This window comes from Grampus griseus (assembly GCF_964374135.1).
Source record: "Grampus griseus genome assembly, chromosome: 2".
NCBI lineage: Eukaryota > Metazoa > Chordata > Mammalia > Artiodactyla > Delphinidae > Grampus > Grampus griseus.
Genome location: NC_139018.1, coordinates 74,046,890 through 74,116,966, shown reverse-complemented (window position 1 = coordinate 74,116,966; position 70,077 = coordinate 74,046,890). Strand labels below are relative to the sequence as shown.

Sequence of the window (70,077 nt, the reverse complement as noted above, 5' to 3'; positions counted from 1 at the left end):
GCCCCAAAGTTCTACACAAATATTAGAAACTGATTAAGAACACAAAGAGACACATCCATCCATCACGCAGGTCCTTCCTGTCATGGGGCAGGGGCGCTAAGCAACCTCCCTGGGTCTGATTTGGAACAAAGGAGCCGGGGGGCTGGCTGCTGCTTTCTCCCAGGGGAGCTTTTCAGGGGCAGCAGGCAACCTGACTGCCAGCTCACCTCGGATCCATGGACCAGACTAGGGACTGAGAGCTGGTCACAGTCCTCAAGGTCTCAAGAGACCGGAGCCGGGGTCTTAGCTTCCCCACCTGCAGCAAGGAAAGAAGAGCCTTTATCAGAGGACTATGGACTGACTAGATAAAAAAAAGCCTGACCCATATTGAGCAGGAAGAATGGGGAGGCAGTAAGATGGGGAGTTGGTTTGCTGGGAGTGGGGAAGAACCCAGGAAAGGGTGCGTGGGGACCAGGAGATACAGCGGAGGAGTAAGGGGTGAGGCGGCAGAGCTGAGGTTCAGCTGTGAACAGACCAAGACTGCAGAAAGAGCAGCAGAGCTGTGTAGCTGGGTGTCTGTGCATTGTGGTGGGAGATGACCTTGCCCCAAGGACAGAGCCTTTATGCTCTGAGAAGTCAGGGCAGGGGGCAGTTTCCAGCCCAGCCTCCCACGTCTGGGCCCCTTGTCTCTGAGATTACAGCCTCGGCTGCCAAGAGCAGCTCCATGGGGGTGGTGTGACACAAAGCAAAAGGCCCTTTTGTGGTACTGGGTTCCTAAGAATAGCTCTGGCTGGGCTGCGGGAGGTGTCCCTTATGGCCTGCATGGCCTGGGTCTCGTCCTCAGAGGTATCCCTTTGCCTGGTGTGTAGTGCTGATGGTTTCTAGTAGTTAGGGGAGTAGAGGCTGTCAGCCCACCTCAATCTCTGCTACTTGTGCTTGTCCAGCTCAGCTTTGAGGGAGGGGACACAGCAGCAGGACAGAGGGAGGAGTGGACAAGACACTGGTCCAAAAGTGTTAGGAAAGGGGAGTCAGAGGCCACCAGCCTGGAAAACAAATCTGGCACGTGAAGCTGAAGAGTGAGGAGTGAGGAGAGGTGGTGGGCAAAGGGGCCAGGAGGGAGACAGAAGCAGGGGGAAAGGTAAGTGGGAAGGACTTGTGGAACCTGGTGGAAGGAAGCAGATCTAGGCAGAGAAGGAGGGAAAATAGGTGAAGGGGTAGGAACTTAGGAAGAAAGGGGATGAGGAATTAGGATGGGGCTGGAGAGCAACGGGGGACAGGAGGAGGGGACGGGAATGGATGGGCGTTCGCAGAGAAGAGCAGATGGAAAGAGAAGAGAAAGAATTGGTGAGAGAACAGTGGTGGGCACCCCTACAGAGACACAGGGCAGGGGAGGAGGTGGGGCGGCTCTTGGAAGAGCTTGGAAAACAGACACTCCCAAATGAACGCCATTCCTGTGAGATAACAATGCAGTTCAAATCCCTCCCTAATCTCCCGTCCTATTCTTAGCCCTGCGTCCTCTCAGAGAAGAGGCCACAGGGCCCTGGGCTCTGTCCCTTCCCCCATGCCCTTGGCTAGAATTAGACAGACGTGCCTGCATGGTCATCTGCTAACCAGGGTCCTCCTGGCTTCTGGCACTGTCACTGGAGAAGAGCGTGGAGAGATGGAGGGAAGGGGACAGGAAGGTCACTGCACACCCTCTGTGGACCAGGCAGCACCTAGACTCCGAGGGGGTAAAGAGGCAGGTCAGAGGCCCCTTTGTCCTCAGAGTTTTCAGATCAATGAACACACGGCCAACATGATCACAGGTCTGGAGTGGCAACACTTAACATGGGTATAATAACTGAAAATTTGAGTCCATAAATGCAGGAACGCAGAGGCAGGGCAGTGAGGGGAGAGGGCGATGAGGGAAGGTTTCTGCGGAAGGTAAGCTGGAGGTGGGTCCTGAAAGGGCTGGATCTTGAGCAACGCCATCCATGGCCACTGTCCAAAGCTGTGTCCATCCGGGGGAAATAAGGGCGACAAAGGCTTCTATGTCGACCTTTTTGGCCCAGCCTCCAGGGAACAAGGCTGTCATGGCTTAACGGGGAGCAGCAGCCTCCAGGATTTTTAGGCACACTGGTATTTGTTGCTATTTACTTGAAACTGCTGTTTCTTTCTTGTTCTTTTTCTGTTTTCCCCTTGCCCTCCCTCTTGCCTCTAGTCTCTTTAAATATTTTTCATTGTTTTGATATTTTAAATGGCCAGAAGTTATTATGTATATTTTTATCTTGAGCTCTTTCAACTCTGATGAATCTAAATAAAATAAATGCATGATGAATAATGTACCAAAGAAGGTGAACAGCTGCTCTTCTCTTTCCTATGAGGGCTCCAATTGCTCCTGCAGGATAGGGACATAGATGAGATTCCCTGGATCTTATTCAGGGAGAGAGTGGAGGAGGCTTCTCTTTCTGTTCCTTTTTCTTTCTCTTTCTCACCCTTCCTCCCTCCCTTCCTTCCCCCCTTCCTTCCTTCCTCCCTCACTCCCTCCCTCTTTTTTTGTCTTTCTACTTTTATTCTCTCTCTCAAATCGTTTTTTTTTCCTCCTTCCCTTCCTCTTTCTTTCCTTCCTCCCATATTATAAAAGTAATGCTTGTTACTTTAAAAATTCAAACAATATATCTTCTACAAGGCAAGTGAGGTAAAGCTTCTTCCACTATTCACAGTCCCATTCTGCAAAGGCAGCCATGGTTAATAGTTGGAGAGTGTCCATCCAGATACACTTTTATATGTATGTATAAAATACATGCTTGGGTTTTTTTTTTTTTTTTTACTGGGATACACAAAAATGAAATGTTTGTAGTTTTGGAGGTTTACCAGGGGTCCCTCCTCAAGTAACTTGCATTTGGACGATTACTAGAGTCTCCAGAGGCTAAACAGTAATTAGCTCTTAAAAAAGAACCCAACTGGGGCTTCCCTGGTGGCGCAGTGGTTGAGAGTCCGCCTGCCGATGCAGGAGACACGGGTTTGTGCCCCGGTCCGGGAAGACCCCACATGCCGCGGAGCGGCTGGGCCCCTGAGCCATGGCTGCTGAGCCTGTGCGTCCGGAGCCTGTGCTCCGCAATGGTAGAGGCCACAGCAGTGAGAGGCCCACGTACTGCAAAAAAAAAAAAAAAAAAAGAACCCAAACGAAAATGAATCCAAGAGGCTCAGGAGGATATGTAAGGGATACCAACAAACATCCCCCTTTTGTCTCAGCTTGTCTTTGTCCCTGGACATCCTCCTCTTGGAAGAGGGGTCACTTGGACAGAGGGACTCTGCCTGGGGGCAGAAGTGCAGGAGGTATGTGGTGGGCTTTGGGGCCATGGGAAATTATCCTAATACAGCAGAGGTTATATCTGTCTCTGCACAACCCTAACACTGACATAAAGATGTCTGCTAATTTATTTTGCAAAGCCAATTCTGAATTGTCACATTTTTCATGCTCAGAAATTTATCTGGTCATTTTTCTGTTTGGGGCTCTGTAACTTATCCTTTAGGTCACATTTGTACCTGTCCTTTGCTGACCTTTAGCCAGAAGTCAATCAAAAGTTCTGACCAAGATCCTAATATAGTTGATGACTCTGATGCAGCTCCTGAGATGACAGCTGGTGTAACATGGATGGCCGGCTTCCTGCTGTGGAAGCATAAGTCCAGAAGCATCTGAAATACCCCGCACCTGATTCTCACCCTGCTCTGTGCTACTCCTGTGGGCCCCTCCACTGAAGACCCCAGACTTAGCCAGTACTAAGCGTCCCTGGTTTCTGCCACTTCCCAGATACCCATACCCTGGGCATTCAAAAGGAACAAGGCAAAATTTAAGGTGATGGAAAAAAGAAAGAAAAATTTAAGGTAATTGCTATGGATCCTGATAGAACAAGGTCAATAGGAGAGGGGCCTGAAATATGGAACCATCCTGTCATTCAAACAGGGAGTTGGTATGTAGAGGATTGAGGTGGGAGGAGGGCTTGAAATCAAGAGAAGAGAAGGTAGAAAGGGAGAGTGCAGGGGATGGGGTCAGCAGCCCCAAAGGATGCTGGTGAGCCCTAGGAAGGCCTAGCCTCTCTGGGCAGTGCCAGGGATCCCAGGGAGGAGGGTGTGAAGGTGGTGTGGCTCCCACCCCTATGATCTTTCTCTCCTCTCCCATGTGACCTTGTCACACTGGCAGGATCAGTCCTGCCCCAGGCTCTGGCCCCATTTCAGGCTCCAGGCAGGAGGGATAGAACAAGCTATTGCCCACCTTTGGAGTGTCATCATCAAGTCACCCTTGCTTCTGTGCTGTAGCTCTGGAAATGCAGCTTCTGTCTTGTTCCTAAGACTTGGGCCCCACCCTGTGCCACAGTCTGGTAACTGAGCCCTGGTTTCGTTCCCTCTGCCAGAAGCCCTGTCTTGGTAACCCTCTTAGTTTCTCTAGTGCCTGTCTACTTCTCAGGGATTAGATTTTTTCCCTTAAGCCCCAGACTGGAAGCGGGGGGCCCTGTTTCCTTCGAATAGAGGGAGACAGTATATCTTAATGACTAAGAGCATAGGTTTTGACATCAAATAGGCCTGTGATCAAAAACCCTGGCTTATGGACTAGCTGTGTGACCTAGGTGAGTTACTTAACCTCTCTGAGAAAAAAGTGAAGTATCGTGCAGAGTCTTGTGACTCAAAGTATGACCCGTGGACTGATATACCCTCATCAGTGGGAGTTTATGAGGATTGCAGAATCTCAGGCCCCAACCCAGGCCTGAGTTACCTTTCTGCATTTTAACAGAATCTGCATTTTAACAAGACCCCTGCCAGGTGATTTAATGCATATTAAAATTGGAGAAGCACTCATGTAGAGAAAAGAGGACAGGTCCAGGAAGAACTATTTTTGAATCCCAGCACTAAACCACAGTCTTAACCGTAAAATGTGGATGGTAATACCCACCCCATATACTTGACTTAAGGATTATGTATATGAAGTTATAAAAAAAAATTGGTACAGCCATTATGAAATACAGTAGAGAAGTTCCTCAGAAAATTAAAAACAGGAGTACCATATTATCCAGAAATTCCTTTTCTGGGTATATATAGCCCAAGGAAACGAAATCACTGTCTTGAAGAGATACCTGCATGTTCACTGCAGCATTCTTCACAATAGTCAAGACATGGAAACAACCTAAATGTCCAGTGATGGATGACTGGATGAAGAATATTATCTAGCCCTAAAAGAAGGAAATCTTATCATTTGTGACAATATGGATGAAGGTGGAGAGTGGGATGCTAAGTGAAATAAACCAGATACAGAAACACAAATACTGCATGATTTCACTTATATGTGAAATCTAAAAAAAGACAAACCCTTAGAAGCGGAGAGTAGAACAGTGGTTTCCAGTGGCTGGAGAGGTGGGGGAAATGTTGCTCAAAGTATACAAAGTTTCGTATATGAAGGATGTAAGTTCTAGCGATCTAACATACAGCAGGGTGACTATAGTAAAAAGTACTGTATTGTGCACTTGAAATTTGCTATGAGAGTAGTTCTTAATTGTTCTGACCCCCCCACACACAAAAAAAGGGTGGAGGTAGCTATATTGGGTGACAGATACGTTAATTAGCTTGTTAGCTTGATTGTGGAAAACATTTCACAATGTATACATATATCAAAACATCACATTGTACGTTTTAAATATATACACTTTTTGTCAAATATACCTCAATAAAGATGGGGAAAAAAAAGTTATAGGCACAGCTCCCAACAAACAGTGGATGCTCAATAAGTGGTATCTATTAATATTACTTCCACTTGCCTGCTTGGCTTTCCAAACCTGTTCCAGTGCCCTCTTATTAGAATACCTTCCTGATTCTGACTGCTTTAATAGACTAACTCCCTTCATCTGCTGCCAGGCTGGTCTGTACTTTCTTCCAGCATCTGCAATGACAATGTTCCCCAGGATCTGCCCCATCTCAGTGGGCCCTGTCTAATAATTCCAGATCCCAGCTTCTTCCAGTTTGATTGTTCAACTCATGTTAATGAGAATGATAATGTTAATGGAAGCGTGCCCTACCATAGCCCAGGAACGAACATTCATTCCACCAACACTGATCAAGCACCAACTTTGTGGCAGGCACAGTCCTGACTTCAGGAGCTCACAGATTACTACGGAGAGGCAGACAAGTGGACAGGCAGTGACAGTATAGTGTGGCAGGTACTGTGATGGAGGAAGTGCCAGGTGCTCTGATGGAAGAAATCCTGGAGCACAAAGCAAGGCCACCTAATCTGGACTGGAGATCGGGAAAGGCTCCCTGGAGGAAATGACTTTTAAGGTCAGACTTGAAGATGAGCTGGAGTAGATCAAGAAAAGAAGGAGCTGGGCAGAGAGACCAGCTTGTCCAAAGGCCTGAGAGGAACTGAGGTGAACTCAGTGTGGCTAAAGAGTGGAAGTAATCAGGGGATCCGACCGCAGAAGAGCCTGGGAGGCAGGTGAAGGCTGGTCACAAAGGACCTCATGAACCAAATTAAGGGAGTGTGAATTTTAACCTACAGGCACCGAGCAGCCATTAATGTGTTTTTTTTTTTTTTTTTTCAATTAATGTGTTTTAAGGTGCTGGTGTGTGTGTGTGTGGCAGGGTTGGGGTGGGGGGTGGTTATATTATCTGATTTTATAGAATTGGTGGTATAACCAGTCATTCTTGGGAAAAGTGACATTGAGTTTTCGGATTCATCATTCATTCGGATTCATTCATTTTCCGATTCATTTCTGTTTCATTTGCAGAGGAGATTCTAGATTTGTGGTCACAGGTAGGGAACGAAGGGAACTACCCAGAGAAGCTGAGAATTAGACATGAGAAAGGGGAGGGGGCTCAGGAGAAAGGCAGCCAACCACATTTCTATTCATCTGTAGATTCCACCTTCAAAAGGTCCCGCCTCCTCCCTTCTTCCCCATTCTCTCTTTAACGTCATGAGGCAAGGCCCCTTCTCATGCCTGGATAATTGCAATAGCACCTTAACTAGTCTTCCATCTGCTCATCTCACCAAATGACTGGCAGACTCAATTTTCTAAAGTACCACTTCTAACATATCTGTCATTCATAGAAACTTCCGGGGCTCCATGTTGTCTCAGAGACAAAGCCTGAATTCCTGACTGGCACTTAAAGACACTTCATAAACTGGCCCCAGATTGTCCCAACTTAGCCCTTCACAACCTCCCATCTCCAGATATGACTGGTCTCCTAACAGTACCCTCACCCCAGGCTGGGCTTTCCCACCTCTTTAAAGTTATTGGGACTTTTGCTGCCTGCCTCTCCAGGCACTGCTCAGTGACTCTTCTTTTTTTTTTTTAAACTATTCCACTATTAATAGAGAAATTGTCAGCAATATATCCCAGAATCACTTAAAAATAGCATTAGGGACTTCCCTGGTGGTGCAGTGGTTAAGAATCCACCTGCCAATGACAGGGATACGGGTTTGATCCCTGGTCCAGGAAGATCCCATGTGCCGCGGAGCAACTAAGCCCATGCACCACAACTACTGAGCCTGCACTCTGCAACTACTGAGCTCACGTGACGCAACTACTGACACCCGCGGGCTCTAGGGCCCACGTGCCACAACTACTGAGCCTGTGTGCTGCAACTACTGAAGCTCACGTGCCTAGAGCCCATGCTCCACAAAAAGGGAAGCCACCACAATGAGAAGACTACACACTGCCACAAAGAGTAGCCCCTGATCACCACAACTAGAGAAAGCCCACGCGCAGCAACAAAGACCCAACACGGCCAAAAATAAAAATAAAGTAAAATAAAATATATTTTTAAAAAATTAAAATAAAAAAATATCATTAACTTGTGAAGTCCACAATGATTTATAATGTACTTACACATACTTTGCTTCAGTAGATTCTCAAGACTGAGTAGCAAAATTATATTTTCCCCATTTTCAAATGTGGAAATTCAAGTTTTTAAAGGCCTAGCTGGCTCTGATTAAACATTCAGCAATACCACAATATATATAACTAACAAAAATGTTGACGGAATGGATGAGATCCTCTGATGATTCTTTCTAATGTGCATTTAGAAAAAAAATTTTGTTTTCTTTTTTTCTTTCTTTATTTTTTGGCTGTGTTGGGTCTTCATTGCTGTGCGAGGGCTTTCTCTAGTTGCGGCAAGCGGGGGCTACTCTTTGTTGCAGTGCACGGGCTTCTCATTGCGGTGGCTTATCCTGTTGCAGAGCATGGGCTCTAGGTGTGCAAGATTCAGTAGTTGCGGCACGTGGGCTCAGTAGTTGTGGCTCGCAGGCTCTAGAGTGCAGGCTCAGTAGTTGTGGCACACGGGCTCAGTTGCTCCGCGGCATGTGGGATCTTCCTGAGCCAGAGTTCGAACCCGTGTCCCCTGCGTTGGCAGGCGGATTCTTAACCACTGTGCCACCAAGGAATTTCCTCTAATGTGCATTTCTTAATTGAAGTATAATTGATTTACAATGTCATGTTAGTTTCAGGCATACAGCACAGTGATTCAGGTATCTATCTATCTATCTATCTATATTCTTTTTCAAATTCTTTTCCCTTATAGGTTAATACAAAATATTGAGTATAATTCCTTGTGCTATACAGTAAGTCCTTGTTGTTATCTATTTTATATGTAGTAGTATCAGTGGCTCTTCTACGAAAGTACTTTTTGATTCAGCAGGGCTGCTCCTGAAACACAAACAAAACTTTGTTGAAACTATGCAAGTACAGAAATAACACCCAAGATCTCCTACCAAATCACATTAACTATTTTCAATTCTCAGCTTCTTTCCAAGGTGTGTGTGTGTTTCTATTATATACATACATACAAAAGTACATATATGGCATATATATAGGGCTGCTGTGGGTACATACAATATGTACATAATCTTATGTTCTAGCCATTAGAATTCCAGATTTCTGCAATCTTAGATTTTATCATTTTTACGATGGCAGATGTTCCACTACTAGCTATAAAATGGAGAAAACAATATTGCCCATCTTATGGGTTTACTATGAGAATTAAACAAGTTAAAACAGAGACACTCAAACTTGACCATGTTGCAGAATACACGGAAGGCTTATTAAAATAAAGCATCTTAGGCCTTGGCCTCAGAAATTCTGATTCAGTAGGACAGGGTGGGGTGCCTGAATCTGCATTCCAGATACTACTAGATCAAGTACCATACCACACTTTGAAAAACCACTGAATTTATACATGTAAAGTGTTCAGAATAATGCCTCGCATATAGTAAGCACTCAATAAATGGAGCTATTTGCTATTTCTGTGATAATATATGAAAATTTACTTGTTTGATATTTAGATTGCTTATAGTTTTATAACACTTTTATTGAGACAATTCATATACCATAAAATTCACCTTTTTACAGTGTACAATTCAGTCGTTTTTAGTATATTCAGAGTTGTGTAACCATCACCACTACCTAATTTTAGAACATTTTCATCACCTCAAAAAGAAACCCCCTTCCATTAACAATCACTCTCTAACCCCTTGTTTGCAGTTTTTTGAACTTATAAATAATGTCTCTGTAAGCATATATATATATATATATATATGGCTTCTTTTCTTTTTTTGAAAGATTTTGTCAGAATAAATTCCAAGAAATAGATTTCTGAGTCAATGATTATGAGTATTTTTACGTATAGCATGATGGTTAATTTTATGTGTAAACCTGACTGAGTCATGAAGTGCCCAGATAGTTGGTTAAATGTTATTTCTGTCCATGATTTCAAACTATATTACAAAACTATAGTAATCAAAACAATATCATATTGGCATAAAAACAAACACATAGATCAATGGGACAAAATAGAGAGCCTAGAAATAAACCCACACATGTATGGTCAATTAATTTACTACAGAGGAGCTAAGAATATGCAATTGGGAAAGAACAGTCTCTTCAATAAATGGTGTTGCAAAAACTGAACAGCTACATGCAAAAGAATGAAACTAGACCCCATCTTACACTATACACAAAATTAACTCAAAATGGATTAAAGACTTGAATGGAAGACCTGAAACCTTAAAACTCCTAGAAGAAAACATAGGCTGTAAGCTCCTTAACAGCAGTCTTGACAATGATTGTTTTTGGATCTGACAGCAAAAGCAAAGGCAACAAAACAAAAATAAACAAGTGGGACTACATCATGCTAAAAAGCTTCTGCGCAGCAAAGGAAACCATCAACAAAATGAAAAGGCAACCTACGGAATGGGAGAAAATATATGCAAATCATATATCTCATAAGCAGTTGATATCCAAAATATATAAAGAACTCATACAACTTAAATAGCAAAAGAATTACCTGATTAAAAAATGGGCAGAGGATCTGAATAGGTCACAAATTTATGTTGAAATGGAAACTTTTCATAATACAAATCCTGATAAACGGTATAAAACTATTGGTTAATGGACTGAGTAGGCTGTCAAGGCACACTGAGCTTCCATGCTGGGCCTGAAACAGCAAATAAATGCTTGAGGCAGAGGCATGAGGACTGGATACCTAGGCCCTGCCTTTTTCTTCCTGAATCCCTCAAAAGATTTAGAAACCAGGATTTTCCCACCCTGGTTGCCGAGATATGGGAGTTATTCCTTGTTTAATTCCAGAAGACCACTCCAAGTCAGGAAATCTGATTGCTAGTCCTAGCTCTGCTCGACAGTTGCAGGTAAAATTCAAGACCATCATTTCCCCTTGCAGTGCTTACTTCCCAAGGCAGACGATAGGAACAATTAATACCCACCCAACTGACTTCATCAGCCTGTGAGAGCAGGAGTGAGCTGACATACTTTCAAGTATTGGGGAAAGATGAGACAGAGCATAACGAAATACTATATATGCACAGGCTGGGTTTAAACCAAGTTCTGCCGGGGCCTGTGTGACCAGGGCAAGTCACGTAAATCTGAACTGGCTTCATTTGTTAAACGTCCCTCCCTTCACGTCGCCGAACTAGTAGGAAGTGTTGGGGCTGCAGCTGGGGGCGTCTCTCCGCAGCGTCCCCAGGTGCGTATGAGGCGCGTGAGTGTCCTTACTGTCCGTGTCTAAACTGGCTCTGGGCTTCTCTGGCCCAACTCTCCTATTTATAGATGAAAAAAGCTCAGAGAACGAATGACTTCTCCACGATCACACAAGGGCCTTGGGGTCTGTGAGGAATCTAGCGCAGCCCGCCTTGGAACAGCAGCCAGCAATGGCGGCTTCATAACGTGGCCGCCTTCTGAGAGAGATGCCGAGGCCCGTCACCTAGCGGCGGGTTCAGGCAATGCAAGAGAAGCCTCTTGAAAAAGATTCTGGGTACTGCGGCGTCCAGGAGCCAATACGTTCTCAGTTCGCTCAGTTAACTCCTTTTTTCCATTGGGTCTTTCTACCTGTCAATCAATCAGTTGCCGAGTTTTTACTGGCTTAGCTCCACTCATTCTACTCAATTTACTAATAACATGCTTCTTTCCAATAGCATCTTTACGTCGTTAAAGCTCCTCCTAAGTCTGACGAATTTAACCAGTTCTTCTATTCCATTGGCTGGACCCGGCCCCGCCTCTCGTACATCCTGTTCGGGGCGGAAGTGAGAGAGCCCTTATTCCTATTGGCTTAGGTTTGCAAGCGGCGGCGGCCTCTCGTCTATAAAGACAACGTCAGCACTCAGGAAGTACAGTTCCGGAAGGGGCGGGCTTTGTGAAGATGGCGGCGCCGGTGAGTGTAGTGTGTTTGCTTCTTCGGCTTGGTATTGTGGACGTTTGTTTTCTCCTCAGTGCCTCGAGGCAAATTATTGGGGCGAGGGAAGGGTGGTGATGGAAATAACTCCAGGGAGGCGCCCTCCCTTCCGCAGCGGGGCAAAAGCAGTAGTAGGGAGACGTGGCTGGATTTACCGCTCCTTTCGAGTGACCTGAGAGGCTGGCGGGCTCTGAGGCGAGGCTGCATGTGCACCGGAGTGGGAAGGCAGGAAGTCCGGGGTGTTTGAAGGAGAGAGGGGGCTTTTCCACCTCACATGTTCCGTCTTATAATCCTGAGGAAAGAATGTTTTTTTCTTTTCTCTCCCTTCCATAGGAGGTGCTGGAGTCAGACCTGCCAAATGCCGTAGCACTTTTGAAAAACCTTCAGGAGCAGGTGAGTAATGGCACCCCTTCGGAATAGATTAGTCACGAATCGGCTTTGACTTTGCCGCACCTCTAAACTTTCGTGATTTGGGGGCACATATTTGAATGACCAGATAACAGTAAGAGCAAAATGATATAATGAAAACCTTTTCAGGCTACAAGTCAGAGTAATTGATTTCTGCGTCCAAAGGAATACAGAAGACTCCAGAAAGAAAGCATCTGAATCAATTTTCTTTATTCTTAGAGCTAAGGAAACCGATGCCGAAAACGGTGACACGATTTGCCCTTTGGGTGCCTAGCTCATATACGTTTATATAGTTCTATGCATTGCAAGTTCAACCGGTACAAAGCTACAATGCCCCCATCACCACTGTCCCAGCCCCCAGCCCCTCCCCCTGGTTTGGTAAGATGGTCTCTTTAGCTTTAAGAAGAGGTGGAAAGGTTTCTCTACCTTTTGAAGAAGTATCAGAAGCCATCTCTCCTATATTTTCTCAGAACTGAAAAGATAGTGGTGTACTTTAGGCAGTGTTTCAGATAATTTTTAGGTGGCATTGTTTAGCTTTTGCACTTCACAGCTCACAGAGATAACTTGATGTATTCTAATCAGTAGTTTTATTTGGATTAATTTCAGGTGATGGCTGTCACTGCACAGGTGCAAGCTCTGACCAAAAAAGTTCAAGCTAAAGCCTATCCTACAGAGAAGGTAGGACATAACTGAAGAGTAAGCACCCCTTGACTTGATGTTCTCAACAATTCTTTCCATCGTAGACTTATTGAGTGTCTTGTATGTGCTTAGTGCTGGAGCTTTGAAGATGAATAAGATCCAGTTTCTGTGCTGAAGTCTAGTAGAGAAGGCAGGTGAAAGCAATAGGTATAAGCAGTAGCAGTCATGATGAGCGGCTGTGCGAGCTGAGGAGCAAGATTAAATATCAGGAAGCAGAGGGAATTAGCGGGGGCATCTCAGAGGGGTAACAGGATTGTGAGGAATAAATAGGAGTCAGAGGGATAGAAAGAAACAGCGTGTGCAAAGGCACAAAGACCTAAAAGCATGGTGATATTCTGGGAAAGGAGGTAAGTCGTGTAGTGTGCTTGGGTGTACATTTTGTGTGTGTGTTGGGGACAGGGAAGTAGTCACTCTGTGTGAAGAGCCTTGTAGGCCAACTGTATTTCATTTAATATAAAATGCTGTTAATTGGCGACGTATCACTGACTTACATTGAGTATACAATGTTGCTTGTTAATCTATGACATAATGCTAAGATACCATTGATTTAAAGATGTATCCTGACTTCAGAGATGTTAAAATATAAAAATGATGTCTATCTTAAAATTAAATATGGTAGTTTTCAAATTAAGGTCTTATAGAACCTTCTCAGGGACCATTGAGTGTGGGGCAGTATAGAAGGAGGTCTCTGGGGACTTCCCTGGCGGTCCAGTGGTTAAGACTTCGCCTTCCGATGCACGGGGTGTGTGTTCAATCCCTGGTCAGGGAGCTAAGGTCCCACGTGCCTCGCGGCCAAAAAACCAAAACATAAAACAGAAGTTTATTGTAACAAATTCAATAAAGACTTTAAAAATGGATCACTTCCAAAAAATCATTTAAAAAAAACAATGGTCTCTGGATCCCTCATACCTGCTTGAGCTGGAAAACTTGGGTGTTACCTGTTTTATGTATTGAGCTTTCGTCCTAAGATATCATTTAAGCAAAACATTCCATAGGTCAACAGAAATATGCAAATCATAGTAGGTTAATAAAAATCATTGAAGGATTTTTAAGCATGAGATTTACAGCGGATTGTGTTTTAAAAAGACACGAATTTTTTTTTAATTTTTTAATTTATTTTTGGCTGCGTTGGGTCTTCATTGTTGCGTGCGGGCTTTCTCTAATTGGGGCAAGCGGGGGCTACTCTTCATTGCAGTGCGCAGGCTTCTCACTGCGGTGGCTTCTCTTGTTGCTGAGCACGGGCTCTAGAGCGCGTGGGCTTCGGTAGTTGTGGCATGCAGGCTTAGTAGTTGTGGTGCACAGGCTTAGTTGCTCCACGGCATGTGGGATCTTCCTGGGTGAGGGGTCGAACCCATGTGCCCCCTGCATTGGCAGGCAGATTCTTAACCACCGAGCCACCAGGGAAGTCCCCGAATTTTTAATGTATCTTCTTTTTGCCTTTTCTTTCGCATCATTCATTTTCGTTCTTTTCTTATTTCTCATTTTTTAATCTTCGCTTTTTATTTTGTCTTTCTCTCATACGCTTGTAACCCATTACAACTTGACAATGCCCAAGCATGTCAGAAGAGCCTATTTCTCAAATGCTTGGCTATCTTTATTCTGTTATCATGCTTTGATCCATTTTAATGCCTTTTTGAGATGGGCTGTGCACGTGTATCTTAGATCACTATATATTTATTCACTGAACAGATATTTATTAACCTTCAGGATCAAAGACTTCTAGTAGGTGCTTTTTAGGCTACAAAGTACTTTCATATCTTATTTGAGCCTCATAATTACTTTTGGGGGTGGGAAGGAATTACTGTACATATTATAGATGAGGAGACAGAGGTCATGATTTACCCAATATTTGACTGCTAAATGCCTAATTCAAAACTTGAACTCAATTTGTCTGTCTTTAAATCCTTTGCTCATCCTCCTGTAGCATGCTAGTGTTGATCTCAAGAGCTTAGCATGTTGGTTTACAGATACCTAGGGCTTGGGTGTTGGAGTCAGGCTGAGTTTGAATCCCAGATGTACTCCTATTACTATGTAATCCTAGGCAGAGTATTTAATCTGTCTGAAATAGGTCTTCCGAGGGCTGTGGACTTTTTCATTTTCGTTTTATGCAGTCACGGTGACTTTTTTTTTTTTCGGTGACTTTTTTTTAATAACTATAGCTTAGGTCTGCCTACACACATGACTTTTTTTATTTAAAAGAATACACTTATAATTTATGATTTTCTGCCTGTAAGTATAATACTTTTTTTTTTTTTTTTTTTTTTTTTTTTGGCTGCCTTGGGTCTTTGTTGCTTCGTGCGGGCTTTCTCTAGTTGCGGCGAGCGGGGGCTACTCTTCATTGCGGTGCAAGGGCTTTTCATCGCAGTGGCTTCTCTTGTTGCAGAGCACAGGCTCTAGGCACGCTGGCTGCAGTAGTTGTGGCACATGGGCTTCAGTAGTTGTGCCTCGCGGGCTCTAGAGTGCAGGCTCAGTAGTTGTGGCGCACGGGCTTAGTTGCTCCGCGGCATGTGGGATCTTCCCAGACTAGGGCTCGAACCTGTGTCCCCTGCATTAGCAGGCGGATTCTTAACCACTGCGCCACCAGGGAAGCCCCTAATACACTTTTAATTTTAGAAAGTTTAGGAGATACATAAAATCACAAAGAAGAGAATTAAAAATCAGTGTAATCACCATTCTGAGATAATCACTGGGGTACATTTTTTATTTCGTTGATTGTAAAAGTAATATATGCTTGATGGGAAACCACTTTTTCAGTACAAGCACTCCGTTTCTTGCTTTTCTTCATCTCGATCCTCAGGGGTAGCAGTTGCTAATTATGTTATTTTCAGATATTTTTCTATACATATAAAATGTGTGTATTATACTTCTCACCTCCCCCCCTTAATTGGAACCACATTATTCACACTTTCTATACAGTGTAGAAAGTGTGTCGACATAAGTAAGTCCATGTCAGTATGTACAGGTCATTGTTTTTACCTATATCATATAATTCCATTGTATGGGGATAAAATCAGTGATTGTTTTGGTTAAATTAATTTAAAATTCATTACTGTATGGGGACATTTCTGATTGTCACAGCTTGGGGGATGGCATCAATGGATGGAGGCCAGGGATGCTGTGGAACATCCTTCAGTGCCCAGACAGCGCTCCACAGCAAAGAATTACCTGTCCCCCAAATGTCAATAGCTCTGAGTTTGAGAAACCTTGCTATGGTCATTTTGGGGGATACTTTATTGATTTTCCTGCTCTTATTGTCATACAGTAATTCTCTAAGCTGTGCTTCTGTTGTGTTAGCATAATTTTCTCTGTGGCCATTTTAGGTACAGCCACTTCCTTGAGACTACTCCAGATACCTTATATGAACTGCATGGAAAAAAATTTGAACTTGGAAAAAGTTATCGTGTTCTCCCTAGACTCTCCTCCTTATTCTGTGGTTAAAACTGAATTTGCATCTCTTACTGTTTGATTCAACTCAGGGTCTCAGCCTTTTGGAAGTGAAAGATCAGCTGTTGTTAATGTACCTTATGGATCTGAGCCATCTCATTCTGGACAAAGCCTCAGGAGGGTCTCTTCAGGGACATCCTGCAGTTTTGAGACTGGTGGAGATTCGCACGGTATGAGGCATTTGTCATCTTAGAGTTCTGCGTTTCTATATCCTGAACTCCAGGACTAACACAATAGCTCTCATTTAAGTGGGTGTTCTCATGTTTAAGGGAGGAAACCAAATGAAAAAAAGCATTTTTGTCTTCATTTGCTCTACTTTGTGCATATTTTAGGTGCTTTATCTGGCAACTTAACATAGGGACTTTTGGTGTATGCTTAATTTTGAGGAGGACATGTAATCCTATTTAACCACATTATAGGTTTTGGAAAAGCTTCGTCCTTTGGACCAAAAACTGAAGTATCAAATTGACAAACTGGTGAAGACGGCAGTGACAGGCAGCCTCAGTAAGTGGGGGAAGCTGTAAGGTTATGTGTGGGCCATTCACAAAGTTCCAGATCTTGTAAAATCTCTTGGGTCTTTTATTTTAGGTGAGAGTGACCCACTCCGTTTTAAGCCTCATCCCAGCAATATGATGAGCAAGGTAAGAGGTAGCATTATCCTGATTTTCCTCAGGAATCTAAGCCTGAATGAGCCTTGTAATGCTCCTGGATCTCCTGGGATTCTCTTATTACCGTTGATTCCCAGCTCGTGCCTTAGAATGTTGAATGTGAGATTCCCCTTTCTCCCTCTTGTTTGTATTCCCACCTTCCCAGAGTACTTCATCTTTGGATTTTCTTATCACTTGTTTGACTAACGCTTCCTAAGTTTGTGGACATTATGTTCCTTTTGTAGTTGAGCTCTGAGGATGAGGAGGAAGATGAAGCAGAGGAAGGCCAGTCTGGGGCTTCAGGGAAGAAATCTGGAAAAGGGACAGCTAAGAAGTATGTTCCACCACGCTTGGTTCCAGTGCATTACGGTATGAACTGTGGAGGCTGCTTCCTCAGCATGAATTGTGTTTCTCTTCTCTGTTCTGCGATAACCCTTGCTGATTTTTATCACATAGATGAAACAGAAGCTGAGCGGGAGAAGAAGCGCCTAGAACGAGCCAAGAGACGGGCATTGAGCAGTTCTGTCATTCGTGAACTAAAGGAGCAGTACTCAGATGCTCCAGAGGAAATCCGTGATGCTCGGCATCCTCATGTTACTCGGCAGAGCCAGGAGGATCAGCACAGGTCCGAGTCCTTGCAGTTAGAAATTGTTTTCTATGCTGTAGAGACTTGGCCTTTGAATGACGATGATTAAGTCTAATTCCAAGAGAACCCACATTATCTAGAAAGTGGAGTGCAAAATTTGGTGTGACGGTTTCTAAGAGTTAGCGGTTTGAAGTACAGAATAGGAACTAGCGGGGGAAATGTCTTTTTTCTTCCCCCAGGGGTTCAGGCTGAACAAGTGCTACATGGAGGAGAATATATGCAGTTCCACCTAGTAGGATTTTAAAGTTCTGTGTTTCACTATCACTGCTGTTTATTTTCTGCAGAAAGCAAGAAAGTCACGTTTTTATAATGGCATGGAGAGTGCTAGATAAGTTCAGGGAAGAAAAGTAGAAAAGCAGTTATAAGTTGAACACAGACTCATCAACTTTGCCCAGGTGTCCATCTCTGCAGTTGGTAGGTTTGAGTGAGAAGGTTCATGTAGAGGATCCTGTTTATGGAACTGGAATATAAAGAATTTCCTGTTATAGTTTAAGTATTCCTGTGGATGGGCTGTGAGTTCATCTCTGGGGAGGAGGGAAGTTCTAGTGCAGAGAACATTTCATTGAGTATTGAGCATTGAGTGTTGAGCACACAGTATCACCTCACTAAATACTATAGTGACTTGCTATGAAATTTCTTGAGAACTGTCTGAACGTGGAGTGAGTAAACACCTGGGCCCAGGTTCTTGGCTGCAACTTTCTGCCTCTATGGTCTGAGCATGCTGCAAGTGGTGTCTGTGTTTCTCTGGCAGGATTAACTATGAGGAGAGCATGATGGTGCGTTTAAGTGTCAGTAAGCGGGAGAAAGGACGGCGAAAACGAGCAAATGTCATGAGCTCACAAATTCATTCCCTCACGCACTTCAGTGACATCAGTGCTTTGACAGGAGGAACCCCTCATCTTGATGAGGTGAGGAAGTGATACAGTGATGGGAGGTGACCTTCATGCTTTCAGCTAAATGTATGTGGGCTTATTACCATGAGGAACTTGGGAAGGGACACTAAACTTGGAAGCTCACTGCCATTCCTTCCCTTCTCCATGTGTCTCCAGGATCAGAATTCTACTAAGAAGCGGAAGAAGATACCTAAGAAAGGTCAGAAGAAAAAAGGTTAGTGAATGACTAGGACTTGGGTGATCAAGTGCAGGATGGGGTTTACGAATTGGGATGCCAGCTCCGGATTTGCCATCCTAGGTTTTACCAACCTTTATAGTATCTCTTCCATACTGGGTGTTAATCTCTTTAGAGGTGGGCATTTATTTTTTTCTTTCCCAAGATGAAAATCAGCATCATTCACAAAAGAGATTTCTGGATTCTATTTCTGAAGGCCCCACAGTCCCTGTTCAGGTTTCCTTAAGTAAACTATGAAAGTGTCACTTGAAGGAACCATTATCCCATTTCAGTTTCTATCCTGCTTCTAGTCTTTTGTCCTGGGAGGATATAGAGAGTATTGCTGAGGGAACCCACTCCTATCGAGCCCTTCTCTCTAGATGTCCTTTTTTTCTGTCCCTTTGGCTTTTCCCAACTGTCCTTTGCCTCATTCTTGGTTTCCCTTCCTTTCAGGTTTTCGGAGGCGGCGGTGATTATGGGTGTACATATTTAATTTATTTTTTGTCATCCTGGGATACTTCTAATTTCACTGTATGTAGGTTTTTTCCTCGGAATTAATTATTTGCTCTGGACATGTGGAAAGATCTTTATTAATAAAATTGATTTTACTTATGAATTGAAGCCCCTTTTGCACATGTATTATATGACTGGAATCACTGGGTATGGGGTATTTTTGGTGAGAGGGTGATGGAAAAGGGAAGGATGAGGTTTTGGGGGGAATAAGAAAGTTTGGCTTTATATGGTTTTCTTTGATAATACATTTTCACCAGAAACTAAAAATTGGTTATTTAATCAAAAAATATTGAGAGATTAGAGTAGTATAATCCACTCTTTCAACCCCACGTTGCCCCAAGTTCCTGTATGATTTGTTATAATTATAATACAGATCATCTGAAATATATGGATTTTAAGATTTATTAATGTATCTTGCTGGCCACCAGGTGGCATTAGTGGCTTAGGAAACCTCCTTCGGTGCTTGACTATAATCAAAAGCTAGATAGAACCTTTTCTCATTACCAAGAGTTATTCTTGTCTCCACTTCTCTGAAAATTTTTCCTTTCTTTCTAAAATAGCATGGACGTAGGGCTGATCTTAGGTCAGTTATTGAGAGTTAGAGTTTATCTGGAGAGAACAGTAGAGTGAATGAGAGGAGTGTGAAGAATCAGTATAGTCTTGTGTTTTTCAGCCTCTTTGACCCTCTTTCAACAAAGTCTTCAGTTTACCAGTGAGCAAACGCCAGCCCTTTTACAAAGAGCTTGTGAAAGAATGCCAACAAGCAGGCAGACAGAAAATTCCTGAAGACCAAGAGAATGAAAACCCCTCAGTCATATCAGCCCAAGTCAGGAGACTGGTGGGAGTTACATATCTGAGATCTTGTATTCTGTTCAGAGAATGACTTCTGTTAGTGAGAGATCCCTCTGGCCTTGGATAATGTAGAAGGTGGAAAGAGGGACGGGAAGAGAGTTGAGTCTAGAAGTAATTCATTGGAGTTAATGATGTGTCATGGAGAGGGATATAATTTGGATCATTACATCAGTAAAACCTAGTTGATTATAAGTCCTATGAATTTGGACTTACACTGGTCTGCCCAGTTGGGGTGGGGGGGGGGTCTGTTTTCAGTCAGCTGTAGCTTGGTAGGAAGTAGTTAAGAGAGACAACCCAGTACTGTCTTCTGTTAACTCTGTGATCCTGGGCAAATCATGTGACATCACTGGCCTTTAATTTTCCTCAGCTGAAAAATAAATGTATTAGACTGAGTCTCTGAGATTTCCTCCAAACCAGAGAGCCTAGAGCTGTTTCTCATGGATGGTAACCAAGATGCGCTTACTCCTGGGGCCTCTGACTTAGTCCCTGGCAGATCTGAGTGACCCTGATGTGCCCAGAGCCCTCATACTTCCATCTCCTTGAGTGAATCTAAGCAAAGAGCCTCAAGAACATATTTAGAGATTCTTTTTCCTTTCTGGCTGAACTAACTGGACAAGAGGTTAGGACTACTACATTCTCTTTTTAGGACTAGCTATTGCATTTGCATCTAATTTATTAAGGATTTTTGGATTGTGGGAACTGCCAAGGAAAAGGAGATGCTCTTTTTTTAAAAAAGATCTTAACTTTGTGTTACATCCTGAGCTAAGTGCTTTATACTTAATCCTTGCAAAATATATGTTATCTCTATTTTACTAATGAGGAAACTGAGAAACTTAGGTTATTTATTTACCCAGGGTTACACGACTAATGAGTTAGAGAACCAGTGCTTGGGGAACACAGAGGATGGAGGACTGCCAAGTGTCCTGGGGTTCATGAACGTCTTCAGCATTTTGTTTTTCCTTTTTTTTTCCTTTAAAAATGTATTGGTAGGTAGTTTATGACCTGTAGCTCTCCCCTCTTTACTGCACCATTTCTGTTCAAGCCCTTGCCTTCAAAGAAACCACAAGTTCCAGACACTATTCTGGCCTTTTTGTATTATAGGAGTGAACTGAACAGACAAAAATCCCTGCCTTTGTGGACCTTATGTTAATTGAATCCAGTCTTTAATCTTAGGAAATCTTGTTATCCCTGGCCTTCTAGATGACAGGCGATATTTGAAAGAGGTTTCCAATAAAAAATGAGTAATCTTGAGAATATTTGCACCAGAGTCATCAAACAATGTTTAGAGTCCATTGTTGACAAAGTTTTGCGTGGATTCTCAACCTGTAAAACAGGCAAAGGCTAGGTTACTGTGGTTGAAGCGGGGATGAGGGGTCCTGGAGCTTCGAGTTCTCATGGCCCACTTTCCCCAGGATTTCTGAGGAGCTCCTAGGAACCTTTAGAACTCCATAGAATGTACTTTAAAACTCACTTTTACAGTAGTAGGGCAGGGCAACTGAGAAGATTTCAGGGTTTCTTTATGGCTGTCGTTTGCTATTCTTTCTCTCATTCCTATTCAGATTTAGTTCTCTCGTTGTTCAGACCACATGAATGTCAGATTTCATCAGTGCAGTGCTAACGGCAGATCACTTCCAACGTTCACTAAGTAATGTATATCGTTAGTGCTCATGGGCACTTGTTCAGTTTTATGTGATGGTAAGGAGAGTCTTAGGATTTATTATTACCTGTTTAATTAATTATATTTATTTATTTATGGCTGTGTTGGGTCTTCGTTGCTGTGCGCGGGCTTTCTCTAGTTGTGGTGAGCCGGGGCTACTCTTGCTTGTGGTGGCTGGGCTTCTCATTGCCGTGGCTTCTCTTCTTGTGGAGCACTGGCTCTAGGCGCCTGGGCTTCAGTAGTTGTGGCTCACGGGCTCTAGAGGGCAGGCTCAGTAGTTGTGGCGCACAGGCTTAGTTGCTCTGTGGCATGTGGGATCTTCCCGGACCAGGGCTCAAACCCGTGTCCCCTGCATTGGCAGGTGGATTCTTAACCACTGCGCCACCAGGGAAGCCCTGTTTTAATTTATTTAATCTGTCATTATTAAAAATGTGAAGGATCCTTCCTCCCTGGAAGTACAACAAATACCACGGATCACATTTCTCTCTCCCCTCCATCTGCAGAGCTTTTGCATTCTCTCTGTCATTCTTTCTACCCCATCCCCCCACCCCCCAGGTCTGTTTGACTGGTGGGGGAACCCTTCCCTTTCCCTCTCAGAGCTTGGTGGCTCCCTGGGGGTTTTTAATGATGGTTGGGAGTTCCGAGGAAGCAGCTGAGTAAGGGGCATCCATTGCCCCAGGGAGGGAGCTGTACTCCAGCATCCAGTGGGGAAAGGAAATCACTTGGAAATAAAGAGAAAATCTTTTCTCCAGTACTGATAAGCCTTAGTATTGTCATCTGAGGGGGTGGAAGAGGGTTTGATCAAGGCCTTTTTTGTCTCTGAAGCTTTGTTTTGTTATGATTTTATGAAGGCTTGGGCAACTGTCTGTCAGGAGTTCACAGCAGTCTTCATGGCTACTGTATTAGAAAAACATGTTTATGAGGGAAGGATGACTCAATTATGTGCATTTTCAGCACCATGGAGAGTTCAAGCTTTCTCATCTTGTTCCTTGCCTTGGGTTGGTGGAAGGTACAGAGCTAAACCAATCCATAGAGCTGCCTGGTGTAGACCTGCCCTTACGCATAGCGCAGTTTATCTGTTCCATCTCCATTTCTGATTGGTATGGATTGAGTGTGAGTCAGCAGCAGTCCTGAGTATCCCCATCCTCCCTGGGATCTATTAGGTGTGTAAACCTCTGATTCATGTTGAGACTTATCCAAGGATTTGGCTAATTTGACTGAGTCATATGAATGAAATACTGCCTTCTGCTCTATTGGTAACATCATTCATATTGTGATGCACGAGGTTTTTAACAGCCCATGAGAAAAACTCTGTCCGTCCCCTGCTCTTCTTTGCCTTCAGACCCTTGAGGAGACTGAAAGTTGCTTTTTCATTCCTTGGGCTTGGCCTCTTTTTCTGCCTCTGCATGGAGAAAGGCATCATTGATCTGGCTCTCTGCCCAGTCTTGCTTTTGTATTTCTTTGATCTCATTGTTCAGAGGGTCTCAGAGAAGCCCCAAGAGCCATGCCTTTGCATGTTTAAGCTATTGATGCTTTTGAAATAACAGAGCGTTGCTGTGTAAGAAGTGTATTAAAGGTCTGTCTCAAACAAATTTGGGTCAATAGGTGGCAGTAGTCACCTAGTCCCGAGGCCCTGACACCCCCTGAGTACAAGCACATTTAATGGCCGTTATATTTAAGGTTGTGAGAAAGGAGGTCACATTGAAATAAAAATGGGGGAAAAGCAGTCCCTTTTGGTGGGATCTGGGAAATGCTGAGCTGTGCTGGGTTACTTCTGTGGAGGTGTTGTATGTCAGCTGTGAAGGGCACTGGCAGGAAAGAGCGGGGCCTCAGATTGGGCGATACCTAGGTGGGTACTAGAGCTTCTGAGAGCTGGAGTGAGACTGTGTTAAATGAGGACTTGTGCTGAAAGGATAGAGTCTAGGGTTGGGGGAGTAGAGAGAGGGAGAGAGGTGGAGGAGGGAGGGGCAGGGCTGTATGAAGGGACCATGGAAAGGGTGGGCTCTGATGGGGAGGACTGCAGTTAGAGGGGGAGGGGTAGGCTGCTGCAATACTGAGCCTATCTAATGGAGGAAGGGGCCAGGGAGATATTGGTCTGTGCTGAGCTGCATTGGCTCCCCTCCCCCACACTTCCCAAGGAGCCAGAGCAATGCTGGCAAATCTGTCTTCATGTATTTATTATTATTAAAAATGTGAAGGATCCTTCCTCCCAGGAAGCACAACAAATACCACTGATCACATTTCTCTCTCCCCTCCATCTGCAGAGCTTTTGCATTCTCTCTCTCTCCTTCCCACCCTACCCCCCACGCCCACCCCCCAGGTCTGTTTGTTGGGGGGGGCCCTTCCCTTTCCTTCTCAGAGCTTGGTGGCTCCCTGGGGGTTTCTAATGATGGTTGGGAATTTCAAGGCAATGCTGGGAGGAAGCAGCTGAGTGAGGGGCATCCATTGCCCCAGGGAGGGAGCTATACTCCAGCATCCCGTGGGGAAAGGAAATCACTTGGAAATAAAGAGAAAATCCTTCCTCCAGCTAATGAAAGAAGAAGCAGGCGCACACATGCCTTTCAGTACCTGGCATTCCTCCCCTTCCTTACCCTTCTCTTTTCTACTACCTGAATTCTGAGAGGGAAACCCCCTTGGAATGGAAAAAGCCAGGAGTTCTCTGTCCCCCTCCCTTACCTTGTTAAATCACTGTCTTCCCAGGAGAGCCATATAGAATTTAGTCTTCTAGCCCGCATGTTGTGTTACTGAGAGGCTTGAAGGGCAGAAGCCATGACTTCTCCCTCCCCACCTGCACCCCAGGCTCCCGTGCCCAGGCGGGGGCCTCTTTTGTTGCTGTCTGTAACCCTCCGCCATGCCCATAGGTGGTGCTGCTGTTGCTCTGCATGTAGGGTCCTCCCCAGCACCGGTCCTCCCCTCCCCTGGCGCCCTCCCCCTTTCTCCAGCCCTCTACTGCCTGATTGTTATTCCACCAACGTCTCCTCTACTGTTCCCTTTCTCAAATTAATTTTGTGGCGCTCTTTTTTCCGCAGTGCCATCTTCTTCCCCTCCCCCTTGCTCCAGCTCCCTTGCTTTCTCTGTCTCTATTTCTCTCTCTCTGTCTGTGGGATTTCCATCTCACTCCCCTATCTAAAATCTACAGTCTTCCTTACTTCCCTTTTTTTTCTTTATCTCTTCTGCCATTGGCATCTTTCTGATGACTCGTAATTAAAAGGGGCCATGGGTGAGAGTGAGTTAGAAGAGGACAGGGTTGGGGAACTCAGGGGTCAGTGTTAAGGGCTAGGTGAAGAGAAGGCCGAGGCTCTGGGGAGAATGAGTGGAGAAGGGAAAGTACACATATCCTTTGCTGTCCAAGTCTATTCAGTGTCTGGATTTTAGATAGAGTTCAGCTGACAAGGGACCTGGTGTTACCTGAACCTGTAGAATTTAGTTCCACTTGCTGGGAAAATGGAAGATGGAGAGTCACAAGAATTCAGATAATAAGGGCTTCATCCCAAAACTTTTGGTTTAGATTGCTAAGGATAGCTGTGCTTTTGTTATCCTGTGTTTTGTAGAATCTGGAGGAAAACCATGCCCTAAAACCTGTCCTGTGGTCCCTTAGGAAATGTCCTGTTTTTGATCTTTTGAGTCCTCAAATGGTCCTTGCCAGGGCAGCTGTGACGCCTACTTGGTGGGTACCCTGGCCCCCTGGTCACTACTGAGCACAATTCTGGCTGTAGAACCTCCTTTTTCTCTTGGGACTACTTCCTCCTCCTATCATTCCATGTCTCCTTTATCTCAGCCAAGTTCATGGGGTTCCCCACTCAGCCATAGCTCCCTTTATTTGTTTAGTCCTTCCAGAATATAACCCCAGTTCACCAGAGAGTACCCTTGCTCTTGCTCTTGCCCCACCTTGCTTCTTAACTTTATCTGGAAACTGCTCATTCATTGTGTTGACTACTACAACCCCTCAGCTAACTCAGCAGTGTTGTTGGTTGTAAAGTTACCCAGTTTCTAGGATGGCTAATTTTCCTCTTATTGAATTACTTTTGTGGATTAATAGCATCCTGGTAACTCCCTGGATAATAGTGCGGAGTCTTCGCCTTGTGTATGGCCTAGGAATTGCCCACAAGATGGATGGTGTGGCCTCTTTCTTTCATTCCCTGGTGAGAGGAGATCTTCCTTAGCATAAATGGCAGCCTCAGAATGACTGGCTTCCATTTTCCTTGCTGTGTGAGTCAAGGCTGACTCCTAGACTATGGAGAGAGGCAGCGCCCTGGAAAGAGCCACAGTGCAAAACACCACATCCTTCACTTTATTACCTGAGCCTTGGAGGTACCTATGGAAACCTCTCTTTTGCCTGCCTCTCCTGCTGTCTTAAGGTGTGTATATTGGTGGAGACAAATGGGCCAGTGGCTGCTTTGTTTCCTCAGCTTATTTTCCTGCTGTCCTTTTCAGAGACCTCTCATCCTATTCGGGGGACTCTAGTTAGGGTCGTGGACTCATGTAACTTAGAAACCTGTTAAGGTCTCTCTCTCTCTTTTTTTTTTTTTTTTTTTGTCCACGCCGCACAGCTTGTGGGATGGGATCTTTGTTCCCTGACCAGGGATTGAACCCGGGCTCCCAGCAGTGGAAGCGCTGAGTCCTAACCACTGGACTGTCAGGGAATTCCCAAGCAAGGCTCAGTAAATATTTGTTGCCTGAATGGTAGGGACTTTTCAGCTTTAGTACCTTCTACAAGAGTTATAAAATTTTAACTATTTCTTCTCTAGATGCTTACGGTACTGTAGCTAAAATTGTATTGGTTAAAATTTTTGTTTTCTTCCACTAGGTGCTATAGGGGAAAGTGGTTTGCCCAAAACTGTACAGATAAGTCATTAGCAGAGCTGGCGTTAGAACCCACATTCTCTCGGACACCTAGGTCTGACTTTTTGTTGACTACCCCGATCGAAGCCAGTGTTCCCATTTCATCCCCACAGTCACTGACAGCTTTGAAGCCAGCAGCACAGTCGGGTTTTGTAGCTAAGCCACCCTCGGCTGGCCTGCTGAGGGCGAGCATCAGCAGTGCGAGAGCTGGGGTGTGCAGGCAGAGAAGGTAGCCGACTCCCTGGGAAGGGCTAGCACTCCCCTCAGGTGTTACATAGTCCAGCCTCTTGGAGGGGACCTTGACAGTAGCAAGGTAGAGAATTTCTGAAGTCTTGGCTGCTCTTGCCCATTCCAGGTTTAATTTGACCTTACTGCTAACTAATATACCCCTTGCCCTAAGCCTTCCCCCGCCCCCCTTAAAAATATTTCAGGGCCGGATAGCGCATGGTTGGTGCTGGATGCCAGAAACTCTGGAGTCTCTGTTTTTTGCCTTGCAGCTCATTTGCAACTAACTGTTGGGTCCGGGGACCAACAAAATAATAAAAGGCTCTGTGGACCACCCACCTCCTCCTATTAGTGCTAATAATCCTAAATTTCTTTTTTTTTTTAATAATCCTAAATCTTAAAGAATATATCTCTACTGTAAAGGCATCATTGTGACTTAATAAATGTTCTTACAATTTTTGTTGTTAATTAAAGCCTAGACTAGAAAATAAGCTCAGAAAGCATTCGTGTATTTCCACTAGGACTGAGCCTGTAGCAACTTACTCTGAGAACTGCTTTGTCTCATCTGCCAGCCTTGGGTTTAGCCCCACGGGTGAGATCTGGAGAATAAAAAGCCCTTGAGTGTCTACTTCCTCTTCCCCAATTTCGATTCACTCACTGCTAGCTCTTGCAGAAAGCACTAGGTGGTAAAGAGATCAAATCAGAATTCCTAGCCAGGAAAACCCTGTCTCTTAGCTACAATGACCCTTGTCTGCCATTGCGTTCAGTTCTGTGGCAGTTAACACCAGAGAAGATTCATCTGGCTTCATACCCTCCTTCTCAGTTTCTTTCAGTCAAGTCTTAAGTAATCTATTGCTGATGGCAGGCTTCTCTTGCCCTTTTATTCCCTCCCAAGGCTTCAAGCTCCAAAGCTTCCTAGATGCCTCCCACCAAAAGGGTGCTTTCTGAAACCCAGCCTTTCCTCTCTTTCTCATCCCTCAAGTCCTCAAATTGATCCCCTAATGGCTGTATTTCCCTCAGAGTGTCAGGTGACACCCTTAAAGAGCCTGCTGGGTGCTGCTAAAAATCCCATTCCTCACCCATCTCCCCGCTGGAGCTCCTGGAATCAGATTCTGCAGCCTCCTGTCATCCTAGCCTCCTTTTGTGTTCATTTGGAAGCTTTTCTCCATTGCTTTTGATAAATTCCTGGTGTGGCAGAAGTATCCAGAATTTAGGAAGATCCTATGGGATGAGTCCCCTGTCTCCGGCACCTTTGTTGACCCTCAGAGGGATCTGCTCGTGCCCCCCTCCCTGCAGTGCCTCCGTACCCCCCTGCCTGGCCTAGGCTGGGCGGGATCAAATGTGGAAGTCCTCTGCACAGACACTCCAGCCCTCTTTATCCTTCTTGGCAAACAAAGCATGGCTCTGCCCCTGACTTCCTCCTCTTTCTCCTCCATTATTTCTTCTCCTTCACCTTGTCCCACTTCTCCCTTCCCTTCATGAATACCCTTCATTCCTCTTCCTTTAAATCTCCTTCTCGTCCACTTGCTCACCGTCGCCCATCTGCGCCCGCTCTCTCTCCACACACGCACACACACCCCCACCCCGTCTTTCATTTTCAGTAGCCGTCTTCCTCATCGCCTGCCCATACTGAAGAAGCAGCATGCTATGGGAAGAATGGCTGCAGAGTGGGTCCCTGGTTGTCAGAGTAGGCGGTCCCTTTTTCTCCAGAGGATCAGTGGCTGTCTTTCCCCATCTTGTCCTCAGGAGCCAGGGAACCCCAAGACGCTGGCTGTCTTTGGGGATAAACAGCTCTCCCCTTCGCTTCTCCCGGTCGTTCGGCTCCGGCACCCCCTTGTTTGGCTCTTCCTGAGTGTGGTCTGTCCTTGTTTCTCCCACCCTTTCTCTCGTCTCTCATCTTCTCCCTCTTTCTGTCTCTCCCCAGCACAAAGCGGCGGCAGGACTGAATGTGTCTGTCTAGAGGCTCTGCCAGGCTGTGCCCCTCACTTTTGCCCCTCCCCCGTCGCCGTGCGTGCTGTTGGGGGGAGGGTTGGAGGGCGGTGGCATGGTGCCAACCAACCCAGAACCATCTGCGGTGCCTTCTGCACTGAGGCGGGCTCTGTCTCTCCCGCCCGCCTCCTCTCCCACTCTTCCTCTCCCATTTTTAATTAGCTGCTGAATTAATTAAATCCCACACGCTAATTAACATTCCTACAGGGAAGAATGCTAGGTCAGAAAAGTAGGAGGTGGTAAAGCTTCTGTCCATTTAGGATAGGAGACTTAGGGATGGAAAGGGGGCTGAAGGGTTGAAGAGGAAAGAACAATCTAAGAGCAGAAAGAAATCTGAGGGAGGTGTGAAGAGACAGAGAAGGGAAATCATGGAGAGTGGAGCCTATTGAAGAGAATAATTAGAATTAGGAACATTGGAGAAATGAGAGTGTCTTGAAGCTTCTAAAGATTAGAGGTAGAGCTGTGGGTCTCAAACATTAGCATGCATGAATAACCTGAGAAATAATGATATAGAGGATGCTAATTTGCTGCCTTGAACGTCTTCTAAAGAAATAAATCTCAATTTTAATAAGAGTGCTTTAGGTTAGAAATGAAGGAGAACTTCCTCCTTGCAAGTCAGTGACATGCTCTAGTGAAGGAACTCTTTGGGAGATAAATTCTTATCTGTCTAGAATGGTTAAAGTTTGCCCAAAGCCGGATGAACTTTGAAGGTTTTTTCTAGACAGACACATTAATCCTTAAATGTGTACTGTGTCCTGGAGAACCAAGAACATCCAGGATAGGAAAATTCAGGATTCATTCTCAGTTCCCTTTCCTCCTTGCATTCAGGGTGAACTTTGAGTTTGATCTCTGTGGTCCAGTCAACATTTTTGGGATGAGCCTTCTCTTCAAATCAGATAATTACTTCCTTGGGGTGTTTAGTGCACTGATTCCTAGCTAGGATTTCAAAGAGATGACTGTCTGATGGCTAGCGTGGCTTCTGTCCTTGACCGAGGGCTGGAGAGACAAGAGAAGAGCTGCAGATGTATATGGAGCAGAAGAAGGGAGGCTGGGGTGTGCATTGACAAGGGTGTGGTTGGCACTGAAGATTCTGTTAAGGTCACTACTGTGATCCGACCTGAAAAAAAGAGGAACATCTTGCTTGTCATCGTTTTTCTCCTCTGAAAAGTAAAGGGACTATATTCAATGCAGATTGAGACTCCTCCCTGTCTAGCCCTTCACCAAAGAACTGAAGTCTGGGAGGAGTCCCTTGGGTTAGCAGAGCCTCCTGATGGCAGCTATCCCAGTGTTTCCCAACTGTTTTCAGTCTGAAATACACCAGGAGCAAGTTCTATCATGTCTACTCTCCTAACCACCGTTCACTTAGATGGCATTCCCCACTGTTATTCATACTGCAGTAATTAATTCACTCAAAAGTTTGCATGTTAAACGTGCAGAGTAAAGAGTGTCATTAAGAAACATTTATTAAGCACCTACTATCTGCCAGACAAACTAGGCATTAGGTTTAGATATAAAAATAAGGGATGAGATAGAACTGCTACATCTAAGGGGTTTATATTTTGGTTCAAAGGGGAAATAAAGAATATACAATAAAGGGCAGTAACTCACTTTGTGTGTCTATGTGCAAATGGGTGTGAACTCCTTGTAGCACCTATTCCCTGTGCTGCTTTTGTGTCCTCTTATATTGTTACTTACTCTTTCTTATATATGTGTCTTAGCTGTCCACAGAGATGGGATGCTAGCTCCTTGAGGGCAGAAATCCAGGTCTTTAAAGTGAGGTACACATAGCACTAGCCTAAAGCCTTACACATTCCCAGCTGTTCGGCAAATGTGTTGAATTGGCAAAGAGCCATATATCAAGGTATAATAGTTGCTTTAGAGTCTGTGACATTCCTAGTTGTGGTAAATATTTGTCCTCTGGAGGGAGGACACAAAAAGTTACAATAAGTATGATGATGAGTAAGATAATTATGTAATGCCCAAGGGAGGTCACTACACAGTATAATAGTGCTTAGGCTCCTCAATAGGATTCTAAGCCAGTTCCTAAAGAGGGGCCGGGGCTGAGGAGTGGCAGTGGAGTGCAGAGGAAAGGACATAGGCTTATTTTTATATGTACTGTATTTCCTTTTACTGTTTTATAGACATTTCTCACCATCTTCCCACTCCAAAATTATGGTTAGGCCATTTGTACACATTTGTACCCTGTTTTGTTCACTTAGCGTAGTGGTGTATTTTCTTATGCTATTAAAAAGTCGGATTAAAAAATACTTAATCAACATGTAATATCTCATCATGTATATACCATAATTTATAAGATCATTTCTTTTTGTTAGACATTTATGATGTTTGCAGGTTTGTCGTTGTATTTTCCTTCTGTGACAGCTACCCACATCTTCATACAGAGTCTTTGCAATTTTCTGAAATGGAATTTCTGGGCCAAAGGATAAAGACCACCATTCTGGTCTGTGGAGTGACTGCATTAGATTCACCTGAAGGAGGTTATGATTATTTTTATTTTTTCTTTTTTAATTTTTTTAAAAAAATATTTATTTTTGGCTGTGTTGGGTCTTTGTTGCTGCCTGTGGGCTTTCTCTAGGTGCGGCGAGTGGGGGCCACTCTTGTAGCTACTCTTGTAGCCGCGTTGCGGTGCGCGGCTTCTCATTGCGGTGACTTCTCTTGTTGCGGAGCAGGGCTCTAAGGCGCACAGGCTTCCATAGTTGTGGCTCGCGGGCTCAGTAGTTGTGGCACACAGGCTCTAGAGCGCAGGCTCAGTAGTAGCGCACGGGCTTAGTTGCTCCGTGGCATGTGGGATCTTTCCAGACCAGGGCTCGAACCCATGTCCCCTGCATTGGCAGGCGGATTCTTAACCACTGCGCCACCAGGGAAGTCCCTATATTCCTTAAAAGAGTTTATTTTTTGAGTAGGTAAAAAATGTAAACACTACAAAAGGGAATACAATGTAATTTCCTTTGTACCTTTGTCCCTCATTTCCCTCCCCAGAGGTGTTCTATGCATGTATAAGCACATGTATAGATAAAGAACGTTTGTAAATAAAGAGATCATTTGATCCCACCTCCCGGAAATTCTAATCTAGTCTGAAGTGGAACCTTGGAATGTCTCTTTTCCTCCCCTAATGCGTTCTAGCTAACTCTACTATGCAACCAGATTTGGGACCATCACGTTAGATGAATTCTTGGGATTCTTTTCAGGTCTAAAATTTAATGACTAAAACTCACAGAATTAGTAATTTAAAAAAAATAATGATTAATGTTACAACTAACTCATCAAGTATCATAGATTCTCTTTGGAATGATCTCAGAGATCCAATTTTTGATACTGAATTTATTATTATTAATACAAATAATGGTCACCATTTATTGAGTGCTTACCTGTGCCAGGCTCTGTGGAAAGTACTTTTTATACATTCTCACTTAAACCCCATAGCACTCCATGTACTAGGTAATTCTTAAACCAAGGCTTTGGAAAGATTAAGCAGCTTACCCACAATCAAGGGACCATTAAGTGGCAGAGTGAAGATTTGAACTCAGGCCTCTTACTCCAGGCTGATGTTCATTACCCTCTACCTTCCACCCTCATCATTAGATTATACTATGCCTGGTGTTTGGTAACTTGCTTTTTACACTAAAAACATACCTTGAACATCTTTCATTTCATATATAAAGGTGTATATATCTATATATACATAATTTAGTTCATTTTTAGAGGGTGTTGGTCATTATTTACTACACATGAATACATTTCTAAAGCAGGTTTCAAACAATACAGATAAGGGAAACCCCTTTGATTTTCACTGCAGTTCTTACAACCACTATTATCAAATTCATGTATATCTTATGGATTCTTTTCCATGTATTTATGTATGTACAGAAATACATGGTCTTGTGAGTGTTTTATAGTTACTTTATTTTTACATAAATGGGAGCACACTATACATAGGGTTTTATAACTTGCTTTTTTATCTTAATAATATATCTTAAATCTTTCCATATCTCTGCCTAAAGGTCTTTCTCAATTTTTTCACTGCTACATAATGTCTATAGTTTATGTAACTATTTCCCTAATGATGGGAATTATTCTAAACACTGTTGTTGTAAAGAGTATTAAATTATTTTTCTCATAAATGTCTAGAAGTAGAATTGCTGGATAGAAGTTTGAAATGTTAACAGAGACTGAAGTTGCCTTCCGAAAAGGCTAATAAGCCAGTTTATACTTCCACCGGCAGCCTGTGAGAGTGCCATTTCCCTTGCCAGCACAGGACACGCTGCAGCTCTTCCCCTGAATTTGCTTTATGTTAATTGCTTCTTCTGGATAGTCTCTTGCAGAACAGGCCAAATATTGACAGATCTCTTTTGATTAAACTCTAGGGTAACTTTTCCCCTATTATTTTTGACCTCTGTCCTGGGCCTGTTCTCTGACATACATAGACTTTTTTTTTTTTTTTTTTTTTAAGAGGCTAAATCTTGTGTCTCTTCTGGAACATCCTCTTGCCTGTCTGCATCTCCCTCCTGCAATCAGTGATAGGTCTGCAGTGGTTCAGGCATAACCCTGCTTACAGCCAGAGTGACTTATCTCAATTACCTATTGGCACAGGGAGAGGCAAGTTGAAGAATTACGTAACACTTTGTTTCAACGAACTGCTTATTTTCTGCTTTAACACTTTCTTTGTTTACTAGCTGTTGTTATTCCACATTTTTGTGATCTGTTCAGAATGTGTGGGTCAGGCTACCTTGAGTGGAAGCCACTAAAGGGCGGGATCATCATCAGTTCATCAAGAGGCCTCTTGATTATAGGGCAGCTTTGGCTGGCACCCAGACTGAAAATGGGCCTGCCCTGCCGTCTTTTGGATCACAGACACAGGAATAAGTAAACAACAATGAGAAACAAACAATTCTAAAATTAAATGAGAAGAAATAAACATTGTTTGATACATTAAAAAGTTCAGTTGCCTTGGGCTTCCCTGGTGGCGCAGTGGTTAAGCATCCGCCTGCCAATGCAGGGGACACGGGTTTGAGCCCTGATCCGGGAAGATCCCACATGCCGCGGAGCAACTAAGCCCGCGAGCCACAACTGCTGAAGCCCGCGCGCCTAGAGCCTGTGCTCCACAACAAGAGAAGCCACCGCAATGAGAAGCCCGCGCACCGCAACGAAGAGTAGACCCCGCTCAGTGCAACTAGAGAAAGCCCGCGTGCAGCAACGAAGACCCAATGCAGCCAAAAATAAAAATTAAAAAAAGTTCAGTTGCTTTAATAATTATCAGAGGAAAAAGAAAGATGAATTCAGGAAGCCTTCTATTCCTAAGGCTTGATTTTTCTCCTATGTGAGTAATGGAAGAATAAATATGTGGAGGGGTAAGAGCCTCTTGAAGCCCTGGGGATCTGGGGTCCTTGAATAATTTGGAGTGTTTGCCTCTGTGGCCATAGAAAGTACAATTGGGTAATTTAGCTTCCAGATCTTCTTTTTTTTTAAATAAATTTATTTATTTATTTTTGGCTGCGTTGGGTCTTTGTTGCTGCGCCTGAGCTTTCTCTAGTTGCAGTGAGCGGGGCTACTCTTCGTTGTAGTGCGCGTGCTTCTTGATGCAGTGGCTTCTCTTGTTGCGGAACATGGGCTCTGGGCTTCAGTAATTGTGGCATGCGGGCTCAGTAGTTGTGGCTCATGGGCTGTAGAGTATAGGCTCAGTAGTTGTGGCGCACGGGCTTAGTTGCCCCATGGCATGTGGGATCTTCCCAGACCAGGGCTCGAATCCGTGTCCCCTGCATTGGCAGGTGGATTCTTAACCATTGCGCCACCAGGGAAGTCCCTAGCTTCCAGATCTTGATGGCATGAACTGATGAATGAAGAAAAAAGTGACAGTGAGGGATCATTCAAGAAATTCCAGAGCATTAGATCTGGAAGGAAGTTTGGAGGTCGTTTAGCAATAGCATATGGCTTAATGCGTTTTGGGATCTGAAAAAACCTGACCTTAAAACTCAACTCCCTAGCTGCATAGCTTTTAGCAAGTCACCTATCTTCTCTGAACCTCAGTTGCTTCGTTTGCAAAATGAAGATAATAACTACTTCATAGAATTTTACGAGGAATGGAAATAAGTATAAAGCATTTCTCATAGTACCTGGCATATAGAAGGTACTTTGTACATGTGGTTATCACATGGGCCAGCACCCTCATTTGCATGAAGAGACTGGTTCAGGGAGTGACATGGACAGCACAAGTTCATGAGTTGTGAGTAGCAGAGCCAGACGCCGATTTAGAGTTCTTGACTTTTAGCCCAGTTTCCTTTCTACCACCCCACAATGCAGGCTTTTTTTCATTCATTCTTTATCTTAAAAAGGAAAAGAAAAAACATGCCACCACCTCCTACTTCCCTCCCCTCCATACACATTCTTCTTTGTGTATAGAGTGTTGTTCTTCTTTGTGTATAGAGTGATAATTGGGACAGAAACCCTACAGAGGTACAGGATAGGAGGCAGTATTCAGTTGGAGAGGCTTAATTGACCAGCTTATCAAAACTGGCAGCAAACTGGTGATCCTGGATCTAGCTCTGGCTGTGAGCAGGGAGGAATGTACTTTGAGTTCCTCCCTTATTTCCAACTGTGCTTGCCGGCTCTGGCTGGCCAGGACTCCCAAATGGATGAGGCTGATTTGAGCCAGCATCCTATTGGCCAACTCTGTTTCCTCCTAACCAGGAGCTGCTGGGAGGAAAATGTCTGGTTGGGCTCTGGGATTTTTCTGCAATCTGCAGAGGGAAAAAGGGAGGAGGGGGTAAAACTGGAAGGTACAAGGCTGAGGCTCTGGCCTCAGCAAAGAGATGCAAATGCCTGGGAATCCTTGGCTCCCTTATGGCTAAATTCTGTGCAGAGATTGCCCTGGATGGAGGAAATTGGCCACACTCACCCCCTCTCCTTCCCGACCTTCTGTCGGGAACTGTTGTATCTTGTGCTGACTAGCATGGCTGCCAGATCCCTCTTCACTGAGGCACCCTGTGCTCTAGACCTTTATCTGCCTTTCTGGATCATATTTTATTTTTTCATACCACCCCTTCCCAAAAGACCATTTTAAAACAAATTAATTTATTTATTTTTGGCTGTGTTGGGTCTTCGTTGCTGCACGTGGGCTTTCTCTAGTTGCGGTGAGCGGGGGCTACCCTTCGTTGCGGTGCACGGGCTTCTCATTGCTGTGGTTTCTCTTGTTGCGGAGCACGGGCTCTAGAAGACATGCTCATTTTTATCTGCTTACTTTCCAAGATGAGATATTTAAACTTCACACCTAACTGCTAAAGAGGCTGTCAAAATGTAAGGTACAGGGCTTCCCTAGTGGTGCAGTGGTTAAGAATCCGCCTGCCAATGCAGGGGACACAGGTTCGAGCCCTGGTCCAGGAAGATCCCACATGCCGCGGAGCAACTAAGCCCGTGCGCCACAACTCCTGAGCCTGCACTCTAGAGCCCACGAGCCACAACTACTGAGCCCGTGAGCCACAACTACTGAAGCCCGTGAGCCACAACTACTGAGCCCGCGCGCCACAACTACTGAGCCCACACGCCACAACTACCAAAGCCCGCGCGCCTAGAGCCCGTGCTCCGCAACAAGAAGAGCCACCACGAGAAGCCCACACACTGCAATGAGGAGTAGCCCCTGCTCGCCGCAACTAGAGAAAGCCTGTATGCAGCAATGAAGACCCAATGCAGCCAAAAATAAATAAATTTATATATAAAAAAAAGTAAGGTACAGAGTCAAGACACTCTGGTGTGTGCCCTTACCTGTGGGCATGCTTCACCTTAGCTCCACACTGCTGCCTTCCTCCACTAACTCAGTTTCTCTTCTTGTTTCTCCAAGTGCAGTTTTAATTTGTTGGATTTCTGGTGGGAAAGAAAGTGGCACGCCCACCTCACAGGTCCATTTCTTCTGGTCCTAATCCTAGGCAGAGCCACATACTAGAGTTAGGTAGATTTAGAGAAGAGACAGAAAAATGGTGACTTAGTAAGTCACCTAGCTCTGGTCTGCACCAGAGTTCCTCAAGGTGTGGCCCAAACAATACCTGTTATTACAATCACCTTGGGGAATGGGGAGAGTTGTTAAATGCATATTTCTGGGTCCTTCCCCTGTCCTATTGAATCAGAGTCTCTGGAAAGGTGACCTGGGAATAAGCATTGTAAAGAAGCGTATCAGGTGACTCTTGTGCTTACTCCAGTTGGAGAATCAGGGCTGTAGAGGTTGGTGTTTTAGTATGGGGTGGCCTGGAGTAGGGGACTAAAGTCTGTGGAGGAGGGCTCAGCAGCCTCATTGAGCACTGGTCAGGAAAGTGCTCAAGGTTCAGCAGGAAACATCCCACTTAAACATCCAGGTTTTCCTGAGTGGCATGTTCTGCAGGCAGTGATGGAGACAGAGGAGGATGTGGGGTATTCATCAGCCCTCTTGCCAGAAGGTAGAAACCCAGCCCCAGGTGATGGAATTAGTCAGATGGGGCCGGCCGAAACATGTACCCTTTTAACCTTAGCTTCATTCATTCCAATACTTATTGAGCTCCTCCTATGTGTCAGGCACTATTATAGGTGGGATACATTCTTGAACAAAGCCAAGATCCCTACCTGCCAGAGGCGAGAAGTAGAAAATAAACAATAAAACAAGTAAGTCAGATAGAAGGTAATAAATGCAATGGAAAAAAGGAAAAGCAGAGCAGGGTAAAGGGGCTGGGTGGGGTCAGGAGTCAGTATTAAATGTGAGGTCAAGTAGACCTCCTGAGCAAAGGGCAGGAGGGAGGGCGGGGTGGCTGGGTGTGCAGTTGTCTAGGGAAATGCACCCGCCTTAGAGAACAGACAGTGCAAAGGTCCTGCAGTGGGGAGCAGATCTGGTGTGCCCTTCAGTCTGGGGCTCAAGGTCTTAAGCCATTTCCCTAGAAAAGTTACTACCATGACCCTAATTGTTTTAGTGCTCAGGACCAAAAAGAAATCTGACAGTAGCCTTAGAAGACATGAGCTGAGCTGCAGAATTGGAAAAGGTCAGCGCCAGAAGGAATACAGGAAGTCCAGTGCCACACTGAAGGAGTGGCAGAGATGGGATCACACTGTGGTTCCCCTTCATGCTCACTAGTGTTAGATTTTTCTGGGGAGTTTTGTTTGAGATTAACCCTCCTGAAGGGTAGGGGGGTTCACGTTGGGCTGTGGAAGTGGTGGGCTTGGAGGACTTTTCATCTTCCCTGAGGGTCCCACCCCCCAGAGGCCATCGCTAACCAGTCTCTCCCCCTTCTTTGCTGCTAATGGTGGGAGCCTTAGAGAGTGGCTGTCAGGCAGAGGGGTGGTTCTAGAAGACCATATACGGTTTATCAATGTTGAATTTTGTAGCTCGCCTCTGCCGCCACCGTTGGAGGGAGCGGCCAGGCTTGGCAACATTATTTGATAATAGAATAATCATCATTTATATTGCAGCTCGGAGTGCCTCTGCTACTGATAACGGCTCAGTGCCTGGGTGTTGGGGAGATAAAACAGACTCTAGAAGGGAAAGTGAACTGGCTTGGAATCCATGACCCTGGAAGGCTGGACTTTGGCCTCTCTCACCTCTGAGAGGGGACAATTTAGCAAAGATGTTCCCCAGGGATAAAAGCAGCCCTAAAATGCTTTCTTTAAAAAATGTGACCTGTGAGCACATCTAGGTCATACCTCTTGCCCTCCCTGGTTGGGTAGTTGACTCCACTTTGTCCCCCCCTTTATCAGATCATTCTTCAGCCGTGGGAGTAGTCAGCAGGTGGACAGTGGGGGCACACTATGAAGCGGCTCTGTGAGCCCAGTGACAAAAGGCCATCCTGTCAGGTACACGGGAGGGAAGGAGGAGAGGGGTCAGCCAGTTCTCTTACAGACTCTTAGGTTGGAGCTCCAAGGGACCTTGTGATTCCTGCAAATTTGGACGTAGACCTCTTCCGCAAATAAGAATTGTATTTCAGAGCTCTTCTGTCTTTCCGATGGTGTGGCGAGCTGTCTTGTGAAGAGAGTCATCACTTGTGAAGTTGTGGGTGTGTTTCTGTACCGGGAGGGTGGCCGTGAACTGGGCAGCGTTCACACAGCAGGACCCAGAGAGCAAAACCAATTTAACAGGGGGACTTCTCTGGCGGTCCAGTGGTCAGGACTCCACACTTCCACTGCGGAGGGCCCGGGTTCGATCCCTGGTCTGGGAACTAGGATCCCACAAGCTGCATGGCATGGCCAAAAAAACCCAATTTAATAGCGTTCTCAACCTTTGAAATGAGCTAGACTCCATCCATCTCCATTGTCCATCAGCTCCCCAAAGGGCTGTGCTGGAAAAGATGGGCCCACGCTGTGGCGGGATGGTGGATGTTCAGAAGCTTGGGGAAGCCGTGGTTCCTGAGGTCTCCGAGGGTCTCCTCACTCTCATGAGATGTGTGTCCCTGCAGGTTGAAGACAGCCTCTCCTCTTGAGGACTCTGATGGCCAGGCTAAGCAACCTCAGGGACTCCAGATGCCAAAGTGAGAAGGACAAGAAAAGGGAAAGTTGCTAGGAATACAGCAGGAGGTGTCCCAGGAGACATTTGGGGTTTCCTGACCAGATTGGGATTGAGGCTGGGATGGGAGTAGAAGCCTTGTGTTGATACCAGTGATACATAGTGGGGTCGGGGGTATCCTGGAAGGGAGGGCAGAGATGGCTTAGTGCTGATGTTCTGAACCCAGGGTATTAGGAACACTTAGGGAGAGTCTGTAAAGCACGAACTCCTGCCCCCATCCCCACTCCTTTGGGAATAGACTCTCCAGAGGCAGGTAGATGCTGCAGGGTTCCAAAGGGGGGGGGGTGAGGGCCAAGGCAGGGTGGAAAAGACAGGCCCAGGCCTTAGTCCCAGAGGAAAAAGGGAGTCTGGGTGAAGCTTTTAAATAGTATATGTTTGTGATAAACCTCGTGCTGGCCTTGTCCTGAAGATTTTTTGTTTTTTTTTTTAATATTATCTTGACTTTTTTAAAAAAATTTATTTATTTTTGGCTGTGTTGGGTTTTCGTTGCTGTGTGCGGGCTTTCTCTAGTTGCGGCGAGCGGGGGCTACTCTTCGTTGCAGTGCACGGGCTTCTCATTACGGTGGCTTCTCTTGTTGTGGAGCACGGGCTCTAGGCGCGTGGGCTTTAGTAGTTGTGGCTCCCGGGCTCTAGAGCGCAGGCTAAGTAGTTGTGGCTCGCGGGCTTAGTTGCTCCGTGGCATTTGGGATCTTCCCGGCCCAGGGATTGAACCCATGTCCCCTGCATTGGCAGGCAGATTCCTAACCGCTACGCCACCAGGGAAATCCGTGTCCTGAAGTTTTAACAACAGAAAATAGAGGAACAGAGCTAGGCTAAAGGTCAAGAAATCTCCGTCCTAACATCAACACTACTGTTTAGTGGCTTTGTGACCTTGGACAAATCACTTCACCTCTCTGAGTCTCAGTTCCTTTTACTCTAAAATTAAGGGATTAGGCTTAATGGTTGCTAAGGTGTCTTTCCAGCTCTGAAAATACAGGTCTGTGATTCTAAGAGTGATTTAGTTTCTCTGCCACAAGGTGGTTTGGTACCTTGTTGTATTACATTTGGAAGGCGAGAGCTTGGGTGCTGCGCTTTGTTTATGGAATGTGATACCTGGGGCCAGCTCATCCATCTGCCAGCTTCTAGGCCAGGACCACCACTGATCACTTGACAGAGCTTTCCCTATAAGTGGGACACTGCTTCTGTGGGAATAAAATTCATTAAATTAGAAAATTTTAAAATGAGGGTTCCAGGGTCCAGTGAGTTTGACAATCAGGGTTAAATGCATTCAACAGTTTCTAATTTTAAAATGAGGGTTCCAGCATCCAGTGAGTTTGACAATCAGGGTTAAATGCATTCAACAGTTTCTTTTTTTTTTTTTTTTTACAAGATTTCTCAGAGCCTTTAACACACCAGTATGCATCTTGAATCTCTTAAGAGGGAGAATATGTAGTATATACCAAATAATTTGATTGTGAGATCCATTTTTCTTTATTTATTTACTTATTTATTTATGGCTGCATTGGGTCTTCGTTGCTGCGTGCAGGCTTTCTCTAGTTGTGTCGAGCAGGGGCTACTCTTCGTTGCGGCGCGCGGGCTTCTCACTGCGGTGGCTTCTCTTGTTGCAGAGTATGGACTCCAGGTGCACGGTCTTCAGCAGTTGCGGCGTGTGGGCTCGGTAGTTGCAGTGCGCAGGCTCTGGGATGTGCAGGCTTCAGTAGTTGGGGCCCGCAGGCTCGATAGTTGTGGCTCGTGGACTCTAGATCGCAGGCTCAGTAGTTGTGGTGCGTGGGCTTAGTTGCTCCGCGGCATGTGGGATCTTCCCGGACCAGGGATCGAACCCGTGTCCCCTGTACTGGCAGGAGGATTCTTAACCACTGCGCCACCAGGGAAGTCCCGAGATCCATTTTTCTAAGGAGCATCTCATCGGATTCACGTGTCATAGAGCACCCCGAGAATGAAGTTTCACTATACTGACATCTCTTTTTCTTTAAAAACAACAACTCAAAGTTAGATGCCGTTACTCGCTTTTTCCCAAATCCTTGACCTTCAAGGTGGTAGGGGTGTCCACTTTTCCTACGCTGGAATCCTAAAGACAGACTGTCTTGTGTCACGGTCTTCCTAGGGCAGCCTTGCAGGCAGTGCCGGTGATCCTCAGTGAACTGCTGTTGAATCGACATCCCTCACGGTTCCCCATACGCTGCCCCATTCTCCCAGCAGCAGACACTCACAGGGTGCCCCCGACCTTGACAAGGGGTAGCGAAGGCCAAGTCAAGAGGGCTCCTCTGAGCCCAGAGTCTGGTCTTGGTGACCTGGTCTGAGGGTCACTGGGGCTGGATGGACCAAGTAGTAGCTGTTTACTCAGGTTTGGGGTTGGTTTTCTGTAAGAGACAGGGAAGAAAGCTGCCAGAGTCCGCCCCCTAGGAATATATACTTGTCCAGGCTGGGCGGGGATGAGGAGTCGGCTGTGTCTCATTTGGGCAGGAAAGGCTGGGTCACTCTCACTTGGACTCAGTTTTTACACGCCCTTTTCCATGCCGCTGTCTTGTCACTCTGCCCTCCTTCTCCTTCATCCTTCTTTTGGATTCTTTCTGTCTCCCAGCTGCTCTGCTAAGCAGACAAACTCTCCTTCCTCCTCCCCCATCCCAGTCTCCTCTTCACACTCCCTCTGCCCCCCCAGCCTGGCAGCCTGCCCTTTAGGAATGTTAATTAGCATTCCCGATTTAATTAATTCAGTAGCTAATTAATGATTGGGGACTGGGGGTGGGGAGCTGGGGTGCAGGGGAGTTGGGGGCTGGAGGTGGCAGGGAGAAACAGCGGAGACTGCAGAAGGCATCGCAGATGGCTGTGCGGTGGCTGGCACGGTGCCCACTGCCGTGGATGCAACACTCACACGCACGCACACGTACACACACACACACACGCACACACACACACAAAAGGAAAGGGTGATCGAGAAATAAAAGCAGGGAGAGAAGGGCACAGGGGCCCTGGGAACTGGGGGTGGGGAAGGCTCTAGATCTATTTGAAGCTGCTCCGGAAGTGGAAGAGGGAAAAAAAAAAAAAAGAAAGCACCACAGGCGCAGCGAGAAGAGAGCTCTCCCGATACCCCACCCCGCCCCCACCCCACCCCAGCCACCCCTCCTCCCTGGCATGGGATTCATGGGCACCAGCTGAGGACAGGGTCCCCTCCCTCTGCCTTCCATAAACATTGGCACCGAGGACCCAGACTCAGAAGGACACGACATTCCCAAAGAAAATGGTTTTCCTTTTAAGTTGCTTTGTAAAATACATATGTATCTATTTTTTAAAAACATTGCACCCGTTTTGGTGTGAGGGCGAGGCGAAGGAAAGAAGGTGACTGAGCCAGGAGGAGAGAGCACAGATGGCTTGGTGGTGGTGTGGTGTGGTGAGTTGTGGGAGCAGCAGAGGGGTCCGGCAGAGGTTGGGCGTGGGCGGATGAGGACCCTGTTTTCCTCTTTTCCTTTTGCTGCGGATGAAGGAGAGAGAGAGAGAGAAAGAGAGAGAAAGGGGGTGGGGAGAGAAGCGAGACAGATGGCAGAGTGGAGAGGCGGCAGCCAGTGCCGGCACTGCCCAGCCTGGGCGGACCCAGCTCCCCCCGCCTGCCAGCTTCCAAATGCCACCCTTCCCCCATCCTCCCTCTCCCCATCCCCCCAGCTTGGCACTGATCTCAGAGAGAGAGGGAGGGATGCTGGGCAAAGAGCATCTGTTCCCTCCATTCTCCCAGCTCCATCGGCTGCCAACCTAGGGCCATCGCCTGCCTCCATCACCCTTCCTTCCGCCCGCCTGCCCGCCCGCCTCCCCACCCAATCCCAAATGGGTGCTGGATCAGGTGCCGAATCTGGCTGCCTCTCGGGTATACCAGTCACTATGCATTGCTGTGTGTCTGCCACCGCTGCCTGGCACTCAAGGGGCCGTGTGTGTGTATGTGTGTGTGTGCGCGCGTGTACATGTACGCCTAAGTGCGTGCTGTATGTGAGCCTCCTGGGCATGGGTGGGGGTTGGCACTGCGGTTGCCAACCTAGTGTCCAACCAGAATGACAGAGGGATGGAGTGGAAGAAGGAGGGGAGAGGTTTGGGGCCTGGGAGGACAGAAGGAGGGTGCCTGAGTTGCTTCATGCTGCCTGCTTGCAGGCATGGGCACTGCGGCTGCCACCCTCATGCCCGCGGAGATGGAAGGAGGCGAATGGGGAGGGGGCAGCGGCAGGAGTCCTGGTGCTCTGGGAGGAAGGCTCGGGACCCGGGAGCCATTGGCATCACATCCGTCAGGCTGGCGCCCCAAGCGGGGTCCGTGGGAACGGGCCCCAGGGGGCAGAGAGGAGGGGCAGGGATGAGTTCCTGGTGTCGCTGTCCTTCTAGAGCTCAGCTCTGGGAAATGGTCGGGCTCTGAGGTGATTGGTCCTCTTCCAGTCTGGGAAAGTGAAGTGGTGGAGAGAGTAGCCAGGGAAGTGCCAAGAGGAGAGGTGTGCCCACCGCTCCCCAAGGAGAGCTCGTTGGGCTGGCAGACCTGGCAGACCGGCCCTTTGTCAGAGCACTAAAGAAGCAAGGGGACCCGGCAGGAGGTGGGCGGGTGCTGGCACTGCCCAGGCAGCCTGGCACAGGCTCTGGTGTTGTGTGAAGTGGGGAGGGTGGCGGTGTCTCTTGCCAATCTGCTTGAGAGGCTTGTTGTGCCAGGAGTGAGAAGGGAGGAGGAGAGATGGTGTGTGTGTGTGTGTGTGTGTGTGTGTGTGTGTGTGAGAGAGAGAGAGAGAGAGAGAGAGAGAGAGAGAGAGAGAGTTGTTTGGGAGAACAGACTTTTTTCTGCCGGGACCTCCTTCCCATTCCCTCTTAGGTGTGGGGAGTGGAGCGACAGACGGAGAGAGGCGTGAGGACACAAAGGAGGAAACACGCCATTGCCAAGACCCCAAGGAAGGAGGATGGAGAGGCTGGCAGTCCTGCCTGGCCCCCAGCCAGTTTCCTGCTAAAGATGGCCAGATCCCCTTGCCTGGTCTGTATATGTTACTCTGTGGGCGTCTGCGGGGGAGGGAAGGGCTTGCTTGTGAGCTGGGATCTAGAATGGGAAGGGCACCTTTCTGCGGATCCCATTTGGACTCTCCACTCTAACAAGTGAAGTGTCTGGTTTTCTCCCTGGTGCCCTTCTCCCCTCCCCCTCCCTCTGCCCCAGCCCTCTTTCATCTCTATCACCACCTGGCTCCTGCCGCTTGGCACCCAACCAACTAGATGCCGCCCCGCTTGGCAGCACTGCACTGGCACGTGAACGCCGTCTCAGATCCTGGCACTGCGGCAAACCCAAAGCCACCAAACATGCTCATGACCGCCACTTGGTGGCAGTGAGAGTGGCGCACACAGGCGTGCCACGCGCCGGGTGGAGCCCTGCTGGGGAGGAGCTGAGGACACCCTCAATAGAGGGGCTGAATCCTTGCTCTCCAGCCAACCCCAAGTCCGCCTTCCTTCCAACCAGACACCACCTCCCTCCTCCTACCCCCCGCCACGCCCAAGAAAGGGATTAAGATGGTGCCACTCTGTGTTTGAGCAGAATTCCAAGGGAAGCTGGAGCACAGAGGGACAAGGGCACGTTTAAGAGTCACGCCCAAGGCTCCAGGCTGGTGGACTCTATTCCTCTCTGGGGAGCAAGGACAGAAAAAAAAAAAAAAATCCTAAGAGGGCAAAATGAGATCCTACAGAGAGGCCAGCCAGCTATGCTGCCACTAAGATGGTGCCAGAAGAGATTGGAAGGGAAAGAGTAGGAAGAAGGAGAGCCCCTCAGGCCTTGCTGCTGGGTAGTGGGGTAGTTGGTGCCTGTGTGTATTTCGTTCTTCCCTGTGCCTTGTGATTGGCTGAGCTGTGGTTGAGTTGAACTGGTTCTTTCTCCCTTGTGAAAAGGCCCATATTCAATAACAGTCCTAGAAAGGTGGAGATGTGCTCTAGGCCTAGAGAGGTGGGCAGGTGTTAGGAAGACAAAGGCAACTTGGACTTGTCCTTCCAGAAAGACCACTCAAGGAGGTTTTGTGTTTAGGAATTTCTCTATGGCTTCCCAATTCGAGGTGGACAGATTTCCCTGTCTTTGAAATCCACCTCTGGAAGAGAGACCACGGATCAGCAATGAGCCCTCCCTGGTAAGAGAGGAAGGCCCCTAGGAGCGGAACCCCAGCATCTGTGGTGACACAGACCAGCCCTACACCTCCAGACGCAGTGCCATCAGCAGTCCTGCTAAACTGGACCTTGGGCCTCCATGTGGAAGAGCTCCTAGCAGGTTGGGCTTTCCTTGCTTCCTGGGTGGCCAGAGGCTGTGAGTCAGTGACTAGGAAGATACTCGGGTAGAAGAATTGGTGGCTCTGGGTGATGTCAGGGGAGGCTGGACAGCTCAGATGGGGGTAGGACCTGCTCAGAGGGGAGTAATGCCGTTGCCCGGCCTGGGGTCTCTCTTACTTCAGCACCTCTGGAAGTGGATGCAGCTTCAGAAGAAGCAAGGTGGTTTCCACAGCAGAGGAGAAAACAGGGAGGCACTCAGTCAAGGGTGATGCTTGTAACCCTTCTCCTGTTGAACAATAGGCACCATAAGCAGAAGACATAGTCAGATTTCCAAATGTCAGGGTAATGAGGAGGATCATCTGGGGGTGAAGCTAGTCCCCTGTGGCAGCCCCAGCCGTAGCAGGGTTAGGCCTTGGGTGCTGGAGAGTTGGGGGCAGGTCGCAGATGTAGACAGGGCTGAGCGATCTAAATAAGTGCTTCTCAGACTCCAGAAAGCACTGAATCACTTCAAGAGTTTCTGATTCAGTCGGTCTGAGGTGTGGTCCAGGAATGTGCATTTTGAACAAGTTCTCAGGTGACCATTGATGCAGGTGGGCAAAACTTTGAGAAACACGGTTCTAAGAGATGGCAGTCACCTTGTAGGACAGTTAATCAGGTCTGGATTTCCCACGCCTTTTACATCTTTCTTCATCCCCACCAACCATATTCACGTCTTCATGCGGTCATGCATGGGATATATGTGTTGGGGGGTGTGGGGATGTGTCTTTAGGTGGGGGCAGCAGGAGGAAAAGGAGAGATTGTGAGGTCAAAGCAGGCAGATTTAACTGTTAGAACTATGCTTCTCACTGGCAGGAGTTATCACAGAAGAACCCCTTACGGGACACTTTCGGCCTCCAGGTTCTGATGGATGGCTGCCCTGTTTCTGAAACCAGACCACTGAGAACCCCTAGGTTAGGAGCATTGTCGGAGATTGCCCTCTGCGGTCTGGTCAGATGGGTGTAGATTCTGTGCCTTGGTACGGGATGGGTCCTGGTTACACTTCTCTCTGGAGGCAGGTCAGGGTCCCGGGGAGTGGAAGCAGGGGTCGGCAGAGTCCAGGGCCTGGCCTGCTGCTGATGCTTAGCGAGTTGCTGCCAGTGCTGCTGTTTGAGCACTGGGCGGGGCTCTCCAGGAGCGAGCACAGCGGAGGCCAGGCCAGTTGAGAAGACATGCTGCAGGTTGGGATATCAGGGAGGGACTGTGGATGTGGGGCAGTGCTGAGCTCCTGCTGATGACTTGTTCCAGTCTTTTAGTCACTGTTTGTTTAAGAGTGTGTGTATGGCTGGGGAGGAGTATGAGTCCATCGTGGTCACCTTTCCCCCCTCACTGTCTTTCTGGTCCACCTGTAATCAACCTGCTTCCCCACTAGCCTCTAGCCAGACACCTCTCCATGACTGGAAGCTGCAAGAAACATGAGGCTCAGACTACTGGCAGGGAATAATGCCATTTACCCCTTGTCTCTCCTTTGTCTGAAGGCTGTGGAGATTCTCTATATGAAGGAGAATGATGGGGTGGGTCCTCACTCAATTTTATGTTCTTCTGGGAGTTTGTCTTTCCCCGGGAGGCTTTCCCTGGGGATCGATCACTTCCCATCTTTCCCCAGATTTAACGAGTCCTGGCCTAGGTCTTCTACGAACATCCTCTCTGGCTTTTTTTTTCATCTCATCTTCTCACAATTGTATCCACGCTGTAATGCTGTAAACCCCTGAGGATGGGCCTATAGCCTTTCTTATTGTAGCCAGAACTTCGTTGGAATTGGGTCATTTCTTCCTTACTCAATTCACTGAGAATGACATCCTCAGGGCTTACAGGTTTCTCATTAGTTGCTCCCCAATACCTGGCCCTTCATGTAACACAGGGTCCCAGCACAGTTTATCCCTGTGTTTCATATAAATTTTCCTCAGAGCTTCTTCCTGGTTTCTCTTCTACCTCCCTCCCCTCCCTAGCCAGGCTCTTCTGTCCCCCAGATTACAGGGTTCCTGGTAAGGACAGCTACTCAGTCAGCTCCAGTCCACGACTGTGAATGTACATGGTGTCTCCACACCAGAGGAATTTAAGGTCCTTTCCCATGGATTAATGGTCAACATTTGGTCACCCTTCTTGACACTGGTTACATTTCTCTGTTTATAAGCTTTTCCTACTTCCTGTTGTGTGAAGAAAATTACTACGTATTGGAGGGTGTTTTTACTTAACGGGAGTGAAGTTGATGACTCTGGGGCACGGCCCTTGTGCCTGTATGCCCGTGGGGCCCGTTCTTTCTGGCATTTGTGTGTATCTGTGTAGCTCTCTCTATACATGGTTCTGCTGCTGTTTCTGATGGTGTGCTTGCTTGCTTCGTTGGTGCAGTCGTATACACAGAGCTCTGTATTTCAGATGTGAGTATCTATACAGGGATGAATGATTAGAGGAGCGAATGTGTCTACTCCAGGGGCTAGAGGGTCGGGGGGAAGAACAGGTCTCTTTCTGTGGTCCTATTGCGGACTCTGCCCCATTTGGCCACTACGGCTTCAGATTTTCTCATTTTCTTCCACAGACTTTGATTTTTGTTTCTAGTTGAGAACTGGGTACCTTAAGCCATCCCCATACAGGCTCTGGTTTAGAGCAAAGACAGCCAAGATTATTTCCACCTCCTCCTCCTGGTACTGACCCTGACAGTAAGTAGGGTGGACCAGAATTTGGATGCTTTAGGACCTGGGTATGTCAGAAATCCTAAGCCTTTGCCCCGAGCCATGGAAGACCAGTCTTATGAGCCCTTGATTCAGGCTCACTTTAGAGCTGGCGGGGAGGGGAGGGTACCACAAGATAGGTATGGATGTGCCATGCGCTCGAGTTGGTTTACTGCTGCACAGAAGGAACACAGTTTAACCTGGGCGGCTTGGCATTCACCTCTAGCATTCTGCGCGGGGCTGTGCCGACTCAGCCTCTGTCCACAGGAGCCACCCACTCACTGAATCTCCAGTGCAGAAGTGCTGCTGCTGAGGATTGTGGTCTCAGGAAGGGGTCAGGGAGGAATGCTCCAGCCACTGGGAACATGGAACGGCACACCCTCCAGAAGCACGTTGACTGACCTAGGTCAGCAGTTGGCCAGGCTCTTCTGTCCCCCAGGTTATAGGGTTCCTGGTAAGGACAGCTACTCAGTCAGCTCTAGTCCACAACTGTGAATGTACATGGGATTTTCCACGCCAGGGAATCTGGGTGTAAGAGATTATTAACTCCTGATGAAGATATTCATAGTTCAAACTAAAGCCAACCTACCCTGGCTGTAAATCCCTAAAATGCATGAAACCACACCTCTAATCATCCCATGCAAGGAGTTTGCCAAGGTTTTCTTTAAAACGTTCCCTCTTTTTCTCCTGTTTTTTTTTCTCTAATTTTTCTTTGTTTTCAACTTTTATACACATATCACATTCCCAGAAAGCACAGAGTGAAAAAGCTTCTTTCCTCATACACATGCTGCTAAGAAAATAGTTTTATACACAGAATTTCAACAGGAGAGAGAAAAGGATAGAGAGGGAGGGAGGGAGGGGTGCACGAGAGATGCTGAGGTGGGGGAAAGGTGGGAGCAGCAACAGCAAGCCCATGGTTGGGCAATTTCACTCTTCTTGCTTGTATTTGTAACTGGCATTTTTGGCATCATCAGAATAAGTAATCCACCCCACCCCTGATGTGCTAGGTTAGGAGCTTTTCATTTTAGAAATGAATGGGACCAGAAGTGAGATTCACAGAGCATATGGAGACTAGGAACTGAGCTAAGTTTTCCCTCCCCTTTTCTCTCCTCCTGTCTTTTCTGCACATAAGCCACTGCTTCAGTATTAACATGTTCAAGGAACAGAGTGACAGGCCAGGAAACCTAAATCCCAGGGCTGGCTGAATTTGTGTGTTTGCGTGTATGAAATGGATCCTGGTAGTAGAAGCAGCCTGCAGGGAGAGTTTGGAAGGAGACTACCTAGAAGGGGGAGGTCTTAGGGGCAAGGGTCGTAGGAGAGACTACCTGTAGGACTGGGAAATTTTTGCAGGCTTTTCTTTGCTAAAACACCTGCGTCTCCACCCAGTGCCACTGTGGCTGGGCTTTGGAGTTGCCACAGTTACTTGATGCTTACAGAGACAACGAGGTTAGAGGTGGGGAACCCTCTTCTAGCACATTCCTCATCTGTTGGTTCCCTTGGTGATCTCACTCTATCAAAGGTTCACCTTGTGCTTCGGTCATCTCCTTGCCCACCCATCCCCTTAGCTGTCATCAGCTTGAGACCCCGTGAGCTTCATAGGGAGGCCCTGACTCCTTTGTGTGTGTGTGTTGCGGGGGTACCTCCAGCAGCAGCTGCTGCTTCCTGGAGGAGATGGGCCAGGCCGGAGGAAGCAGGGGGAGAGGATGGGGTGGTGTGGGAAGAACACAGACAGGGAATAAGGGTCCCCACAAAGGCAAAAAGGTTCAAGAAGTGCCAGAAATCTGAAGGGGGCGCCAGGAAGGGAATGGGAGGAGAGGTTTGTGAAAGAAGTGAATGAGAGGAGACGGTGGCAGCTACATGAAAGGGAAGCATACCCAAGATTCAGAAACCAGACTGCCCGGCCTAGTCCACCCCTTTCCTCCTGAGACAGCCAAGCTACTCTCAGTGACACTGACTTTTGTAACTCACAGCTGAGAATGAGGGGATGTTTGTTACCTGTCCTGATAAATACTCAATTCAGGGGGCAAGGATGGGGTTCTCTCCCCAGCCTCCAGGCTCTTCTCCCCATTACCAGCTCCTGCTTCTGAGGCCGGGCACAGCCAGGGCAGGGCTGCACTCCCGTTAGTCTTGTGGACCACTGAACCCAAGCAAGGACTTAAAGCCATTTGATCTTCCAGAGACAAGGTGGTTCAAAGACGCTTGAACCCTTAAAATGGGGTGGGGTGGGGAGTGACACAAACAGGAAAAAAACCACTTGTTTGATGAGAGTTTTCAGGCTTTTTTCTTTTTTTTTTTCCTGTGTTTTCCAAGTTTGTTTTTCATTAGTTCATTCCTCTGGTCTCTCCATCTCTCTCTCCCGCACGTGTGTGCGTGCTCTCTCTCGCACTCGTGGTTTTGTTTTTTTTTTTTTTTTTTTGGTTGTGTGTTTCAGTTTTTCTTTAAAGAACTTTGGATTTGCCGTTGGTGGGCAGCGCCGGTCCTGGAGGCTGGACCGCCACGTGGCAGGGCTGGGACAAGGGGCAGGCCGACGGCTGCTGAGAGGATCTCTGTGTTTAAAGCCTTTGAGAATAAGTTACTGCAGTTTCCAGGGTGCAGGGTCGGGGCTGGCAGAGGGGTTCCTGGCCGCGGCTTCCCCTAGAGTTCAGGCCACAGGGGCTCCCCTGTCAGGTGAGGAGGGAGGGGTGTGAGGAGAGTGAGCTGGGAGCACTTCTCCCCGCTGACCTCCAGTTTGGTTAGAGTTTCGTGGGCTCCCTGCCCATCCCAGGCTCCAACCTTGGGAGCCAACTGAGTATTTGGAAGGAGTTTGTGAGCGGTATGGCGCTCTAGACGAGGGGGGTAGGAAGGAGAAGGGGGAGTGGCCAAGTTTATTTTCCTTCCCCCTTCCTTGTCTTGGGTTTTCTTTTTCCTTTCTTCTTCTTCTTTTTTTTTTTTTTTTTTTTTTTTGGTGTTTTCTCAGTCAGTGGAACAGCATGGGATAACATATTTGTGTGTTTATAGGAGTTGGAAGGGTGACTGGGAATTCAGTAGGAAAGAGGCTGTAGGAAGATGAAACCAAGGATAGATTTTGTGTCTGGTGGGCAGGGTGGATGTGAATGAATAATCGAGATGGCAAGATGGATGTGTTGGCCGTGAAGACCAAGGGGCAAGGATTTGTGAACGATCGGTGTGTCTGGGGATGGAGGAGGAGGCAGGACTCTGCTGGAGGTGGGGTGTGTGAAGCCCACTGAGGGTGGGAACTGAGAGATTCCCAGGGGGGTGGGCAGGGCCAAGGGTAGGGTTAGGGATTTGAGCTCCCACCAGACACCCCTTGGGGTAAGAGGAGCCCCGAGGCCCTCCCTGCCCCCGTGTCTTGGTTTATCTGTTTATAAAGCTAGAAGTGTAGAGGTAGTAGTAGTTTTTGGGTTGGAGTCCGTGTGAGGTAATCTTGCTTCCTCTTTGGCAAAAGCCACAGCAGCCGTGGCGGCAGTGGCGGTGTTGGTGGCGGCGCCAGGTGGGCCCCCTGGGGGCGGGGCCGCCTTGCGCCTGTGGGCCGAGGAGCGCAGGTGCGAGGCCAGGGCTTCTCGCCCACTCAGCAGCACCTCACATGCCAGGCAGTGGTAGGTGCAGATGGGCACCCGCAGTGGGGGGGGCATGGAACCCCCAGAGCCCTGCCCAAAGAAGCAGAAGGATCTCTGGTGAGCAGTGGCCAGGGCCTCCCCGTCAAATGCCATCTTGCACTGGCGGCAAAGGTAGCGGTGGGTCACGTCCACGGTGGAGATGCCCGTGCTGCCTGTCAGCAGCTCATCGGCCTCCCCGGCCTCCCCCTCCCCCGGAGCGGGCAGTTCAGGCGGCTTCGGAGGCGCTGTGGCTATGGGCTCGGGGGCCTGGGGCGGTGGCTGGAGGAGGGCGTTGGGGAGCAGTCCGATGAGGGTCTGAGGTATCACGGGGTTCATGGGAAACAGTCCCTTCTTCATGCCATAGAGCTGTTGGAAGTAGGCCCCCTGTAACTGGGGGCCAAAGACAGCTGGCGGCGTGGCCCCCCCTGCAGAGGGCAACGGGAAGGGCAGGAACTGGCCCCCCAACAGGGCTGGGACAGTGGCCTTCAATGCTTTGAGGTTCTTGAGGGCATCGGTAGAGGAGTTGGCGGGGGCTGCAGCTGGCTTTCGCTCACCGGAGACCTTGTCCCCAGAGGGTTCAGTAGGCGGGCCTGGGGCAGGGTCAGTGGTGCCTACTGTGGAGGTGTTGGTGTGGTCGGGCATAGGTCTCTGAGGTAAGGGGCAGCCTGGGCCAGCAGTCTGGACCACTGTGGTAGCAGGCAGGACCGAAGTGGCGAGGCCAAGGAGGCCTGAGGAGGCTGCAGGGCCTAGGAAGATGAAGAGTGCGGATTAGCCACCTCCTGGTGCTGCCATCCTTCCTGCTGGAGGCCACCTCCAGCCACGTACTCATGCGTCCCCACCGCCTGGCCTCCATGCTCCCTCTCCTCCCTTCTCTACCCCACCAGCTGGAAACACAGGGAGGCCAGGGAGGAGACTGGAGATGGGAGGAGTCAAGAAGGAAAAGGAAGGGCACCTCATTAGAGGGAGATGCCCTCTGAGGTCCAGCTTCTCCCAACCTCTCACTCACCTGCGCTGAAAGGAGCTAAGCTGCCCAGCGGGGGCTGGGCCAGAGCTGGGCCGGACAAGAGGACCGGGGCCAGGCGAGGCAGAGCCGGGGCAGCGCCGAGGGGCACAGAGGCAGGTGTGGTGGCAGGTGGAGCCTTGGGAGCGGGGGGTACCTCGGGTGCTGGGGCCAAGTCGTAGCACTTGCTTTCACTCTTCAGCTGGACTCGGACTGCCTCCTTGAGCTTGGCCAGGTGCTGGCGGGAAAAGAGGTGGCCTCGGCAGGAGACATAGAAGTCATACTTGACGTCACAGTAGGGGCAGTCGGTGCGCTGGGCTCCCGAGGGGCCCTCACTGCTGCCCCCAGCCCCACCGACTGCTGCCCCCTGCAGCTTGGCCTTCTTCTCCTTGGCACGAGCATTCTGGAACCAGACCTGGATGACTCTCTTGGGCAGCCCAATCTCCTCCCCCAGCACCTCACACTCCTGCATGGTAGGGGTGCGGTAGGCTTCATAGCAGGCTTTCATGATCTTTAGCTGCAGACTGCTCATCTGGGTCCTGTAGCGCCGCTGCCCCATTCCGTCTGGGACCCCAGCCCCACCTCCTGGGCCCCCATTGGTCCCTCCAGTCCCAGGGGACTCTGGTTCAGCCAGGCTGGAAGCTGACGAATCACTTAAGTCCCCTGCAGATGGACTGCAAGCCTCACTCTCTGGAGAAGCTTTAGACGGTTCCTCCGGGCCCTCATCCTCATTGGGTGGAGGGGGCGGTGGGAGAGGTAGAGGTGGCTCTGGTGTCAGAGTGGGGGCCTCTTTCCCAGGTGGCAGGAAAGGCAGAGGCCCAGCAGCAGGGGTGACCGTGGGGTAGGGAAAAGCGGGTGTTTCCCTCTTTGGGGCCTCCCTCCCAGCCCCATCATCCACCTTGCCCAGCAAGTGGTTGAACTTGGGGAAGGGTGTGGGGCTGGGTGTGATGGGGACCTTGACTGCCGGACTGGGCACTGCCCCGGGGGTGCTTCGGAACTGGCCCTTCCTCTCCCGGGCCCTGGTGTTCTGGAACCAGACCTGCACCACTCGCTTCTTGAGCCCCACCTCCTCGGAGATGCAGTCAAGCATCTTGCGCGTCGGGTTGGAGTCCTGCATGTACCAGCGGTACAGGATCTCCAGCTGCTCGGGCAGGATGGTGGTGCGCAGGCGCTTATCCCTGGGGGGCTCACCCTCCCCACCCACCCCTGCTTCGCTGCCCGTGGGTGACAGGCTACCGTCCTCGTGCTTCCGTTTGAGGGGTGGTCCTGGCACTGGTGGAGTGCCTGGCACCGGAGGGTTTCGCTCCCCGAACACCAGCAAGGGCAGCTCTAGGAGGGGGGGGGCAGTGCTGGGCTGCACAGGTGGCAGGAAGTGGAGCCGGCGGTGACTGGTCAGGAGGTCCTGGCTGGGGAAAGACATGGCGCACTGGTCACAGGCGTGGACGGGGGAGGGCGAGGGAGGGGCCCTCCCTTCAGGCTCTTTGCCTCCTGGCTTTGTGGCCTCTGCTTGGCCCAGCTCTTCCCTGTCTGGAGGTTCTGGTGATGGGCCCTCAGGCCCGGCTGGGGGTTCTGGGCCCTGTTCCTCCTCTGCATCTTCCTCCTCTGCGTCTTCCTCCTCCTCCCCTCTCTCTGCCTCTTCCTCCTCTTCCGGATGCTGGTCGTCATAGCATTTCTTGAGGTGCCGCACCAAGTCAAACACACAGGAGAAGGTGGCGCGGCAGCGCCGGCAGCCAGAGGCTCCCCCAGTGCCTCCCCCGCTGGGCACAGGCCCGCCGTCGCCGGCGCTTCTGCGAGCCTTCTGGCGGGCGTTCTGGAACCACACCACCACCACGCGGCTAGCCAGGCCCAAGAGACTCGCGAGCCGCTCCACCTCTCCGTCCTTGGGGTAGGCGCTGGTCTCAAAGAAAGACTGCAGGGCTTGGGTCTGGAACTCTGTGAACTTGGTTCTGGAGAAGCGGCGGCCTGCAGGCACCAGGGGAGGAAGATTCCCTCTGGAGCTTTCCTCCTCCTCTGGGGGCCAGCGTCCTGCTGCCCGGCCTCGCTCCTCAGGGGGGCGGGCCCCCCCTGCCTCGGGCTCTGGGACCAGGTGGGGAGCAGGTGAATCCAGAGGCCCATCGGGAGGCTTGGGGGACCCTGCCGGGGGTGGGTAGAGGCTATCATAGCTCTTTCGAAACTGAGCGGCATATCGGCTCAGGGCCTCAAAGGGCAGAAAGCGGCGGTGCACGTGCTCCTCGTGTGTCTTGAGGATGAGCATGTTGGAGAAGAGTTTCCCACAGGCCCCGCAGGCCAGCTTGTCCCCACCCCCCAGGGCCTCGGGTGGGGGTGGTGTTGGGGGAGGGGGCACAGCCTGCTTCCCCTCATTGTACTGGATCACCAGCTCAAAGCCAAAGTTTTCTAGAAGGGCTTTGGCTGCAGTGCGGGCTGCCTCGTTGGGTGTTGGCTGGGGGGGTGAGCTGGGCGCCGTCTCGTTCCCCTCTTCTGCCGCCGGTGGCCGCTCCCACTCTCGCTCAGCCAGCTCGGCCTTAGGGGGCGGGGGAGGAGGGGTGGCGGCCGGCAGGGACAGCAGGGGCGCGGGCCCAGCCAGTGCCAGTTTGGGCCCTACCTTGAGGTCATGGAGGTAGAAGGGCAGGAGCAGCTGCTGCTGCTGGAGCTTAAGCAGGGACTCGGGCACCAGAGGGAAGGAGGGCAGGACTGGTGGGGCGAAGAGTGGGGCTGGGAATCGGTGCAGGTCCAGGGGAGGTGGGGGAGGGGACAGGAAGGGCAGTCCACCAGACACGAAGCCACCAGGGTCAGGGCCCTTCTTCTCAGTGCCCACCTCCCCCTCAGTCTCGCCTTCCTTGGGCTCTTCTGGGCCGCGCTCTGGCCCCTCGGCCTTGGCATCCGTCTTGGCTCCCCTCGAGCGAGTCTGGTGCAGGACGGAGCGCATGTGGATCTCCAGGGTGGAGCTCTGGTTGTACGAGACGCGGCAGACCGTGCACTTAAAGGGCTTGTCTGTGGCAGCGGCGGGGGCGGGCGCGGCCCCGGCTTCCCCGCGGGCAGGCCCGGAGGGGTCAATGGCAGCCTTCTTCATCTTGTGCAGGTGGGAGACCGAGTTATAATGGACCAGGAGGATGTTCTTCTGCGTGAAGGACTCCTTACACACAGTGCACTTGTAGGGCCGGGCAGGGTCGAGAAACTTGTCCAGGGCAAAGTTGGTGGTCTTCCGATAGGTCAGAGGGTGGCGAGAGTCAGCCGGAGCTGGCTCTGCCAGGCGGGGCTCCCCGCCAGCCCCCTCTTCCTCCTCAGCCGTGGCGGGTGGAGGAGCTACCTCGTCAGCTTGGGCATCGGGCCGAGGGGCTGGAGACGGGGCTGGAGAAGGGGGCTGGTCAGGGCTTCCCATGGGCTTGTCTGGGGCCTCGGCTGAGGGCAGGGGAGGCTCAGGAAGAGGCTCGGGACTGGCTTCCGGGGTCAGGTGAGGGCCTTCTAGGGGAGAGAGAAGGGGGCGCAGTGAGAAGGGAACCTTGTCTAAGTCAGACCCCACCCACTCAATATCTAGGGCAACTCATCCTTGCCTCAGTTGTCTTTAGACCTTCTTGGTCCGAGGAATCCAGGTCCCCTTTCCTGCCACCTTGGGAGGTCTGCCCTCCTTTCCTTACCTGCTGCTTGGTCTCTGCTGGGCACAGACTCTGGCCCGGGAGCGGGGGGCTCTGGGCCGTCCCCCAGAGGGCTTAGAGTGGGCCTAGGCAGCACTTTGGTCGTCAAGGTCATCTCTACAGTTGTGGCCTGCGATGGAAGAGATCCCAGTGACTTCCCCCACCGTCCCGCTACCCCAGACCCCCCAGCTCTGCACCTGTGTCTGTGCGCAGCCCAGCTCCAGCCTCCCCTGTGGACAAACCTCCCACCTGCCCAGCTCCAGCCTCCTCTGTGGACAAACCTCCCACCTAACTTCTGCCTTCCCCACGGAGGGGAGGGCCTGGGCTGCTGCCTGTCCTGTCCGGCAGCCGTGCCTGCTGTGGAACAGCTCCTCTCAGGACCCAAGGGCGCTTCCTCCCCAGCGAGTAGAGGCTCTGGACAGGTTTTGGCTCTGAGGTTCCCTCCAGCTCTAAACTCCACCTTCAGATCCACGCAGAGCCGCTCCCCTCAGCACACACAGCTGCCCGGACACCGCGGCCTCTGCCTCCCCTCCTGCCTTGCCCCCCAGCCCGTACTCACCGCGAGCAGCAGCCTCTCAACGCACTCGGGCACCACGTTGTGCAGGTGGCTGAGGTGGAAGTGCAGGGCAGGCCGGCCCACCAGCTGCTCCTGGCACAGAGGGCACCGGTACTTGGGCTGCACTGCGTGCTGGGAGAGCGCGTGCGCCCTCACCTGCTCGGACTCTGGGCTCAGGAAACTGCAGTATGGACAGCAGAACACCTGGGGCACACAGGCGGTGGGGGGAGGTGTCAGGGAGGGGCGGGACTCACCACTCACCCGGACACAGCCTGGTCCTACCCCTGCTGGAGGAGGAGTCCCAGTCCTGAAAGCTGGCTCCTCCCTCGCTTCACTTGGAGGGGGACAAAGGCCTAGGCTGGGCTGCCCCGGCTGGCCCGCCTTCTCTGTCCTGCCCTCTCCCTCCATCCTGGCCTCTCTCTTCCCCTGTCGCTGCTGCCCTACTCCGTTCTCCAGCCGACAGGACGGCCCTGTACCTACCTCCTCTGATTTAGTTTTCTTTTCTTACCTGCCCCCACCCTGCCTGTGCTCCTCCGTGAAATAGCTCCCCTTGCTTCTGGCACTTCCTGGACCCAGAGGCTCCTGAATCCCTGCCACTCTGCTTCTCCAAGGTCCCTGGACTAAGCGGGGCGCTCCCTACCTGTCTGCTCGGAAGCCGGCTCTTTCTCCCTCCTTCCCACTTTCTTTGCCTGCCTTTTTCTCCCCTTCCCTTTTTAATGTAAACAAACACCACAGCTCCCCCAGTGGCCCTGGAAAATTCTGGCCTGGCGCTGTTGGTGCATTCCCGCCCGTACCTCCAGAGGGTGGGGCGTGAAGGCCCCCCAACTTCCGCCTCAGTCACCTGACTGCCTGACCTGCAGCCTGCATTTCTGTCAGCCTGCACTTCCTCTCCTGTCGCCTGTGCCACTGGTCCAGGCCCGCATGTCAGGGAGGGGGTGGCCGTAAAGGAAAGGTATTCGGACGCTCATCTTAACGCACCCGTAGCCCTGGGAGCAGATAGCTGGAACAGGAGTTAGGAGGCAGGGGAGCTGAGGACATAAGCCGTCACTGCAGCAGTTTGCAGTCGTGATACACATGGCATATTGCAGTCCGGTTTGGAGAGCTGGGAGGCACAGGGTGGCACCTCAAGACCAAAGGCTGGGAATCCCCTCAGAATGAACCCTTTCAGGCCACAGAGCTAAGCTACTCTTGGGCCCTGCCTAGGTCAGCCACTCGGAGACTTGCAGAGCTTCCTGTCTGCGTGGATCATCTGGGTCAGTTCCTCTAGCCTGAGGAAGGAGGTGCCAGGGCAGTTCCACCCAGGCTCGGGGTTCTCTGTAGAAGATGAACTTCACATCTTTCTGCTCCCAACAGGAATAAAGAGCTGGGCAGCAGCTAGTGTTTTATTTTTGCCTTTCTCTTTTCATTCTGTCTCCCTCTGTGCTCCACCCCTCAGGGCCGGCTCAGCTGGTGCTCACATCCGGTAACTGGACCTAGGTGCAATTTCTGAAATGTATTTGGAGTGACGTAAGTCACAAGCATGATAAAATTAGATCTGCCTTTGGTCTGAAATCTCTTGTCTGTAAAGACCTACTAATTAGAAGTTCAGCCTTTAGGATATGAGCAGATCTCAGTAAAATTAGACACCCTCCCCCAAGATCTTCCCAGTTACCCCGGTTCTGACCGTGGTCTGGCCGGCACTGTCTCCAGGAGGGCCAGTCTTGTTCTCTGCCTCTTCAGAAGCTGAAGATGAAAGGAGAGATTAAGAGACTCTGACAGCCCCTCCCTCTTCCTTTCGCAGACCCCCGGCCCTTAAGATGACCTGATTTGTAGCAGAGGGCTTCCAAGGTAGGGGTGGGCTCTGGGGAAAGGGAGAAAGGGCAGGGAAGCACAGAACTGCGCTCAGTACAGGGAGTGGAGCTTGGCAGGGCTGAGCCCGGGTTAGCGCGATGGCCAGAGGGCAAAAGCACCCAGCTTTCTGTGGCTCCGCCTCCCTTTCCTCTGATGAGCCCTTTCTTTTGATCCCTTTAGCTCCTTCTGCACAGGAGGCCTTGCTGGGTGTCTGGATTACCGCAAGGTCCCATGAGCATCTCAGAATGTATAATATTAGGACTGGGGGGTGAGGAGGGCAAGGGATGGAGAAAGAAATGGATCAGATGAGCAACTCACCCAATTGTTCTGTCTTATTCTGGGCCTCTTTCTCAGGGGTGGGTGGCTCAGCTAAGGGGGTGACAGGAGCCTTCCCTGTGTAGGATGAAGAGAGAGTCAATTTAAAAGGATGAAGCATCAGAGGAGGGAGGACATAGGGCAGAAGAAGCAGGACAAGCAGCCAGGCAGTAAAGGGAGAAGATGGATAGATGAGTCAATAGGCAGGAGAGGACAAAAAGCCGCCAAAAAGAAATACAGAGGATGAGGGGGGAAATTACAGTGTTGGAACTGGTAGAGCCTAAGAAATCATCTCTGTGAGTCTAGCCCCGTCATTAAAGATGAGGGAACAGGTCCAGCAGCAGGCGATAGAAACAGGACCAAACTCAGCTCCCTGTCATGACTGATCCTGGAAGAAGGGAGCCCAGAAATGTAGAGTGAGGGGCGCCGAAGAGGGCAGGTGAGGTTGAAAGGAAGCCGCTGCAGCGAGCAGGAGGCGGCAGGTCTAGCTGGGAGAGGAGATTACCACTCAAGCAAGAATTGACAGATGTGTAGGAATTTATTTTCAGTGGCGGCCTAATTAAAGTGCTAAAGTTCCTTAACTCCATTCAGTCCTGCTCCAGGATCGTTAGCTATTGATCTGGGCCCCTCCGGCACTTAACTCCAGCCAGTGTATTGGCAATTCAATTAGCACCAGTCAATGCTGCCTGTTCCTGGTTCCTGCTGCCCCTGCCCTCACCCTTGCCCACCGCCAGCCTCTGCAAAGCCCGGACACCCGTGCCCAGCTCTCACAGCCCCTTCCAGGCTCTTCTGCACCCTCTGGGTCAATGGTGCCTGGCGGGCTCTGCCCAGTCTCTCTCGTACAACCTCAGCTGCCTAAGGGGGACCCTAAGCCCAGCCTTCGGACTGAAGACCTCCTAGGAGACAGGAAGAGGCTGGGGAGCTCATCAAGGGCTTCCCATCCTGCTGCCTTCGGGCCATGCCCCCAGCTCCCACCTCCTTCTGACAAGTCCTGGCCCAGCCCAAAGCTGATTCTATCTCTGTTTTTCTCCCTTCCTCTCCTTCTGACCAGCTGCTGCCACACCCCACACACGCCCCGCCTCCCGCCCACCCCAAGCTTTGCCAGCACACAGTCACCACTCGGAAAAACTGGGTGGTTCCTTCTCACCTCCCTTCCTGCTCTACCTCTCCACCCAGCAAAATCCCTGCTCTTCTCTGCCTCCTCCTCCAACAGCCTCTTGTCCCCCACTTCCCTCGGCTGCCCCAGTGTTCCTAAAAGCCAGTTTCAGCAGCCTTCCCAGCACCTTTCCGCTTGCTCTGAACTGTGCACGGCCCCATTTCTCGTCCCCGTGCCACTTTCTCCTGGGCCCCCAGCTCCCGCCCTCGCTGCCCTCCCCGCCCACCTCTTCTTCTCCAGTCCCCTCTTCCTCACCGGGAGGCCGGAGCTGCCCGTGGCTGAAGCTCAGGATGCTCTGAAGAGCTGAGAGCCCCTCGTCGGCTGCGGGGCCGCTCTGTAGCAGCTGCAGGCGCCGCTGGGCCTGGGCATCGCGGTGGGCAGGGGCGCGCAGGTGCTGCAGCACAGCCAGGCGGGAGGGCGTCTCCCAGGCGCACAGCAGGCAGCAGAACAGCCCCAGCTCCGTCCCCGCCGCTGCCCCCTCCATCTCCAGCAGAAACTGGAAACGGGAGGGAGGCTGCTCAGGCACAGAAGGACAGATGGACGCCCCCAGGTCCTGGGGGCCCCTTTGCCTCCCCGGGGGGCCTGACCAGCAGCACCCCGACACCCCTTCCTCCCTCTTGGACTCTCCTCTTCCTTCCTTTGGCCACCTGAGTGTGACTGCCTTTTCTCCACCGTCTCCTCTTCCTACTACCAATCCTGGACTCCCTCCTAGTATATGAATGGAATCTGGTTCCATCCTCTTGAACTTCTGGGGACAAGATGGACTGAGCAGACACAGAACCCTCCCGCTAGTCCCAAACGCCAGAAAAGTTGAATAAAGTACCGGAGTCACTTGGTCAGAATCCACCATCCTTTGGTCTTTCTCCACGTCTGTCTCCAAATAGTTTTTCCCCTGGTGCCCTGGCCTTTTTTCTCCAATCCCGCCCCCCTGGGTTTTCGCATCACCTTCCCACTCTGCATCTCCTTGCTCCAGCCCCATCCCCTTCTCCTCTCCCCCTCAGGCTCTGTGCTGTGCCCTTCAAATCCCAGACCCTTCCTGCCCTGCTCTCACCTTATAGATCTGGATGTTCTCTTCGTGGGCCGCACCCCGGGCGTGCAGCTGCATCTTCTCCTTGCTGTTGGACTCAAAGTCACAGATGTTGCAGCGCAGGTGCAGGGTGGGGACAGACCCATAAGGAGCCCCGTCTCCCAGGGGCACTGGGGAGGGGGTGCCCACGGCCCCGCCCCCCTCCCTCAGGTGGGCCGCCAGCTGGTACTTCTGAGCATGTTTGTCGGTCTTGAGGTGAAGCTGGAAGTTGGCCTTGAGCTGGGTGCCATAGCAGCAGAGCTTGCAGCGGTGGGTGTCACCAGCTACCTCCTTCCACTCGGCCTCCGGGAGGCTCCGGCCCACGCTGCAGTGGTAGAGCAGCAGCTCCAGGCTGTCTGTGCTGAAGGCCTGGCACACGAGGCATCGGAACACCTTCAGGGATGGGCTGTCATCTGGGGGCGGCGAGGCAGGCAGCCCGTCGGACAAGGGGCCCAGAAGCTGACTTTGAGGCAGGTGGGCATCCGGGGAGGGGCTGCCGGGGGCTACAGGACAGAGACAGGTTAGTAGCCCCCGGAAGGAACAGGGAAGGGTCAGCTTGCTGTGTGGGAATGGGAGGGGTGGATGCTGAGGGAGCTGGGGTTATTTAAGCGGCGGGGCTGGCCCTGGGGAGAAAGCAGGGAACCGAGTTTGGCCCCGAGGAAGGGAAAAGAGAACACCCAGGGAGCTTACCAGCTGTGGGGAACTTGCGGGCAGGTGCTCCGAGGTGGTGGAAGCCATTGAGAAGCAGCTGGGCTTCCAGGGGCTTGTCTGGCCTCAGCCCGGGGCCAGGCAAGGGAGCCTGAGGCTGCCCTAGGGCCTGCGGTCCGAAGTACTGGAAGAGGTCAGGGGAGGTGGCAGGGGCAGCCCCTGCTGGGGGAGGGGGGCCTGGCCCCACCATCCCCGGCGGCAGCCCCGGCGGCAGCCCCAGCGGCAGCCCCTGGTGCAGCATGAGGACGTTCTGCATGTGCTTCTCGGAGGTCATGTGGATGCGCAGATTGCGGGAGATGTTGGTCTCGTAGCTGCACACCTTGCACTGCCAGGACGCTTTGGTCTTGGGCTCCTTGTCCCCCGCGGGGGGCGGGAGCGCTGCCTCTTGGGGGCTCCCCTGCCCCACCGGCCCCGCCTGGAAGCCCTGCAGGTTGGCCAGGTGCTTGTCAGACTGCATGTGGATGCTGAGGTTGCCCTTGGTGGTAGTGGAGTAGTTGCAGACGTCGCAGCGGTAGGGCTTGTAGCCACAGTTGTAGCTCTCCCCCCGGGCGAGGCGGGGGTGGGCGCCCCCAGCGCTGCAGTAGCTGCAGTGACTGTTGCTCTCAGGGTGCTTCTCCCGCATGTGCACATCCAGGGTCTGCTGGTACTTGTAGTGCCAATTGCACTTGGGACACTTGAGCGTCTTGCAGGAGTTGCGCGAGTGTAGCAGAGCCATGTGGCTGGACAGGCTGAGGCCCTGGAAGGCCGCAGGGGCCGGGGTGTAGTCGTCGGCTGGGCGATAGGGCTGGGGCGGGTCACCGGGGTCTTCGGGGGAGCCCACTGGGGCAGGGAGAACGCCCCCGTCCTTGGAGGTGGGTGAGCTTTGGTTGAGCGAGGGGCAGAGCCCTCCATCCTCCTCTTGCCCCTCGGGGAACCAACCTGGCCCTGCCTCGCCTGCCAGCGTCGGCGATTCTTTGGCTTGGCTTGGGCTGGGGTTCCAGGCGGCTGGGGTTGTCAGCGGGGAGGGCGGGCTGAGGGCCATGTCTTCTTCCACGGGCAGGACAGGGGCCTGGGCTTCGGCCGCGGCGGGGCCATCCTCGGTCTGAGCCGCGTGGGTCTCCATGTTCACGGTGCTGCTGTTGTCGAGGGGTATTTCTAAAGGGGCGTGAGCAGGCAGCTGTGGTTCCAGGAAGCTCAGGAGGGCCACGCAGCCCTCGTCCCCCTCCCGGAGCACGGCTGGGTTGCCTGGCAGGCCCTGGTGTTGAGCAGCGGTTAGCTTCACCCCGTGAGACTGTGTGTGACCCACAAAGGCCTGGGGCCTGCCGAAGCCCAGGCGGCACGGGAGGCAGAGCCAGAAGAGTGCCCTGGGGTCTCCTCCCCTGCTCCCCATGGGGCCATCTTTGGGATCTCCAGGTGGGTTTGGAGCCAGCTGGTAGCTCCAGAAGGCTCCATCCCTTCCCTCACAGGTGGCCGGAGATGGCGCTGAGGTATCGTGGGACAGAATTTGGTCAGAAGAGCTAAAGCCTTGGATTGGGTCAAAGCCATGTTGGATGTGAAGGGCAGTGAGGTGTACAGGGGGCGGGTGGGCAAGGAGGGGCAGGCTGGGCTCTTCCTTGATGCCTGCCTCACCCCAGGGGAAGCCCTTTGGTAACGGGAGTTCGCTGCCACCTGGCAGGGACAGCTTGGCCACTAGGCAGGCCTCACCGCCAGCCGTGAAGACTAAGTGGTCGCTCAGGTCCACAGGAGGGAGCCCTCCTCCTCCCTCCCCCTCTTCCGTCCCCAGGCCCTTTGGCGGGGAGCCACCACGGCCAGGCTCCTCTTGGGGCTCCCCTATCTCCTTTGGTGGGACGAGGCCACAGCCTGGCTCCAGGGGCTGCCCCCCGGGCTCTGAGGACCTCATGCTCTCAGAGGCGGAGGGGGCCGCAGGGGGATCTTTGGTGACAGGATCAGAGGGGGTGCGGGGGGAGGAGGTGTCCGGAGGCGGGGACGGGGCATTGTGCCCAGGAGAGGGGGTGGTGCCAGCGGTAGAGGACGAGTTAAGGGTGGCCATGGCAGACGGAGGAGAGCTGGGGGTTCATTTCAGCGTGACAGCCAGGACCCTGTGGGGGAGACACGGAGAGAGCGGAGCTGTGAGGTGGCAGCGGAGACACCCAGTCAGGCAGTAGATTCTCCGGATCCTCCGGCCCCACCCTCCTCCCTGAGCGCCGGACTCAAGCACCCATTTGCCAGCTTGAAGCTTCATTACCTTAGCGTCTAACAGACTTCAAAGTGAACATGTCCAGAATCAGAACTCTTTATTTCTGCCCTGAACTTGTTTCTTCCCATCTTCCCGATCTCAAAACTTGGTACCACCATTTATCTGGTTGCTTAGGCTAGAAACCCAAAGTGTCCTCCCTCTCACCCACAGGCAGGCAATTCGACAGCACTCTCTCAAGCGAGCGTCTCCGCCTTCCATTCATCCACGTCTCCGTCAGCACCAGCCTGGCCCAAGCCATTACTGTCGCTTGCCTGAACGAGTGCAACAGACTCCACATTGGCCTCCACTTCCACCACTGCCCCTCCTTCCGCTCAGAATGATCTTTTATTTAATTCTCAATTATGAGAAATGCCAAACATACATAAAGATAGACCAAACAATATGAGGAACCCGTTTGTACTCATCACCCAGCTTCAACAGTCTCCAAACTCAGGGCCAATCTTTTTTTTTCTTTAATTGAAGTGCAGTTTGTGGCAATCTCTGCTTACAGCAAAGTGACTCAGTTACACACACAGAGACATTCTTCTTTATATTCTTTTCCATTATGGTGTATCACGGGATATTGAATATAGTTCCCTGTACTATACAGTAGGACCTTGCTGTTAACTCATGGCCAATCTTGTTTCATCTATATCCTCACCCACTTCCCCTTTTCCTGTATTGTTTTAAAGCAAATTTCAGGCATCATAATCACCTTTCAAAATGTAAACCATACTATATTCTGCTGAGAACCCATCAGTGAGTTCACTGCACTGTAAATAAAATCCAAACTCTGCTCCCTGATCTACAAAAAAGGCCTATTTGATCTGGCACCTGCCTACTTCTGACACATCTTTAATACTCTCCACCCCACCTGGCTGGCTAACTCCAGCCCACTGACCTTCTTGGTTCCTCAAACACACCAAGTTCATTCCCACCTTAGCAGCTTGCCCGAGCTGTTTACTCTGCCTGCAGTGCTCTTCCCCCAGACTTCTGCCCAGTGGCTCCTTGTCATTCGGTGTCTGCTTAAATAGCACCTCTTCCAACAGGCCTCGCCTCTCTACAGAAGCTAACACAACCGGCGGCGGGCGGGGGGGTGGTGGTGGTGGTGGTGGTGGTGGTGGGTGGTGGGGGATGGGGGGTGGGGAGGGGTATTTTCTTCAGAGATTCATCACTACCTGATATTTCCTGGTTTCCTTATTTCTCCCTTCTAGAAACTAAGTTCCATGGGCGCAGGAACTCTGCTTTATTGGTTGCCCTATCATTGGTACCGAGAAAGATGCTTGCCACATACCCATACATGTCTGTTGAATAAATCAGCTCTGGGAAAGACCCTCAGATTTTCCATACCCTGAAGAGTTAGTTTCCCAAAGTCAAGGTCCTCTTGCCAGAGAGGCCACAGTGACTTTCCTCTGGCCTGCAGACACCATGCTGCTCTCAGATGCGTTCCATAGCCATCTCTCATCACAGGTGGAAGAGCTTCTGGCCAATTGAAAGACAATGGCTTGTGTGAGATGAGCCGCACCCCTCCTCCTCCCCAGGGATTAAAAAAAGTAACAGTAATAACATTAAGGTACGTATAGCATGGCCCTGGCACTGTGTTAACTGCTTTAATCAATTATCTCATTTAATCTCACGACAACCTTATTTTATGGGTGAGGCACCCAAGAAAGAGAGGCTGAATTAGCTGATTGTCACAAGCTCCAAGGCGGTGAGACTAGAAAAGGACTGGCGGCCACAGAGCTGGACCCCAAAGCTGTGGCCTGGGCTCCTCCATCTACCCGGACTGCCCCGCAGACACAGTACTGGCGAAATGAGCCTCCCGAAGTCTAGAAGTCAGGATTCCCGAGCTGCCTCCAGCTGACCAGGATTACCGAGCCCCACCCACTTTTTTACCTTGGTCTCCCCTCAAACTCACCAGTTCCCCCATGCCTCACCATCCCATGCTTCTCCCAGTGTCCCAGGTGGCCTGACTCCTCTTCAGTTCTCAATTGTCAGCAGATATCGAACGATTAAACCTTTAGCGCTCAGGCCAGAGTGCTGCCAGGAAGTGGTGTGGCCTCTCCCGCCTTGGGCAGCCTCTAACCCTCACCTTCAGATTCCCTGATTTGGAATGGGTCCTTGGTCTGGCCGCACTCAGCCTGGAGGCCCCCATTCCCACTTCCCTCCTCCTCCTGGGGGGCCAGCCAGGCGTGAAGTCGAAGGAGGAGCCATTAAGGCGCTCCGCGAGGGGCTGGCTCTGCATGCTAATGAAAATGCAAATCAGCACCTGGGCCGAGGTGGGTGGAGAACTAACAGGGAAGTAAAGGAATTGGACGGGGGGCGGGGCGGGGGGGGAGGCAGTTATCTTACATAACCAGAAAGCAGAAGCCCTGAAGTTGTGGGATAAAGGTATTCTTCCTATGGAATCCTTGGGGTGCCGGGGGAAGTGGGGAGATACATGTGCTGGAGTGTGAGGGCCTGACATTCCACTGTCACCCCCATAATGGGGGCTCACCTGGTAGGAAGAACTGAGACCGGGCAAGAGCGGCCCCTCCTGGGCCCTGACACTGAGGGCTGAACCTGGTGGGTGCTCTCCCCGTGCTGGCCCACCTCACATCCGTCAGCAACTTCTCTCTGGCTCCCGAATCACAACTGTAGATCAAACTGCAGAGGAGGGCTAGGAAGACCTAAGCCCCAAATCCTCTCTCCAAAGCTTTTACTTCCCAGGACTGGAAAAAAGACAGCTGATTCCTAGCTAGAAACCAAAGGAGCTTAGCTTTGGGCTAGCTAGTGGCTGAGACCTGGATCAGCGGAGGGAGGGTAGGTCTGAAGCTGTTTAAAATTGCAAATCTCTTTCCCCCCCTCCCCCTCCCCTCCCCCTCTACAGGAAAGAATTTCAATTGCAAATTTATCTCTGCCTCAGTGCCTCTCTTCCCGCTCCCCCCACGGCCACCAACTCCCCTCCCCTCTTCTCTGTGCTTCTCTCATCACCCACTATTTATTACAAACCTTGAACTGCAGCAATTATTTTTTCACTTTCCCCCCCTCCTTCCATTTTCCTCCGCCTCAGTCTTTTCTTCTGTCCCTCTCTGAATCTGTGTCCCTTTCTCTGCCCTTCCTACCTTGACCTCAGTTTTCATCTCTTTCTGGAGACAGGTTCCCACGCACCACGACCAGGCCCAGAGTCATATTCTCCCTCAGACCACTGTCATTCTTCCTGTGGTTCCAGGCTTTCCTTAAGGGCATCTCCTCTCCCTCAGGGTACACCTTAGACGTGGGGAAAGGGAGAAGGCAAGCCCTTAAAGGCCCTGGCATTCCTGCGTGTGGAGGAGGGAAGGAGGAAGAGGGCGGATCGGGTGTAGGGTGGAGGTGGGGGGATAGTCAAAAGGAAGGACCTGGGTAGAGGCGAGGGCCGGGGGCCCGCGAGGAGAGGGGTTAGGGGAGACAGAGCAGGCAGTGGTGGCGGTGTGATTAGAGCGGAGATTGATGTGAAGGGGGCGCCACAGACGGCAGAGAGAGTCAATAAAACGAGAGGATCACATTAGAGGCGACAGAAAGAGCTTTAAATTACAAGGCTGCTGCCACCGAGGGGGATGGGAGGAGGCAGGCCTGGAGCCAGGGGAGGGTGGAGAGTTCTGAGGGTGTAGTCATCCCCTAAGATGAATCATCTGGCTCCAAAATGGCCCTCAGCCTCCAGAGCTCCCTTGCTGCCCCTTCATTCCATCACCCTCCCTAATGCTTCCTTCCCTCACAGCGTGAGGCGAAAGGGAAAATGGAGAGAAAGCTATGGGGAAACGAGATTTTTGGGGGGTATTGCCCTCTTCCTCTGTCCAGACCCAGGTCCCTTGCTATTCCTCAAGGAGAGAAGGAAAGGATGGCAGTGCTACTTCTTTCAAAGCTCAGCTAGGGACTTGTTGCCCCATCAACATAATCCCTGAACTGAGATATTCTTCCATGGGAGGTGGGCAGAAAAGCACCCTGTAAGTAGCTGGACAAGAATTCCTACTTCTTGAAATGTACCGTACTTAGAACAGGAAGACGCCAGGGAACCAGGAGGCTTCAGGACAGACAGTAGGACCCAGAGAGCTACAAAGAAAGACGTTATGAGAGGGACAGAAAGGCTTGGATGTGAAGTGGAAAGCTGCAAAGGCGGGCTCTGAGACCGCAAAAGACAACACTCTGAGACTTCAGAACCCGAGAATTACAGGAGCCAAAGGAGCAAGGGCAAAGGAAGGACCAAAGAAGTGAGGCCTGAGCAAAGGAAGAATGTGCCCCTCACCGAGGAGGCGCCAGGCCGTGGGGCCTGTAGAACTGGAGGCAAAGCTGGCCAGGGGCACTTCCTCTGGAGCTGGAGCCCCAGCAAGACCAGGACTCCCCTGGGCTGGAGCCCCCTCCCACCTCTGGCAGAGCTGGAGTGGAAAAGTGACACGACTGCCCCCTAGTGGTTATGGAGGGAATATCACCGAGGAGAGGACAGGCCTGCAGGGACAGACTGGCTTTCTCCTCCCAGCTCCCCTCCTTAAAATAAAAAACAAAAACCCCTCTCCTTTCTTTTCTTCAAACCCCAGCAAAGTCGGCCAGAGGGCACTGGCACATTTGCTTACAATTTGCATACAGTGATTTCCAAGTCCCAGCCCTCCAGACATTTTTGCCTTTCACTTTTCCAATTGTTCCATCTATCCTCTTTCCTTGGAGCCCATTTTAGGGACCTTTTCTTTCTTCTCTCTGAAATCCCTGCCTCCAGCCTGCCCTCTTCCACACTAACTTTGCCCTGCCCTTCTCCCCTTTCGGTTTCAACCTGTTGCTTTTAAGAGGCAGCCACAGAGGGGAGGGGAAGAGAAGCAGGAAAGATGGAGTGTGTGTGCCCACATTAGGGGGAATCAGTCCGCACCAACAGCAAATAAACTCTAACCAGGTGAGATTTCTTTTCTAAGGCAGTGGAAGAACATGGGCTATGGATTCACTTAGACCCAGGTTCAGTCCTGGCTCCCCGCCACTCACCAGCTGTGCAGCCTTGGTAAGTTACTTAACCACTCTGTTTTCTCACCTGGAAACTCCCTGGCCCTCACTCCCAAGTGCTCTTACAGGACAAGGGTTTACAGCTGGCTTTGTGCTGTTATCTGAGCCTGGGTCTCTCCAGTACACCTACAAGATCACATAGCTGCCACCGCTGTCCTTACCCAGCTGTTGTGAAGACTAGTACAGGTAACATGTGAAAAGGGCCCATACTGGTGTCTATCAGGTCAGTTTCTTTCCTTCTCTCTGGCTCTCCGCCCTCGCCACCCCAAGAGGGGAGCAAGGTATGTGCAGCTAGGCTGACGCTTTCCTTCTGTCTTGCCTCTTCTTGACCTGGACTCATCCTCTCATCTCTGCCCTTTTCGACTGAGGGCAGATTCTTTGGCGGGCAGGATTTAAATCTAGTCTGCCCAGCAGCAGACTTCATTTCTCACCAGGCCCTCTTGATTGCTGCATCTAGAGACATCCCATTATCCCAAACCAGAGACTGGAAGCTTTGCCCGGGCTCACACTTGCATCAGAACTATTATGGCCTCTCCTTGCATTAAAACTATCACTTTCTCTGTCTCTAAAGCTTACCTTCTGTATTTAAAAAGAAAACAAAAAAAGGTACTCCTATTCCTCCATTTTAATTCTACCTATCTCTCCTAGACATCTCCCTGGCACCCCAATACTTGGGGAGTGTTTACTTTGTGCAAGAGAATTTTTGTCCTAAAGAGAGAAAATAAGAATGGCAGGAAATGAGACAGGCAGGAAAAGGAGTATCATAGAGGGTAAAGAAAGACAGCCAAGGCAGAGAAGAG

General features: G+C 49.9%; 2 protein-coding genes across 3 annotated transcripts; one reads left to right on the top strand and one right to left on the bottom strand.

Moving 5' to 3' along the window:
• Window positions 1-11,618: 11,618 nt before the first annotated feature.
• NGDN (neuroguidin) lies at window positions 11,619-19,225 on the top strand (the record flags this gene model as incomplete). 2 transcript variants are annotated; one of them, XM_082649622.1, is made up of 11 exons in its annotated part: window positions 11,646-11,667; window positions 12,022-12,081; window positions 12,703-12,774; window positions 16,272-16,409; window positions 16,659-16,743; window positions 16,828-16,880; window positions 17,132-17,255; window positions 17,343-17,511; window positions 18,284-18,440; window positions 18,582-18,639; window positions 19,093-19,225. In XM_082649622.1, the coding sequence occupies exons 1-11, from the start codon at window positions 11,656-11,658 to the stop codon at window positions 19,110-19,112; spliced, it is 948 nt and encodes a 315-aa protein (XP_082505748.1). In that variant the 5' UTR covers window positions 11,646-11,655. The 2 variants fall into 2 exon arrangements, with proteins under 2 accessions (XP_082505749.1, XP_082505748.1); XM_082649623.1 differs by lacking the exon at window positions 19,093-19,225 and having other exon boundaries at window positions 11,619-11,667; window positions 18,582-18,644.
• Window positions 19,226-51,564: 32,339 nt separating this feature from the next.
• On the bottom strand, window positions 51,565-67,548 carry ZFHX2 (zinc finger homeobox 2; the record flags this gene model as incomplete). Its single annotated transcript, XM_082648811.1, has 11 exons — window positions 67,381-67,548; window positions 65,627-65,758; window positions 62,044-64,139; window positions 61,339-61,856; window positions 60,543-60,783; window positions 59,135-59,209; window positions 58,650-58,708; window positions 56,990-57,190; window positions 56,434-56,560; window positions 52,805-56,260; window positions 51,565-52,544 (listed from the first exon to the last, which is right to left on the bottom strand). Exons 3-11 carry the CDS (start codon window positions 64,088-64,090, stop codon window positions 51,565-51,567), a joined length of 7,704 nt encoding a protein of 2,567 aa, XP_082504937.1. The 5' UTR covers window positions 64,091-64,139; window positions 65,627-65,758; window positions 67,381-67,548.
• Between the last annotated feature and the right edge of the window lie 2,529 nt (window positions 67,549-70,077).